General features: G+C 39.6%; 1 protein-coding gene across 1 annotated transcript; it reads right to left on the bottom strand.

The window, feature by feature from the left end:
* Positions 1-1795: 1795 nt before the first annotated feature.
* col22a1 (collagen, type XXII, alpha 1) lies at positions 1796-51580 on the bottom strand. Its single transcript, XM_040122278.1, has 64 exons — positions 51490-51580; positions 50837-51403; positions 46532-46612; positions 40513-40624; positions 39450-39573; positions 38694-38969; positions 38438-38518; positions 37155-37271; positions 36998-37042; positions 36819-36881; positions 36555-36593; positions 34974-35027; positions 34810-34863; positions 34675-34728; positions 32544-32597; positions 32389-32433; positions 30259-30312; positions 30085-30138; positions 29514-29549; positions 28715-28744; positions 28258-28311; positions 28034-28087; positions 24427-24480; positions 23720-23773; positions 23538-23591; positions 23355-23408; positions 22464-22517; positions 22292-22336; positions 22126-22188; positions 21648-21701; positions 21391-21432; positions 21221-21253; positions 20895-20948; positions 20144-20197; positions 20008-20061; positions 19868-19921; positions 19651-19704; positions 18845-18949; positions 17288-17332; positions 16656-16733; positions 16523-16558; positions 16386-16439; positions 16089-16133; positions 14375-14410; positions 14172-14285; positions 13796-13849; positions 13437-13490; positions 13245-13298; positions 13028-13081; positions 12801-12854; positions 12619-12672; positions 12429-12482; positions 12294-12338; positions 10373-10426; positions 9041-9094; positions 8816-8869; positions 6172-6243; positions 6039-6074; positions 5882-5926; positions 3424-3603; positions 3232-3298; positions 2916-3098; positions 2074-2151; positions 1796-1989 (listed from the first exon to the last, which is right to left on the bottom strand). The coding sequence occupies exons 1-64, from the start codon at positions 51578-51580 to the stop codon at positions 1796-1798; spliced, it is 4869 nt and encodes a 1622-aa protein (XP_039978212.1).
* Positions 51581-52642: the final 1062 nt, after the last annotated feature.

Here is a 52642-nt window from a genome sequence, read left to right as displayed (position 1 = left end):
CCTTTGACGCGTCAGTTATATTAAATGTCTTGGCAAGCTCACGTAAGATTTCTATACTCGCATCTTCAAAATTGAACCCTCACTTCCCTCTTGCTCTCTTGGGTATTGATGCGCTTCTTCATGTTTTTGAAAGGAACACAAAGGTGATAAATTTTGTGGAGGCTATTTAATAGGTTCTAGATGACCAGAACGTCTGAGCTTGGGGAGAAGTGTAATTGGTCCGTGAGGGACGCAAGGCAAAACATCTTTCAAATTGTTACCACAATGCTCTGCTCATCAGGATGCAGGGAAGCAGCTCTCCAATTTCCAGTTCCAGGGGACGAATAAGAAGAGCAATGTGTTTTCAGAGCAGGGCTGAGTTGCCCGGGCCCTGCCACAGCATAGGCTCTTAATAAGCCTCACTGAACAGAAAGGAAGTGACACACTTAGAGAAAGCAGTGTGAAACAAGCAGCTCTTCAAGAAAGGTGGACAAAGGCTGCAATTATACCACTTCCTTGAAGCTGTTCACTGCTCAAGTCCATGCATACCTCAGAGAGAGAATGGCCAGAGCCACTTCATTAAACATAAAAGTACAAATCTAATGGTGACCTTTCTTCCTGTCTCGACTTCTGTCTTTTACACTCAGGTTTATTGTGGTTGAGCAAATGATTACATGGCACGTATGACTGACATGACATACATGCCATGTTATTCATATTTTGGAAAGAAATTTAAATTACTTTCATTTCAAAATTAGATATTCCCCTTCAAATTCATACAGAATTGATAGTGTGGGTACACTGTTGTATTTTTTAGGCAAATAACCAGAATTTTGGAATGAAATCCTTCAAATCTCTCGCAAAGCTTGAAAGAACTTTGCCAAGACTCCAATTTATGGGTTTTGACAGAGGTAATTTTTGCTTCGTCCACTTTATTCCCAGTAAGTAAAATCTTGTTTCATTTCTGTCTAAATAAATCAAACATGGTTACTTTTACAAATTGAGCAAATTCCAATTTATTTAAGGGTGGATTTCTCTAAAAGTTTTTTTTTCTTTTTTTTGTTTTCTGCCTGTTCTGGGGTGCCAATATGATCCAAAACAAGGCCACATAAGAAAACTGCTACCAGCTTGGAGTCAAGAAGTACACAAATGTGATCATTCATCACTCACTAAACTAACAAAATGAACGCTTGTATTTGAGATTGTGCTTCACACTGTCTGCCCCATCAGTGACAACACAACAGATATTTCCCTTGACTGAGTAATTACCAACAGACTGATAGAAGATCACCAGCGAAAGATCAATTTGGTGAGCAGTAACTGACAGCTATGGCTTGACGTGGTACAGTGTAGGCTGTGAAGGGTAATAGATGCTAAATGGTGTGAGGCAGGAAAAACAGGCTGTGATGCTGACATATTCCTGCATTAAAATGCCTGGCTGTACTTCTGAGATAATTACTGATGAAACGATACTATATCTCCCCCACTTCCAATGGCGGAGTTTAAGAGGAGGGAACTGCATCATCCTTCTTATCTCCCTATATATTTTACAGGAAGTTGGCAAATGAGGAAAAAAAAAATGTTTAGCTGCCCTCTTTAGCCCATATTAAATCTTAAAAAGTCCCCCGAAGCTCAATCCCATCGGTCCCAAGCTTCATACCAAATACAAACAAAACAAAAGACTCTGACCGGCAGCACTTATTGCTTCAGCCCTCTGTACTGAGGTTATCTTTAAAAGGAAAAGTTCTTGATTCAGACTGACACAACCAAGTTCATAAATACAGCTGGACTTTAAGATCTTTGCGTCTCTCCTTTCTTAAGTCCCCTTGATGTTTTTGGTGTGGGGTCTTTGTGCCAGGCTGGCATAGTAGGCACACTGGGTGGGGTCACATTGGCCAGGAGGACCTGCAGGTCCAGGCTGACCGTGGGGGCCGGGGTTTCCTGGCTCACCCTGGGCTCCGGCTTGTCCTGGGCTTCCGTCTTTACCGTAACCAGGCAGACCGGCTGGGCCTACAGCAGAGAGAGGAGCAATTAGGGACTGGGTGAAACCACCCTAGTAATAATGAATATAGTGAGCAAGAGACTGGTTCTTACCTATCGGGCCAGGAGGGCCTTGCTCTCCTCTTTCACCAATACCAGGCTCTCCCTGGTCTCCTCTTGCTCCTTTCTCACCTGAAAGGAACAGGAAAACAAATATAGTCAAAATGATTTCTGCACATTATTATCCTTCTGATTTATTTACCAACAATTCTGAACAACTATGAGCATCACTGTGTTTGAAATTGGTTGAAGACATACAGGTATAACATTTTAGGGAATTATACAACAACCTGGGTCATGCACAAAATGAGTGGGAGTGAGGGAGACAGAGAGTGAGAGCTTAGTCAGCAGATACAGTCTTTTAGGGTAAAAGATTAAATGTGAAGTGAATATGTGTTTAAAGGATAGACAGTGTAAGAAGATAGTGAGCAAGTATAGCTTGAAAAGTATGTCTGGACAGTGGAAAACCGTGTGGAAAGAGCTGCAACAATTAGTCACTTATCAGAAAATGAATCAGCAACCATTTTGATAATTGCTTAATCATTTCAGTAATTTTTTAAGAAAAAATACCAGGTCCTCTGTGGTATTAGTATGTCCAGTGTGATGATTTTCAGTTTTTCTCTGTTTAATAGCATTGCAAGCTGAATATCTTTGGGTTTTGGACTGTTGGACAGACAAAACATTTGAAGACCTCAACTCGGTTGAAGGGAATAAGCATCTCTCTCAAAATGTCAAACTATTCCTTTAAATATATCTCAAACATCCCTCTGATATTTTTAAAGATACACGAGATTGCTTTCTGACTTAAAATTTAATTTTGGCATAAATATTCTTCCTCTTCTCTACTATCTGATACAGATCATTCCACACACAACCGTTAACAGTCTTTGTCCTACCTTTAGGGCCCATGGGTCCTCTGGGTCCTTCTCCTCCATTCTGTCCAGGCATGCCAGGCTCTCCAGGGGGGCCAGATCGTCCAGGATTGCCGTCCTTACCTGGAGGGCCCGGAGGTCCTGGACGGCCGACTGTACTCTTCACATGGACTGGCTGGATCTCAGCCATGAGGTAAGCCAATTTGGCTGGACACAAAAGAAAAGTGACGTAAATCTCATATAACTCTATTAGGGCTATCCTGAATCAACCATTCTCGAGACAAATATCTCACGGAGATCTACTGGCAAGGTGAGACCCAAAGAGTAATAGCCTCCTCACCATCTAACTGTTTTGCCAGCTCCTCTTGGATGAGCCGTCTCATCTGCTCCAGTGATACCGACTCTCCCTGAGACAACGAAGATGTTAATGATTCACTCAGTTTTTAATACCTAAATCTCAATCATCTGTACACATTGTGTTGGCATCAACATTGTTTCAAATCTAATAATTTTTTTCATGGATATGACTCACCCTTGGGCCTGGGAGACCAGGGTTTCCTGAAGGTCCTTGTGGCCCAGGAGACCCTATTTCTCCTGGTGGTCCTGACATACCCATCATTCCTGTGTGGCCTTTTCTACCTGGGGGTCCGGGGTTTCCAGGCATACCTGAATCTCCTGCATGTCCTTTATCTCCCTTTACACCTGGGTCACCCTGGATTAGATGACAGGAATAGTAAATTTTTAGGCTAGAAGGGCTTCAAAATAACGGATGGATAACTTACTGGACAGTGAGGAAAGCCATAAGGGAAGAGATGAATATGTTCTTTACGTACTGTGAATCTCCTTATTGTAACAGAGTGTGTATGAAGTTTGTGTGTTACTATTTGACTGAGTTATGTCTCTGAGAAGAGGTGGTGTGACATTTGTGGCAAAACGAATATTACTGCAAAAATCTGGATGCTGTTTTCATCTGTTGAGAGGTGAATATTTGTTCATATCCACACAATGTAAAATGTAAATCTAAGCAGTTCACACAAAGCAGCAAGAAAAAGTAAGTGGACCCTTTGGAATTATCTAAATTTATGTATAAATTTGTCTTAAAATATTATTGGACCTTAATCTGTGTTACTATAACGACCAACACAAACCATTTTAACCAATAACACATGGGTCATTGTGTTGTTCCTGTCCATACAGAATATATCGTTAAACAGTCAGTGTAGGTTGCAAAAAGTATTTGAACCACTCGGCTAATCACATCAACAAAAGCTAATTGGAGTCAGGAGTTATCAAACGTGGAGTCCAATCAGTGACACCAGAATGGAGGTGTGGGTTTGAGCTACTTTCACTTATAATCAGCATTCAGACATTTTGAGTTTACTGTTCACTAGAAGCATCTGCTGATGTGAATCATGCTTGACAAAAAAGATCAAAGAAGACTTAGGATCAAGAATTATTGATTTGCATCAAGCTGGAAAGTTTAACAAACTAATCTTAATGAGTTTAGATATTCATCAGTCCACAGTCATAGGAACTGTCTATAAATGGAGATGATTTTGTTCTGTGGCTACTGTCCCTATAAGTGGGCGCCCAGCTAAGATGACTACAAAGGTACAACGCCGAATGATCAGTGAGGTAAAAAAGAACACCAGAGAAACATCTAAATGTTCAAAGGAATCATTGCAGCTGATTAACATGTCTGTGCGTTGGTCTGCCGTATACAAATCATGGTGCATGGTTGCGTGGAACATGGTGTCCATGGCAGGACAGGAGGAGGAAGCTGCTGCCGTCCAATAAAAACATCACTCCACACCTGAAATTGACCTTGATGCTCCACAACACTACGGGAAAAAATGTTTTGTGGACTGATGAAGCTTAGGATGAAGAACATCAAGAACATGCAGAACTACGTCTGGTGTAAAAATGGCACTGCATTCCAACATGAAACATCAACCAAACGGTGAAATACGTTGGAAGGAGCATCATGACTGGGGGCTGCTTTGCTGCCTCTAGGCCTGGACAGCTCGCTGTCATGGAGGGGAAATGAATCCCCAGGTTTATCAAGGTATCTTACAGGATAATGTCAGGGTGGCTGTCCACCAGCTGAAGCTCGGTAGAATTTGGGTGATATAGAAGGACAACAAACCTAAACATGGAAGTAAATCTAATGCAGAATGACTTCAAACAAAGAGAATCAACCTTCTGGATTGGCCCAGTCAGAGCCCAGACCATAACCTAATAGAGATGCCGTGGAATGAGCTCAGAGAGCTGCTCACACCAGACATCCTAAGAATATGGCTGAGCCTAAGCAGTTCTGTAAGGAAGAATGGTCCAACATTCCTCCTGAACATTGTGCATGTCTGATCGGCGTCTTCCAGCACAGCTTGTTTGAGTGTATTGCTGCCAAAGGAGGTTCGACCAGTTATTAAATCCAAGGGTTCGCTTACTTTCCACCAGCACTGTGAAGATTTAATGGGTGTGTTCAGAAAAGACATGAAAGATTATGACTGTTTGCATGTTATTAACTCAAGTACATTGATTTTGTCTGTATTTGTGACTTAGATGAAGATTTGATCAAATTCTATGACTAATTAATGCAGAAAACTAGATCATTCCAAAGGGTTCACTGACTTTTTCATGCTACTGTATACTGTACATAGTATATTTGCACACTTTACGCTTTACATAGCCACCCACTGTATCCACACTCTTAACCGAGCACTATTTGCATTCCTGTTTACAGTTTGCAGAAACTGACCTTTACAGTATATAGACACTGTATGTCGTCGTCCATTTTTTGTTTATTTATTTATGTTTATTTATACCTGTATCTGTTTCTTCATGTATATGTTTGCTTTTCTTTGTTCAGCTTTTTTGGCCTTGTTTAGCTGATTAGAAATCGGAGTCATATTCCTTGTGTCTGTAAACAAACAAACAAAAAAGCTGATTCTGTTTCAGATGATATATTAGTTTACATCCCCAATACTCACTTTATCTCCTTTGATGCCACGATCACCGACTCTGCCTGGCATCCCCTACAAACCAAAAACAGCAAATGTGAGCAAGACATCTACTCACACTATACAAGACATGACATGACATGACATGGTATGATATGATTTGTCAGTGGTCTCAGGAAGTGCCTACCTGCTTTCCCTCTGGTCCAACTGGACCAGGTGGACCCTGGAGATCAAGATAAAAGTTAACATTACCAACAGCTGCTCAAATTTGGGATCCGAAATTAATCTTTCAATCAAAACACAAAAAATCTCCCACTCACCGCAGGGCCTTTAGGCCCACTAAATCCTGGTAATCCTGGGTTGCCGGCCTCTCCCTTGTCTCCCCTAAGACCCTGCGTGACAGCATAGACATAGCTGTTCGTCACATGCCATACACACGTGGCAAACTGTACTTGTATTCTAAAAGCTTCGCTCATTACTGAGGATTCAGCAAGATTAACTTTTAGCTGCAGTTCTTATCAACATGCAGCCTTGCCCTGGATAAAAATCTCATAAACCAATCTTTAGGTGGGACATGCCAGCTTGAGGAGATTAAAATTCATATTTACAAGGGACATGTGGGCCTGAAGACAAGCTGGTTATGGCAACCACAGAGTGCAGGAATTTTCTAATGTTTGCAGAAATTAGAGGATGTTTCATGTTAACTTTTTTCATCTCCACCTGTAAAGAACTCTCTGCTTTATATTCTTGAAATGGATATTCTTCTCCGTCTCCTCTGCTTCTATCCACTCACTACACCCTCCTTTCTTTGCATGGTAAATTTGGCAATCTGATAACATTTTTGTCAATATCTGATCCTGCCTCTAAATACCCTCACCCTCTGCTGAAATCACTCTCTATCTCCTCCTCTAAGCTTTCTGCATCTTGTTCCTGCCTTCCTTATTTCTCCAGGCTATTTCTGATGATCTGTTCCTTCTGCTGACTGATATCATCGACTCTTCTCTGATAGCTGGCTGCATATTGTCTGCCCTCCAGTTAGCAACAGTTACTCTTCTTCCTTCAGCCCACGGACCAGTGTGCAGCTCTTTCTATTTCTTTCCAAAACTGTCGTGGATAATACTAACATGTCAAGTTACAAAAAAACTTCTCCTCTCGAGCAGGTCTCACAAGATCTCTATCTTTACCTACTGCATTTGAATTCCCCTAACAAATGCTATCTGTCATGATGACCTCTGCATTGTTCCCCTCTCCCTCCCCTTCATCTGCACTCCCAGCATCCCCCTATAAACTCCCTAATCACTGAACTCTCACACACTTTAATTAATGTCTTCTGTGTGCTCAGCGAAATTGTGCAAGTACATAAAGTACAAGGGCTCTAATTCTTTATGAGGACCAGGTCAGCGCTTTGAAATGACATGTTACCAGGGCAGATGCCTTTCTGTGGCCTGTAAAGTGCAAAGCTCATATTTCATAAGTAGCTTAAGTTTATATAAAATCAATGTGTTCATGGCTTTTTGGAATAAACTTGTCACATGCAATTTTTCCCTTGGGTTTTCTACATATGTTGCCTGACTCAGTCACCTGCCTGTTGCTGACTTTAAAGGCCCTGAAAACTTCTTTTTTCAATCAGCTTCTTGCTATGAGTGACCAGATACTTGGACGCACAGTTTTCTTCCAAATTAACAAAAGTTTTGGTTAGTTCACACGAGAAATTTATGCCTTTCTTTCTTTGGTCAGGTATGTTACCTATCAATGCTATCCCAAATTCATCCCAAATCCTTTACATGGAAATCAGTCCACGAGCTGTTATAGGTAACCGAGAAAGTCAGGGATGGTCTCGCTTTTTAAGTTACGTTACGATCTGTTGACACATTGGCGGAAAAATAAGCAATAATACAAGTACATTGCTTCACATGCTTAAATTATAGTACCTTTACGTCAAAAACAGCCTGTATTTTTTTTTTACGTCAGGTCGCAATTGGGTAGACACATTACTCGAAAGCAATACAGAAGAAACCATGGACATGATTCTGTTTTCAAGCGACTCTCAATTAGGAATGCAAGTCAAAGCGGCTGAGCTTCTCCAGGCAAAGCTTGAACTGAAGGATTGTTTTGGTTTGATGCAATTTTCCGTCTATACAATTAAAATTAAGAGTGCCAGTTAAAATCAGTTGTAAAGATGCTTCATAATATTTACAATTTTCCTCCTGATCCTCACACACTCAGCTTCATCTTGGCGTTAAGGCTGACACCTCTGAAATCAAGGACAACCTTGCGAAGACTTTGTGAGCTTTGCTGCTCTCCCAGTCCCTGCATGACCGCGTTTGCATTCTGCATCATCAGATGATTCAGACCTGTTGTCACCAGGGACTCTGCGTAGGTATTTGTCTATGGATGCGCTTATGAAATTCAAAACTTAGACACACAAGCCTGCTGAGAGAATTATAGGCCTTGTGCCTCTTGGAGACAGTCCACTACAACCTGATCTCTGTACTATGATATTGGCAATCAGTTTTCTCCCGCTGGCAGCAACCTGGTCAACTCCTTTCAATCCTAGCTCACCCAGGGGAAAGTAATGTTCCCACCCCGGTCAGGACAACATTTATTCCAATCTTCCATCTCAAACTGACAGCTCATCCCTTCTAGAAATACTTCACATCCTCCTCTTGCCTTCAGATACATCCCACATACAGTAACTGCTTGCTCTATTATCTCAATAGAGCAAGCAGTTACTGACCTATTTTCCCTCCTGCCTCTTGCTCACTTCTCTACTAAACTTGATCTTTCTTGGAAACAGAGAATACTTGTCACAATTTTGAATCCATGTTCTATGGCCCTTTTCATGTGTTTCTTTTGTTTGATTACTCAGTTATTTATCTGGGAGCTTGTTATACTGATGCAAACAGCTGGACAGAGAGAAAAACTGAATTTAAATATTTTGTACAGGAGGAAAAGATAACTCACTGGAGTTCCAGGGAGGCCTGGTTTTCCCGATGGTCCTGGTTCACCTGGCTTGCCCTAGAATGGAAAAGAAAAAAAAGACAGCATGAGAAAATTGATGGGGAAGGATAGCAAGAGAAATGACTTGAGTGCCACGTTACATCCATATCTATCTGTCTGTTTGACACTGTGCTGGGTCTGTCTTGTGTTTGCATCAGACAGCCCTACCAGTGATTGGAAATAACTCACCGACTCTCCTCTTGGCCCAATACGTCCTTCTGTACCAGGAGGTCCCATAGAGCCCTGCAAAAACAAAAAAGGGACAGTTTAACACATCTTCTACACCTCGAAAACACTGTGACGTCTTCATATCTCATCTTCAGGGCATGCCTCAGGGCAGGCATGACCATTTTAATCATTATTGAAATACAGCCTCTACTGCATGAGTGAGTTAAATTTGAACTCAAATTTGAGTTAAATTTGAAGGCGTAGGTGGAAGACATAATCTTACCTTAGGAGACTTGCACTGTGAGAACAGTCTGTCTCGAAGCCCCAAAGTCAGAGAATGAGTTAGGTAAAAAGGTTTTTTGGTGAAGTGTTACATCCTGCTACTAAACAAATGGGGGAATAAGAGTGCTGGGGCTTTTGAATGTGCATGTTAGAGGGATTTCAGTCCATCATTTGATGTAGATGAATGGGATGAAACTTACACAATGTCAAAAGATATAAAACTCCTATGGTTTAAAGTTTAGACTGCTACTACTGGACCTTTAGTATTGCACAGACATGATTAAAGATTCTGAGGTTTGCTGGAAATGTTGCATCCTGTCCAAAACTTTTTGTTAATCTTCTCAGAAACTGGGGGACTGAGCCAGGAAGCTACATTTGAAAGAATGTCATGTAGGATTTTAATCAGGAAGGCAAGTATTCACTGTTGGAGCATGTGTATTACTTTTAGACAGAAAATAGATAAACAATAACTAAGGTAGAGGCAAATTGTTTTCTTTCTTTCCCATGTGTGTTTCATGCTTTTAAACTTATTCCACTGTATTGTATACTTTTTTAAATGAATAAAGCCACTTTATTACAGCCTTGTTTTCTCTGCAGGTGGGATGGTCTGAGGGAACTGCAGAGACTTTTTCCGTGGGGGGGGGGTCACAATTTTCATGTGTGTGCATATCAGAAAATACAACAAGCAAACCATGAAAAAACCAAGGGCGTAATTCCCTCTGGGGATGGGGGTCATGTCCCCCTCACTTTTCAACATGCTATTTCTATCCCCCTGACTTTTATTGTTTCAGGTTGATTTTCTTACTAACATGTGTCTGAACATTGGTCTCTTAATGTCCTACCAAAAGAGTCCAGAGGAAAGAACATCTAAGTGGATAAAAAAGGTTGAATACACTCATCTGAAACGGAGTGAATGCTTTGCATACTTATGTTTGCCCTGGGTATCGTCTCTCAGACTACATACAGGCTTACTGTAGGGGTAAAGGTTGTTGGGAATGTATGCAGCCTCAAAGGAATACCTCCAGACACACTTATATCACTATAATCTCAAATGTATAAGGTTGAAAATACCTCCTTCCCAGGTTTGCCATCACGCCCAGGTGATCCAGGCTTTCCATCTTCTCCCTGTTTGACACATAAAAAAAAATATAGAGAAATTCCACAAACTAATTTAAGGTAAGTGCCTCCTGATTTCCCAGGAGAAAGGCATCCTGGATTAGAGAAACCACAATATTTTGATCAAGTTTGGGTGTTTATTTTTCCCTTTTTTTATCATCCTGTGTTTTATTGTAGTGTCATGTTCTTCAAAGGCTTAATCGGCCATCAATTTGGAGACTTTACTGATCAGTTAAGGACTTTGAAAATGAATCATTATGTGACATAGGATTTTTGGTTTAGAAAAAATTGACATTTCTGCTTATCACATCTTTCAAATTATTCTAATGGCATTGGTGTGCCAGTCTCTGGGACAATTTGCGTGGCTTGCATTTTATACATTTGTCACTTTAAATATAGTATTCCTGCAACTATCACTGAAGCTATACATCAACTGACAGTTGCCTCAATAATAGTGAAAATAATTTTTATATGACCGACATTTAGTAATTTTAAGTAGTGGAGGATAATTCTCAGTGTGGCTATAGAAACCCCTCACAGTTCCTCTAATAAGTTGTCTGCTGTCAGTGTGGCAGCTCGGGCTACAGGGCTGAGAGGCTGCCTGCCTTGCTGTGGCTCAGTCAGAGCTGTCTTTAATGAGCCATGCTATTGGTCACGGCGCTGTGGCACCAACCTTTCCTGCGGGAGTGTGTTACACAAGAGACGGGGCAGCAGTTGCAAGTGAATCTCTTGGAGAAGGTGCGTGTTAAAAGTGCAAGTGTCAGATATACTGTGGCTTGACATTACGGCGCGGCATGCCAAACACTGACTTCGGCTGTGTGCTATTCCCTGAACTCCTGCAGTGAATGGTTGCAGTTATAGCTGTTGAGCAGAGGGGGGGCTTCATAATCTAATCTTCTGCACCAGTTTTATCCTATTGCAGTTATAAGAGGATGTCACAGTTTCTTCTAATCCAGCAATGATGATTCTTATATCAAATGTTTTTTACAGTCTGAGATGGGCTGTCTGCTTGTCACGTGATCAGTTAGGACCTAGGCTGTTATATTGTATATTATAGGTACAAAGGGGCTGCAGCCTTATATACTGTGTGTAAGGGTAGGGGATTAAAAACTGTAATTTGATAAGGATGAATGGGAGAATTGCAAATGTTTGATCATTAATTACATTACATTGCATGTAACATAAACTTTCATGGAGGAAACTTGACAGCACCAGACCTATATAGACACCAAAGCTGTCTGGGGTAGCTGCTCCAACATCCAACTCCATTGACTTGCTGTCACCTTACATACACAAAATTGCACCAGAGCAGATTTTCTGCTTTTGCCATACAGTCAGATTTCCTAAACCATTTTTCACTTACACTGTCAAAGTGAAATGTTTAAACTGAACACCGTTGTCAGAGGAAGTGGAAGCTTTCACTGCGTGGCCTTGTCAAAGTAAGAGTTAAAGGAAAAATGTTGCTGCTTCTTGTCCTTCAAAATCCTTTGTTATGTGTTCTTTTTTATTTATTACATGGCAGAAATTGGTAAAACTCAATTGCACTTGCATTGTACCAATGTGTAGTATAATTTATTTTGATGAAGTAAAGAAAGTAGGACAGTTCATGTCTTGAAAATTGTATGCTAAAAATTGCTTAAGGAGTCCAACACACAATATGCAGGGTCAGCATTTATATGTCCTTTTCCCCGCTATTTTTCATCATAGTAACAGGTGAGCAATTTTACAGACAGAAAGTCAGTGTTACTCCTTACAGATGCTGAAGCTCATTAAGCAGGAAAATGGTGCTAAAGAATAAATACTGGTTTTCGTTTGTGGCTCTTATGTGAAATCTGACCTGTTAAAATACATAAAAAATAATAAGAAGCTCACCAACCTTAGGTCCTGGAACTCCAGCCTCTCCTCTGTGGCCTTTAAAGCCCTGTACAGGAAGAGAAAACACAATGAATCAGCCACAACAATTTGCACTGCCAACTTCTTCCATGAGATCTCTTTACTGGTGGTTACTTACTGGGAGTCCCCTGAGCCCAGGGTTTCCTGGTGGCCCAGGTTCACCAAGCCTGCCCTGGAAAGAAAACAAAAATAGTTAAAGCATCATGTCTTGGCACATTATTCTTTAAAATTTATGTAAATACAGACAATATTTTTGGTAGTTGTTGTTCAAACTTTATATGCAATTTGGATCATTTCCATCTACTTACAGGTTCTCCTATTTCACCTGGTCTGCCATCCTTTCCCATTTTTCCAGGCTGACCCTGCAGATCAGCAGATGAAATTGATTATTTAATGTCAAACAACTGCATTTAGAACTCAGACTGTTTACACCATGCTGCAAGAACTGTGTGCATATTCATGATGCTGTACATCAAATAATTTTTCATACTATCAAGCCAGGAAGGCCCGGTGGTCCCTGGATTCCTTTGAGACCCTCTTTACCCTAGTGAAAACAAATACAAACAGGTCACCATCACAAAAGATAAAGAAATGACTGATGGCCACCATCACCACACAGGCTGGCTGACCCACATGCTGGAGGGGGGAGGTTTGTACTATAATGACACATATGACAATATGTTTTCTGAGGGGAAAATACACATAGTGCAGCCTGACCTTTTCTCCAGGGGGCCCTGGGGGACCAACAGAGCCAGGCTGTCCATCATTACCCTGAAGAGAAAAGAGACAGTCATTGGAGGTCAACAGAAAGAGAAAGCCTGACCAAATAAGAGACCAAATAAACAAACATACAAAACAAATATCTTAAGTATTTAGTCCAATCTGGTGCACATACTTTAAAAATAGATATAATTAGCCAAAAATAGTAACTTACAGGTGTACCCATTAAGCCAGGAGGACCTGGGTGACCAGGGGGTCCTGGTTGTCCCTGTTAATAGAGAAAACAGTGATCAAAATATAATTATGTGCTTCATGCATGCAAATATAATGTTTTTTTAAACACAGAGAGAGAGGAGGAAAAAGGAGTTTAAAATACAGGACCCGTGAGTCATAACGACAAAGGTACCTTTTCTCCTTTCTCTCCAGGGCCTCCAGGAGGTCCTCGATCACCTTTTATACCCTGTGTTGAGAAAAGAAAAGAGAAAAGAAAAGATTTAACATTTCAAGAGAAAAGCATCCATCTGAAAAACTATTTGTCAAAAGGAAATGAAACCTCAAAATATTACCAAAGAGGAGGATGTCGCAATAGCTGCGTATATTGCCATAGAAATATGATTCAATACCTATTTTGAGTGGAGTTTCGATATTCAACTATTCACCCTATTACCTGGACCTTATGATGTAAAAAAAACATGCTGACATAAACAACTACTTAGTGTTTGGCCATTGGGGAGCAATAAGCGTGCGGTTAGTGTGCAAACTTGCCTTTACTCCGTCGGCTCCAGGGGCTCCTTGAGGTCCGGCTGGTCCTGGCGGGCCCTGTAATGACACAGCAGAGCATCAGTCTCTGTCCAACCAGACACCACAGAGCACCATCCCTGGGCCCTAATTGTTCACTGCTGCCCTCAGAGGAGGCAGAGCTAATGATGCAGACAGAGCCTCTCCATCCGTCACATCAACTGTGACTGATGATGATAAAACTACAGCTAGGACCTCATGCATCACATAGGGCTAATATCGTGGAGAAGTACACTTTATTATACTCCTTTCAAGATGAGCAGAGTTATCATAATAGACTTTACAGTACAAGTAAAGTGAAGTTATGAACAAAGACGATGGAATATTAATGACTTTCTCCTACTTGGTAACCATCTTGACCGTTTTTTCCTGGGGGTCCCGGTTGTCCTATATCTCCAATGATTCCTGGAAGACCAGGTGGTCCAGGGGGACCAGCTGGGCAGTCTGAGCATATATCCTAAAAGACATGTTTGTGATAAAGTAAACAGACTCAGCATCCAAACATAGAGTCTTTTCTCATTAAAGAGGATTGGAAATTTTCCTTACCTTCAGCTTTAGGTCCGAGAGGTCTGCTGCCTTTCCCTAAGAGACAGGAAATAAAAGGGTTATTCAGTCATGGAATGCAAGTTTGGGGCTCTATTTACTGGACAACATACGGTTCAATTCGAGAAATATCCCTATGTATTTAGTTTAGGCTGCATGGCCAAAAGAATGTTAACACCTGGACATTACAGCCACTTGTGACTGCTGAACATTCAATTAAGAGACCAAGGGCACTGAACTGTTGCTATAACTCCACTCTTCTGCTCTCAGGCTTTCCACCAGATTGTGGAACCTGACTGCAGGGATTTGCTCCTATTCAGCCACAAGCGTGTCCAGTTAAGTCCAACACTGACGTTGGGTGAGAAGGCTGGCCTCACGGTTGGTTTTAAAGTTTTACCAATATGTATAGGTGCTGGTTGAAGTTGAGGTCATGGCTCTGTTCAAGCAAGTAACATTCTTCCACACCTAAATGGGAAAAGTTTCTCTTTATGGACCTGTTTTATTGCATGGGGGCATTCTCATATTGAAATACGAAAGGGCCTTCTACAAGCAGTTGCAACACAGTTGAAGTCACACTGTTGTCTGAAATACAACTGCTTTAACACTTCCCTTGATTGGTAATTAGGGAAATGGTAATTAGGGAAATTAGGGAAATTAGGGAAATTAGGGAAATTAGGGAAATTAGGGAAATTAGCTTGCAAGCTAATAAATTAGCTTGCAAGCAAAAGCAAACAAAGAACATATTAGACGGTAAGGATGCACAGCTATAAGCTGGATAGACGCACATAAGGATTTTGATATAGAAAACACCTTATGAGTATAAAAATTTGAATTATGACACATTTGACTTTAAATGTTTCTTATAGGGTCCTTGGATTTAAAGCAGCCAGTCAAAGTTTATTTATATAGCTCAATTTAACCATTAAATGGTCACAAAATTTGCACTGTGTAATTGGTGTTTTAGTGTAATCATGTCTAAACGTAAAGCAGCACTAATCTCCAAAAGCTGTTCAACACAAATCTTTGACATACTCTGGCTTCATAAAGTTGACGTGGTGAACATGTTAGAATCTGTAACCTATTTACACATCCAGCAGACACAGAGCAACATTAGAATTTATTTACATTCCAGTTTGTGGTGACCTGCCAAATGTACATATTAATTTTTCCTTTTAGCTCTATTATAGTCTTCACCGACCCCTGACTAATATCTTTAGCTGCTAAATGCTACACTATGTTCACCATGAGCTTTTTTTGCTGAAAACAGCTAGCTGCTGCTGCCAAAAATAATGCTACGAGAGTGCAAAACAGTTTACTTACCAAAACAGTAACGTTGCGGTTCAGACAACCAAAACAATTAACTGAAAAATGCTGCAATATCTCCGCTCCATAGAGCTAAGAGGAACCGCAGAATTTGATAATTATTATCTGTGTGTTTGTTACAAACAACCCCTTTCACATTTCATATAGTCATTTCAGCCATTCTTTATATTAAAATATTGATTAGTGCAGTGATAAGCCTAGTAAATATTTTTTGGAGAACGTTTATGACTTTTTAGTACATAATTATTCTCCCCTTATATCCCACTTCATATTCAGTTGACATACCTTATCTGAGCAAACATTTGGAAAGGAAAAGATCACCTTTTATATAACATGTGAGTACAACCAATAGCTCAGCTAGTACTGGTGGTTTCCTGGCTATGATTGTACTTACAGGCTCTCCAGGTGATCCCCTCTCTCCTGGCCTTCCTGGTAAACCCTGCATTTGGAGCAAAAGCACAGTATTACCTTTTTATGAATTGCAGATAAAATGATTAGTAGATACATTGTTGTCTACCAAAACTTATGGTAATTATAGAAAGTTAAAATAACCAAGGGAAGGAAAGACAAATGAAGCCAGGACAGCGACAGGAGTTTTAAAACGATGCGACATGTACACCACAAAACTTCATTCATTCATTCATTCATTCATTCATTCATTCATTCATTCATCATTAACTTTGGCACTTACATTATGTCCCGCTGGGCCCTGAGGACCAGCAACTCCTGGTGAACCCCTCAAGCCCTGAAACCCAGATAAACACATATTAGAGAAACACTTTTGATAAGCATAAACACATTCAATATTAATCTTTTTAAAATTTTTACCGCAGGTCCAGGTTCTCCATTATTTCCCGGGGGCCCCTGTGAAGGACAAGCATTGTAAAGTTTAGAAGTTTGTAAATAAATACACTGCAGGCGGATAATGTGCAGTAACCTTGGCTGGCATTGATGCTCATACCGCTGGTCCCACTTTGCCTTCTCCTGCAGCACCCCTGTCCCCTGGTAACCCCGGTTCTCCTTGTGACCCTGGTTGACCCTGGCAGAAAAAAAACAAAGTTTACTTCACCACCGTGTTCCTCAGATAATATCAGGTCAGCCGTGATGTTTGGCCAAGAGTCTCCCACAGCAAAGAAACTGCCACATTCAGTGATGCCTGCTGATCCCAGAAATACCACATTGTTTTTAATCTGTGATGAAAAAAAAATACAATCTGCAGTTGACATTTTGGTACTCAGAAGAGAAAACGTTTTGGTGATGAGGGTGAGCGATTTGACACCATAAATCCAGCAAATGCCCCTGTCCAGCCTCTTCCATTCTGTGCCCTTGACATCAAGCTCTTCACAGCAAAGAGCTGGCCATAATCAGCGCAATGGTCACAGTGCAGTGGACATAGAAATTGCTTTTGCTGCTTTCAACAAAAATGAATTGTTTTTCTCATTTGTGCCAGAAAAAAAAGGTTTTCAGATCAACAAAAGAGCACCTGTGCATGATAAAAAAAACCCTACAAAGTTCACACACACACACACACGCACACACACACACACACACACACACACACACACTTTCTTGCAAACTTTAAAACTACATTACCTTTGGCCCTTGGGGTCCTTGGATTCCCTGTGGTCCTGGTTCTCCCTGTAACATCAAAAAATGACATAAATCAAATAACTTTCTACTTAAACACTGGAATTAAGCTTCTTTTGAATAAATCATTTAGGGTTGAAAGTATGTACGAGTTGCCGTTTTTCATGCACATAATTGTTAGAAAGGCCCTGAGGCTGCACCTGGCAGCTGTAAAAAAACAGAACCGCTGTGCGCCAAATCTGTTGTGCTCCTGTGTAGCTTTAATGTGATATGTCTTAACAGTGTTTTGCCTGTTTGTGCCTGCCTCGTCAGCAGGACGGCCACATGTCTGGGATAGAAAATGATGAAGAAACATGTTGAGATGCAGAGCAAAATGTGCCAACTCAGACTCATTTTCTTCCCATACAGTTGGTAATATTGTGCAGAGGTTCAGCATGTATTGCGGGCAGGGTGATGATTACAAGCAGTACACGTGGAATACGTGAGGTTGTTAATGAGATTTCTGTTAAGAATAGCTGAATGTGAACTGATGATCAGACATATTTATCATGAAATGATTGTTTTTTATTGTTTCCTATGACTTATAATCATACACAGTGCTACATTAAAATACCTTTACTTAAGTTCATCACTGTCTTGTCTTATCTCTTAAATCCCAGTGACCTGCTAGTGGGTAAGTCCTTACAAACTTTACTCTACACAGAACTTTATTTTAAATTCTAGTAGAGATGCAAAAGTTACCAAAGATACCAAATATACTGTATAAGGAAATGTGTACAAAATAATGCACCTGCCATCTAGAATATTTGCATGATATGATGCATGATGATGAAATGTTGAGTCTAAGGTAAAAATATGATTTTCATATTCAATGAGAAGATGAAAAATGTTCTAACTCTTTCATTGAGAGAGCTTGGCATTTTTAAATCAAAAGAATCAAAATCGATGCAGCAGAACCAGAGATATTGTCCTTTTTATTCCACTCATTCTTCTTTCTTGTAAAAACCTGGCACCTAGTTTACCCACAATGCCAAGGTCTAAAAGGGTCTATACAACTTTTTTCACATATGCAGCAAACAGACATTTGACATGTAAAATTGTGCGAATTCTCCTTTAAAGGAAAATAAAAGGTGAAAACTGGATGTTAACTGATTTTTAGTGGACTAAAAGCATTCATCAAGCTGCAGCACAGTGCCTACCACCTCAAAATGAAATTGTTGAAGTGTGTCATTATGAATAATAAGAAACAACATTAAATATCCAGATCTTGTTTGAGAAAAGTGAGCCTGTCCTTTCAATCCAGTGCTGTATTAGCGAATAAAAAACATCACAAGGCAAATAATGACTAACATAACCCAAAGTGTAGTTCATTTTTAAACAGTCAGTTTCAATTTAATTTGTTTGCTGTTTCCTTTTAAAAGCCCTGATGCAATGTAACTTACATATGCCCAATAAACACTTGCTGTCACTAAAATGTGGTTAAACATCATTCTGCAAGTCTACAATAGGACTGAGGTACAACAAGGTTTTAAATATAGAGTGATAGGAATATATGTGTCTTACATTTTGCCCGTCTTTCCCCTTCCCTGGTAGTCCGGGGGGTCCAGTCAAACCAGGCTCTCCTGGTGGGCCTGTGGGACCTGCTTGTCCTGGTTTACCTGATTCACCCTAAAACAAATGTCACAATAATAAAGGGATAACTTTATTGTCCCTCAAGGCTACAACAGGGACATAATCAGCTGTCTTAGAAAGTCTAGTTTCTTTCTTCTTGTTGGTTGGTTGGTTGGTTGGTTTGTTTGTTTGTCTGCGAGATTACACAAAAAGTGCCAAACCAATTTGTACCGAACTTGGTGGAGGGATGGGGCATGGGCCGGGAAGGAACCCATTAAATTTTGGGGCAGATCTAGATCATTTACTATGAATTAGATTTTTTTTTTTTTAATGGTATTGTGGTATTGTGTAAACTGCTACCCTCTTATCATATAAACCGAGGTTTGGGGATAGTAACGACGTGGAAACAAAAATTTTATACACATCACCCATTTATAAAATGTCACTGCAGTAACTAGTGGAAAAAGACAAAGAAAACACAAAGCCAGAGAGCAAAGAAAATGAAAAAGCTATGGGAGGCAGCAGAAAGTGTTTTGAATTGCTATTGTGAAACGTGTAGCTGCTGCTACAGCGGAATTGAAATGAATTCAAAGACATCTCTGCTGAAACAAAAAAATGGAGGATACACAAAGTCACCCTCTCTTCTCTGCAGACTTATTTTAACTCTGCACTGCAAAAATTGATGATTCACAGTCGGAATACTTGCAAAATTACACCCAACCAATTATACCCATAGCTTTTAAAAACAGGTGACTGACCTTGTCTCCTCTCTGTCCAGCTGGACCAGGAGGCCCAATGATCCCTGGTATGCCCTAGAAGACAGACAACTGTTGGCTTCATACCGAAGTGATCAGCGGCGACTGTTAATATTTTATACTACACAGACATCATTCCTGTAAATAGTCATGGGACATGCAAGCAAGGATCAATGACTTGCATCTTAAGTTAATTTCAAAAGGTCTAGAAAAGACCTACCACATTCCCTGGTAACCCACGAGTCCCTGGAGGACCAGCTATGCCAGGTGGACCCTGGGAGAAACACATCAGCCATTAAGGTTAAGTAATTCTTCCCTCCTGGTGTGGAATGTTGAATCACATTAAATCAGACAACTCACAGGTTCCCCAACACGTCCTGTTTCTCCCGTAAGTCCAGTGTCACCTTGTGGTCCCTGGAATAAAAATGGCAATTCAGAGGTTTTCCACCAAAGATGACTGTAAAGTAAAGGAGGTAAGGGATCAGGAGCAGCCTACCGGTGGTCCAGCTGGTCCCTTAAAACCTTGTTCACCAGGTAATCCTCTTGGGCCCTTCAGAGAAGACATGTGAATTAACATGTTAGTTTTGATAGTGTGTGTCTACATGCCTAATTAGCTAATATTCTTTCTCACATAATCCTTTCAAAGTTGTTATTTCATGTTTCTCGTAAAACTCTAATGCTGGAAGGTCGATTGTGATTCCAGAGGACAAAGACGTAAAATTAATGAAGGTTGTGCAATCAAGGTTGGAGATAATAACAACATTCATGCATGAAGAATTACAATGATATTCTGTAACTGAACACCCTCACCTCCATAAGGTGCCTTGAGAAAGTCAAAGATAACAGAAATACATACTTGCGTTTTGAAGTGTGTGTTAATTAGAGTACATAATTTATTTTTGCAAATCTCTATGCTGCTACCAGGCCTCCTGCATCCTAAAACATACGAATATTTTCTTCACTTTATTCTCGTCCACGTAATATACTGTATATCTATAAACTGAAGTGGATAGAGAATCAGGCCAGGGCTGAGTCTTACCGTCTCTTACAGTTTAATTTACCTAGCCAATTAAAAAGAATTCCCCAGAGCTCTCGTATTGTAGCAGGTTTGCTTTCCTCTTGCCATACCAAATCTCTACTGACATCTAGTGGATTTCTCTGCTTATTGGCAAACGTAGATATGGGCCTCAGTTTGGGTTAAACTGAAGAAGAAAAGATCAGCAACGACAACACAGAGAAAAACTCACCATCTCTCCTGGTTTCCCTTGCTCTCCTTTTTCTCCCTTTTCTCCAGGTCTTCCCTTGAGGTGAGAACAAACAATGGAATTAGAAGTTCCAATGAAAATGAGGTAGAAGAAGCAGGGGAACAGAAGGGGAACTACAGGAAAAGAATCAAAATTCAATTTATCAATTTAAAACTATATAAACCGAACACAAGATAAATATCAGACAGATTATCATATATAGTATAGACTTATGAGGTACCAACTAAATGGTTAAAAAAACTGTTTTCTCTACAATTTCGGTAATCCTACAATAGAGTTTGGTTTGTATGCTCAAAAACTCTACTCACAGGTTCACCAGGCTCAGGGATGACATTTTCCACCTGTGAGGAAAAAACAGAGAGACGAGGAGTCAAACACACTGACTTACGTCTTTCGTCATGGATATGTTATATATTGCAAGGTTGCAATTGTACAGTGGGTTAACATGCACGCTAGAAAGAGCAGAAATTTTACTGACATTTCCTGGAGCACCAGGAGGTCCCGTTGCTCCCACTTCACCCTGAGGCAGGAGACAATATGTTCTCATTGTTTGCATACTAATTACATTATTACAGCTACTACTGCAGCGTGACCATTACTGAGACAGAGGAGGATGACTCTGTAACTACTGTAGCATGGTAGTGAGAATTAAGTATTTCTGTCCATGTATGCTTATAAATTATTTTATGTTAAAAAGTTGAAACATATGAAACAGGTTTCTTGTTTCTTATTTACCTTGTCTCCCTTTTCACCTTTTGGCCCAATTGGTCCATCCAGTCCTCTTTCTCCCTTTGAAAGAGAGTCAGAAATCAAAATTTAAAACAATTACACAGCCACAGACTATATTTGCACATCAATACAGGCAAAAAGAGGTCTTTTTAAATTGGAAGCAGTAGATCAAGAACAATGACTCTCAAAGTGGCATTTGGGAACACCCAGCAGCCTTGAAGGGGACCCAGGAGGTTACCCAACCAAATTAGGAACAGTTAATTTCAATGGAAATTATTTTTTTCAGTGGAAGTTATTTCTGTTGCATAATAATGTAAGAGTGACCTTTAGAGGATGTCTGCCCATTCACAGTTGTAGACAATGTACAGTTCAATATGAAATCAATAACATGACACAAGCTTGTAAAATGGGGGTCTATCGCTGTGAATGAGCAAACTCCTGGTGATGCTTGGTAACATGTAGTGAGGAGCACAGCCACACCTACCGGAACACCCCTGTTTCCGCTTGCTCCATCAGCACCTGGTTGTCCAGGGGAACCAGCTTCCCCCTTTAAAAAAAAAACAACAAAAATACATGTGACATGAATAAATATGTTTCATTGTGATAACAAAATACCCCAAATAAAGGAAAGTCAACAGCTGTGAACTCACTCTCTCCCCTGGTGGTCCTCTCGGTCCAGGTGGCCCATCGTCACCCTGGGGAGAAGACACACGGAATTTAAAATGTCAGATTTGCATTTGCAAAATACAATTGCTATCTCATAAGCTGCATATGTGTCCAGTTGTGTCCACTGTGTTTCTGGGTAGGATTAAGTGACAGTACCTTAGGTCCAGGCTTGCCAGGAAAACCATCTGCTCCTCGCTCTCCCCTGGGCCCCTTAAGAAGCACAAGATTAGGATTTAGATGTCATACTTTCAAAAACCATGTTTGCCACAAACATTTACTAGGTACTGAATGTAGTGAAGGGTAAATGCACCATAACTTAGTTTAGCCATCCCATTAATTTTAAGTACATAAATTTAAAAGGTTTTAAAGAAGCAGTATTTTTTCAAAAAAAGTAATTTTTGCTCATACTGGTAGTTGTTTAGCCTGATAATCAGACTGAATTTTAATTTCTCTCTTACTTGATTCATGTAAAAATGTAGGTAATGATTCAGAGGTCTGGAACCAGGCTAGTAGTTGTTAGCTTCACACTGAGTTTCCCAGTAAAACTCTCTTAGCTCGCACAGTTTGTTTCTTTAGCACTCTCCACTCTATTTCTAAAGTATATGTGCTACTCAGAGAGAAATACATTTTGTAGGTTATACAGCTGTTTTCCGTGCTTGTTAGCTTATCAATTCTATCCTCGAGAGTTGGAAGTCATGAGCCTCACAGTCATTAGCCCTGCAGTACTCACAGTGACTAAACTTAAAGCAGAGGTTTAAACTTAAACAAGATTGATGAGAGCAGTGAGAGCAAACCAAAACAGTTAAGTTGCAGGCCGTAAAACCAAAACAATGAGCTGGAAGACACTTAAAAAAGCCCCATAGAGCTGAGCAGAACTGCAGTTATGGATGATAATTCTCTGTGGTTTTGTCACTAGAAGTGACCCTTTTCGCATTACACATTGTCATTTGAACCACTGTTCATATGAAATTTTTGATTGGTGCAGCTTTAAAGTAAGCATGGAAGGCAGAAAGTGAATATAAAAGTTATTCCAAAAGTCATACTGACCGCAGCACCATCATTTCCAGGAAGACCGTCGAGACCGTCTTTACCAGCAAGACCCTTTGAAGATCAGTTACAAAGGGTTGACATATAGTGATGCATGCAGATAAACTACAACAGAGATTAAACACCTATGACTCAAAGTACCATTGACGACAAATAATGTTTGAGAATTAAAGGCCGACTCACAGGCTTTCCAGGCTCTCCAGGTTTGCCTGAAAATCCAATTTCACCAGGTAGACCCTTCAAAAAGAAAGATTAAGTACGTCAACATGTTCAACATTCCATAACAGACATTATTTAATTGTCAAAGAAAATGATCATGTTTAACAATAACTGCTGTGTGTTGATTTCAGGTTGTGGTCACTTACAGGAGGTCCAGTGTGTCCTCGGTTTCCTGGTGGCCCAGGTGGACCCTGAGGACCCTGAACAATAAAAATAAAAAAAATAACATAACTGAAAATGTGTATCACTTGATTATCAACTCATTCTCACAAAATACAGGTTTTTGAAGAGATTTTTTTTATCGAAATAGTGGAGACATTTTAACAGTTAACAATATTTCTTAAATATTTTCCTGCCAAATATGTTCAAAAAATATTCAGATGTTACCCAAGAATTGTATTCATGTGAATTTCCAAAGGACGCAGTGTACATCAGTACCAGCAAGCAGCCACTAGAGGGGGGTATTGAAGTGCTGTAAACAGCTCATTCAGCCTTGGATACCACTTGAAGACAGGTGTATTTCAATTGTGCTCAAGGGAGCAATTTGGAAAATTAATTGACATAACCTGTTGGTTTTAATCTAGCCTGTTTATTTTCCCTCTACTAAAACACACAGTGAAGACTCCTTTGAGAAAGCAGTAATTTTGTGCTTTGTGGGTCACATCAAATGTTGAGCACCCCACACAATTAGAATACCAAATTAATTCTCCTCAGTTCTCCTTGAGAGTTCACTGAGGTACAAGAAAAGAAACAGAGACATGAGCTGTGCATAAACAAGAGGTCATTTTAAACAAGTGCATTACCAATATGTGTGTGTGCATTTTGCATGTTATGAAATTGAGACAGTTCTTACCAAAGGTCCAGGAAGGCCATCCACTCCAGGCAGTCCACTCTCTCCCTTCCTTCCCTGAAAGACAACAGCAAAATTGAATTAATAAAACTCACGATAAAAACATTCAGTATATAAGGTAAGCTGTTTCTGGGGTCGAAGCTACTACTGAGGACGCTGAGGTCATGACCTCCGTATTTCTTTTTTTAATTTGGGAGGGTCCGCAACTGTGTGAGAGTTCAAAAAAACATTTTTTTAAAAACATTTAAAAAAAAAAAAACATTTTTAAACCCAGCATTCTTCATATTAGATTCATTTCTCCACCAGAATCTGGCAGGGTGGAAAACGGCTTCACACAACAGGTAGACATCAAAGCATTCAAATTCCGAGATGGTTATTTTGGTTGAGGTTTAACAAGTTGTCAGTTATACTGAGTTTAGGGCCAGTTCTGCCCTCCAAATCCAAAACATATTATACACACATTATATTTGGTCAGAACGTTTTTCCGATCTGTTTTAACATATTAAAAAATCATTATGCCATAAAATTGTTCAATTTCCGTTAAAATTTCTGTGGGCTGTAGAAGCCGCCATGGCACATATTGTACAGACAACTACACAGCTAAAGCCATAGAGCTATATCAAGTGAAAGCTAGCCACTAGCCTTAGCCTTAATTTACTAATTACTTAATTTACCTTAATTACTAAAGATTAGTAATTGAAAGTTTTTGATAAACTGACTTCTTGGTAACTCAGTCGCTTAAGAGACTGGCAGTAACTTTGATTTCAGCTTTTGACTCTATTGGAATTCATGTGATTTGGTTTAGTCAAGCTACATTAAAATGACATATTTACAATTTCATTTTATTGTAAATTAAATTATTTGTCGATTTCAATGTAAAAATTAATACTAAATAAACTGCAGCTCAGCTAAACAGATAAATGTAATCCTTAACTACGAACTCTAAACTGTCAAAATAAAGTTTATTCTATTAAACAAACTAGTAAAAATGGACTATAAAGCTAAAAGAACACATTTTGTTTGTAGATACGGTTTTTTTTTTTTACCTTGCATTCCCAGAAAATAAAAAACAATACTGGGTATGGGCCCTTCATCCATTTTACTTTAAATTAATTTTTCTTCATGTTTGTTCATATTCCCATTGTCCACATTCCAGCTCAGGCTGCCCTCAGCTGTCATATCAGGATAAAGGTGAATGGACAGGCCTCTGCAGCGGTGACACAGAAGGCTGATGAGAGCTTTGCTACATTGGATGTGAGAGCGGCTCAATCTATACCAACTCAACCATACAGCCAGCGCTGGCAGCAGTGGAGACCACCCAATTATAAAAGCTCCCAGCCTACCCCCCACCCCCTCACACTCCCTGTGCCTCTTCAGCTGAACCCTAAACCTTGAGAAAATAGGTCAAGCTGCTCACTATCGGTCTGGTTTTCTTAAGGTTGTCTTTGGAAAGCATCTCATGGGGCTGTAAAATGATTCAGCGCAACCTCCAATGATATTACAAAATAAAAGAAAAAGCTGCACAGAGGGAGATTTTCTAGAGACTGTGGGAGCTGAACCCAGTGTGATCGCTTTATTCATGTTAATAAACTATAAATCCCTCGATCTCTGTGAAGCTTGTCTGGCTGAGGACAAAGTGCATTCTGGTGGAACAAGTCTTTCATTTGTGGCCAGCGGAGGTTTGGCTTGACTCTGCTGCCCAACTGAGCAGCTGCAAATGTTGATCCCAACATAATGCTGATGAGAAGTTAATTGCTCCCGTCAAAGAAGGGAAAGGGATGTCACCATCTTTGTTAATGATTTGGAAGAACAAATTATCTAAAAGCACTGTGACTGTTTTAATGACACGCTGATGTGTGATGGCACCAGTGTGGAGAGAGACACAGTGAAAAGGATATGAGAGACAGGGGACAGTTTTTGAAAATAATTTACAAGCACTGATAACAGCTCTGTTTAGCTTGAAGAATAAATCAGTTTTCTTTATCCTAAATGATCCCAATGGAATATGATTTTAAAAAACAGTTATGGGACTACAGTATAAACTTCCAATTACTGCAAATTAGAGTCTTTGTTCTACAAGAGCTGCTCTAGAGGCAAAATAATCTAATTTCTGGGGACAGGACAGGACTTTGAATCAGCCTCAGCCTGCATACAAATAACCACCCATTTTTTAGGATTGGCAGACCTCCACACACATGGCCATATCCCATGTACTTCCCATGTTTGATTATTCCTTATAAAAAAAAACACAGATTCAAACCCTTCAAATATCTGTTTTTGTGAATTATGTCCATAAAGTATTTCCAAAGGAGTCCAAATCACCCTCTCTGTGGCCCAGTTGGGCTGTGAACTCTCTGCCTTCATTACCACATGGTTGTTGTTAGATTTTTGCCCATTTCAGCTTGACCAACATTCCATTTTCAGTCAATGAAAGTGACGTTGTCTGATTCCTGACCGTCATGCAGTGCATTCAGTGCAGCGGCCCACGCCCACGCCAGAGCTCACGAGGCAGTAGTGCTGCTTTTTTTTTTTTTTCACAATGAGATCACAATCAAATGTCTGTCGATTGCAACGCCATAACCTAGGCTATGTGTTGAGTTATGTTGAGGCTAGGATTAGGATGTGGTTTGCACTGGAGTTTAGCATCATTTAGCATCAGCGCACAGAATGCTGCTACAGGCTGTAGAAAACCTTAGATGATGGTCTGCCTGAAAGGCATAATTCAGGGCAAGAAATTTCCCTAAAATCATATATATTAGCTTTCTCCTCTCTTGCCTCTTGTTTTTTTCTATGGCCAAAAATGACATCACGAACAGTTTTCTAATTATTTCATGATTACAACATTAGAGCCTCCTGCACCCTTGTCTCCTAGTTATTACATTTATATGCTTCTGAATTGCTAGAGCAAATCATTTTGAGGAAGATGTAATGTGACTTTATTACGCTCTTTACCGTCATAATTAGGAAATGATATCAATGAATGTATCTGAAGAGCTGCAAAATGTTCATACTAAAGGTATCTGCAGAATGTTCATTGACAGTGTATTTAACTGACTTGATTAAATGTTTTGTCTGTTTATATATGGTGTTCCTGCACACTTGGTTAAGATTAAGGAAAGATCTTTGTCTTGGTTTAACACCAAAAAAGTCAACAGTGACTCGAAACATGAGTCACAATGCGTTCAATTTATCTATATGTCACTGAATCCATGATCTTTCACTAACCTTCACCAAAGTGCTTTTATTGCCATATCTAACCACAAGCAGGACTTGGACTATTTGTGCCATTCAAGCTGCCAGTTTGAAAAACTTCTCCTCCTTTTGCCCAATGATATAACGTCACTATTCTACCTCCAGATCAGTTTAGCCTCTGAGCAAGGCTTTACAATAGGACTCTAGTCTGCCTGATTAATGTGCTGTAAACTCAGGCATAGATAGGACTACAGTACTGTGATCCCAAAACAACAGAAACACTTCACTTCAGGTGTGCAGGTATTTAAAAGCTGTATACGTTGTTGAGTATCTCCTCGTATAGTCCATGGTCTAAGTACAATGATGAAATGTCGGGAGGCAATGCTCAGAGAGTCTTTCATCAAAATGAGATTCTTACCCTTTGGCCAAACTCTCCTGGCTCCCCAGGTAGACCTTGCAGACCAGGAGGACCCTGAGGAGTAAAATGTTCACAGTCAGCAAGAGTTCATACAGCATGACTGCTGGTTTCATGGACTGCTCAGCACTACAACTGATGACATTTCTGAAACAGCTAACTAGGAAAAGCTGAACAGCAGGACAGAGGAAACATGTAGGAAGGAAATAATAAATCATTGTGCTTACAGGAGGCCCTGGGGGTCCATTGGCCCCTGGAGGCCCAGGAGGTCCAGCATCTCCCTGTAACAGAGTATATAACATGAGTATATCTTCCATAATAGACAATGTTGACAGCTATGATACACAATTTGAATTTGTACAAATAATGAATCGTTTATAATATATACAGTTTGTCCGCTGAAAACGGAATAGTTGTGTTTATTTTTCACACACATGGGCCAACATCTTAAAAAGTAAATATACACCACAATAAAGTCCATAGTAGTGTACTTAGTTCTGTTGATTCATGTTGATTACAGTATTTTTAGTGTAAAAAAATAATCAATCATCTGCTTCCCATTTCAATTCTTAATGTACAGTAGGTAATTATACTTTAGATAGTTAATAGGTAGTCTTTAAATCTTTATTTAATCTGTTAATGAGGCAAAAATGATAAACCATTTTATTATGGACCATCACTCACCTTTTCACCCCGTAGGCCTTCTCTTTGAACCTGAAATTTAAACAAGGAGTAACTAATTACATTAAGTAAGACTAATGATTTTCATATTAGTATATCATTGTCAAAATCATTGTGCTAACCTGCTCTAATTACTGTGATGGAATAAGGCCATGGGCAGATCAACTGGTAACCCTTTTCTCACATTCACACAAACGGTATTTTCAGTGTTTCATAGCACATATGTCATCAGGCTTCACCTGTAGATAAGATTAACTTTATCTTATCTAGATGTGAAGCCCAAGTTCCTGTGTCAAATTATTCCATCTTTTTGTTACTGAAAGAAAATAAGCTTATAAATGTGTTCCTCTGCTCTTCATAGAGCTATAATGATTAATTTCATTACTAACTATTTTTTTGATCAATTGTTTAATTGATTACACATCAGAAATTTGAAAAGGAGGAGAGGGGAGGAGGAGATGTATCCATATTTCTTGTTTGATCTGACCAAACATCCAAAACATTTATGACAACATCCTCATATTTTACAATCTGGAACCTTGAATCAAGTGTCATTTTTGCTTGAAAAATCACTGTAGTCCTTGACTTGCTTCACAAACTCCTAAAAATAGCGTTTCTCCATTTAGCTTCTTCTGGTTTTGTGACAGAAGAACAGTTCACCCTCTGAGCTTAAATTACCTTACTCTTTACTTCGTTTTCTAAATCCTTCATACTACTATGTTCTTCATCATTCATCATTAATTAAGCCTGTAAATCTAAAGATTATAATTGTTATGTCCCTAGCTCAGTTTGTGATACTTACCACATCTCCAGGTAACCCAGGAAGGCCTCTCTCCCCCTGTGAAACAGTTCAAACAACAAGGATGAAAACCCCATCATTAGAATCAAGAGACTTTCAGAGTAAAGTCCCTCAAGTAATATGGTAATGATCCAGCAAGGCCCATAATTTATGAGGTAACGTGTCTTAAAGTGTGTACTTGATGTAGTCCCAAAGGAAAGTGAAACTTGTGAGTAAAGTACAACCACAATTATTTGTGCATATGTGCATATGCGTGGGTCCTTGTGCATGCATGTGGGTGTGGTATAAGCATGTGTGCACCACTGGAAAAATCATCAAAGTCAGTAATTACAGACAGACAAATGAACTCTGCATTTTATTTTCTCAGACAAATGAGTGGGCTGACTTTGATGGTACACAGAGGAGACTGAGGAATGTCTGGAGAGCACAGACAGTAGCCTGGGAAACTGATGATACCTCTTTCAAATGATTTATATCTGCAGAGCTGAGTAACATGCTTAAGGCAATATTCTCTGAATTCTTTCTAATCAAGTGAGCAGGTTGCTTTGCATACAGCACAGGAGAGGGGACATACCTTGTCACCTTTAATTCCGCTGGGCCCAGGTGCACCAACCAGTCCTCTCAAACCCTAATCAATTTTAGACAAAAGCTTCATTAACACAGAGGTGACTCACCAGATCTGCCACAGACTGTCATTATTTGAGGTGTGTTTGTGACAGCAGCATCTTAACAGAGGATTAAAACTTACATCTTTCCCAGGAACACCAGGTTTACCAGGTAATCCATCCAAACCAGCCACGCCCTAAAATGGGAACATTTGTACAAGAAAACAGTATGTAGAAGACAATAGGCAAGTTTACATCCATATGTAGCGCAGATTTTTTTTTAAATTTCCTTAAAATAATTTTAAGTCATATGGTTAATGTATGCCAGTATTGATTCACTAAGATTGTTTCCATTGCTGTTTGTTGCATATAATGTTTTTGGTTTTTTTTGCCATATTTCGTCTTTTCCTTTCAAATTTACGGCATTTGAACTCAGTTTTTTTATGCACAATTGAAAATGTGCATACATTCATACATTTAATTATATTTGCTCATCTAAATAGCCAACGCCTGGTAAGTCTTACTTGAGATTAAAATAGTCTGCTCACGGGTTCAAAAAAGTCTTGCATGCGCAGGGATAGCTATCATGGTAGCACCGAAAAAGACACACACAGACACACACAAATGTCCTCAACAGAAAATCCAGAGAAAAGGACTAGAAGTCTCCAGTTACGCTAGTTGCTCTGTGAGCCTCTCCTTACCATAGGCACAGCATTATTTTGGAGCTAAATGCTAACATCACCATGCTAACACACTGACAAGGACAGTATTAAAATGTTGATATTTATCAGGTATAATGTTTTCCATGTTCACTATCTTAGTTTAGCATGTTAGTATTCTAGCATTTGCTAACTGGCACAATGCTGGGAAGGCCATTAGAAACATTAAGAATTAGATTTTTGACCTGCTGATTGAGCTAGATAAAAAAACAAAAAAAACAAAAAAAAAAACCCAGAAGGATCACATTAATTAGAATTCAACATCTGGGCGCCATGGATATCTGTACCAAATTTCATGCCAATCTATCTAGTCGAGTTATTTCGGTCTGGAAGTGGTGGACCAACATTACCATCACTAAAGCCGCTAGCATGGCTGATAAAGAACAGATATTTCAGAAGCAGGCAGTGCCGTGTTACCCAAAATACATCCCTGACTTTACCATCAGCAAACATTGCCCTGACTTGAACCCCAGGTGCTCCCTCCAAACCACCTATTTCCTTTATCATTTTAATGAGGCAAATACTTTTCCAGTTTCCACCTACAGGAAGTTGCTAACTGACTGACTGGCTTGCTGACAGACAGCTCCAAACCTGACATAAGCATGTTTGAATGGAGATACAGAGCACCAAGGGCTGGCTGAACATCCTCATGCCATTTGGCAAAGTAATCAACGTACTGATTCTGCATGGATTGCTTTATATAAACTGCTTGTTAAAGTGGTTTTAATTTAGATTCAAGTCAACATCTCAGCATGATACCAAAGTAATTGTTACAACTTTTTCTTATATCTCCCTGCTGTGGTTACTTGATCTGTTACTTGTAGTGGCAATGAAATCATGATCACAAAACCATCTTGAATTCAGTAGGAAGCTGTTGTTGATGCCGTGAGATAACCTTTTGCTGGTTTATTAGCAGTCTGGACTGCATACTAGCATCGTTGTGATGGGGAAAGCAGGGAGGTGTTAGCAGCTCAGAGGAAACTTCAGACATCAACAAAGCTTCACTAGGCTTGAATGAGGTGCATTATAGCCAAACACCCCCACAGAGTCCAACAGGAAGTGTGGAGAATGAATCAAGGAAGCCACATCTGTTTGTACAATTATGCCCCTCATTTCTCAGTTCCTCTGAGAAAAATGATCTCTCTCTCTCTCTCTCTATCTCTCTACCCCCCCCCCCCTCTCTCTGTTTTGTCAGAAGTTAACCCAGTCGTCAGCATTTGCAGAATGAACTTTATTCTGTAAAGCTTCAACCTAACATTACTGCTGGAATCCCATAACATGGTGGAAAACAAGGACAGGGGAAGTAACTGAATAACTCTCTCTTGTCCCTCAGCAACTACTATTTGGATCAAGTGCTCTCGACCAAGATGCTGAACCCTTACTGTATGTGTTGCAGTGAAGCTGTGGGGCCAGCACTCTAACAGTTGTAGCACACAGTTCCAAAGTAAGAATATGTTGTGTGAATAAGAAGCATGGAAATCTGTTTACATTCAACTATTTAAATGATCCCCTATTTAGTTCCTATATTCAAGGAGCTGTCACAGTATTACTTACCATGTCTCCTGGAGTTCCTTTTTCACCTTTCACGCCTGATTCACCCTACAACAAAACACCGAAACATCATAATATAATTTCAAAAATGAATATTATCATTTATCACTATCAGATCTTAACTGATGTTTAGTGAGGTGCATTCAGATTATACTCACAATGACACCTTTTAGTCCAGGTGCGCCAGGAATTCCTGCATTCCCTTGAATTCCCTGTATAATATAAATTGAACATTATATTAGTGGAAGTTATTGACCTGAGACTCTCTAAAAGAATAGTGACTCTCTCACTATATTGCTGACTCAGCAATATAGTATTGGCCAACTGGGGACTGCTGAGTCAAAGCTGAATCAATGTAGGACATTTAACTGACCAACTAAGAAAGCTGAAACCCCAAAAAAGAAACCACAGCTGTCAGTGACAAGAACCCCCATGGGGGAACCTTGAACTTTGACCTCTGACCTCATTTTCATTCTTTTTCATGCAAGGAGAGAAATATATCTTCTGATATTAATTTGTAACATATTTTTCTTTTTATCCCTGCTCTTTTTTACATAATATATTCTTCTAGAAAGTCTTCCCATCTAAATGATAGACCCCACAGTTTTCTACTTTATCTTTTACTGTATTTATGCCTGAGAATAGATGGTTGAAGAACCCTTTTGAAGCTGTAAAATCAGTATTACAGAAAATGTCTCCTTTTTGTTCTTACTCAGGTTAATCACAAGTAATGTATAATGCATGAAGAAAATAATGGTTTAATGTGTAGAATATTTACCTCAGTATTGTCTGCTTGATTTTGATAGCTATGGTTTCAGGAAAAAACAGTGCTATTGCTGTGTAATTTGGAGTTTCATGACATCTCCACACTCACATGGAACTTCTAGGTATGCTACTACTGATATTTAACCATGATCACTCACTAATGTATTGTAAAGAATAATTGATTCAATTGGCCTTTTTCACAAAAGACATTTTGACACGTCGCAACAGGAATAGCACTGTTGCAAGTAATAATATTAATGATAACTGAATTTCATTTGGCTCACTGTCACAATGTCACTTTCTTGGACACCTGAACAGAGCATGTTAATGTTATTGGTAGCACCTGTGCTTTTCCTGTTTTTGCTGCTGTGAAAAAGGCCAATTATATTTTTTTTGTTTTTTAACTATTTGGTAGCAGAAAAACTCCAAAACAAGCCCTATGAAGCTGCTACATGGAGTAACATTGGCATTCATTTGGAGCCCTATTTCAGGCCATTTGACAAATGTATGTCCAATATTCACTCTCCCGTTTGTTGTCTCTACTAACGCCTGAAAAATGTATGTGTCTCTTTAGTTGCTAACTAGATGTTTGACTGTCACTACCTAACGATAGTTGCTAAATTTGTCTGTCTGCCATTTGTGCTACGAAAATTAGCATACGGTATGTTATTGCCTAAAACAGTTGCCTTTTTGATGCTGTAAATGGAGTTACTGTAAATTGGACCCCACAATAAATTTAAGCTTGATCCAGTGGCTATAATATAAAAAAAAAGTCTATGGCTTTTTTTTTTATAATGCTATTTTTCTTTTGGTCACACATACAGTACTGCAGATTAGCCTCCAAACAATGGTCAAGTAACTGTAAAAAATATGTAAACGGCTGCTATTTGAGTGTTTCCCTTCTTACATGCTTATACTATATATCAGTGACTTTATCTATTATGCGTTATGCTAATTTCACATCAATACTATATGCCACATTAAAGTTAGAAATTGGGCTCTATTTTCTCATAGTCTTTCACATGCATCTATAGTCTCTACCCTTTGCCATGAGATGAGCATTTCCCTGATTTAGTATTCCCTGTGTTGTATCAAAAGTGGCAATCATTCCCTGCAGTCCTGGGGCACGCAGCTTGTCACAGTCCATTGGTCAAACCCCAGCCAGCCAGCACTTCTCCTCCCTCCCCCTCCTGCTCTTTCACCAGCTGCTGCCTCATCCCATGGAAAGTCAACCAAACTGGTCAAACTCCAGCCAGCCAGCACCCCCCCCCCCCCCCCGCCCCAATCTTTCACATGAAATTAATAGCTGGCTGAGAGGTGATTGTCAGAAAAAACGTATGTGTGCCCACTTAGCAGAACAAGTGCATCTCTGAGATCAGTGCCAAAACCAGAATGACTAAATATATTCTTTTTTTTTTCTTTTTTTCCCTGCATCCAAATTATTTTAAAATCCTTTAAAATGAGCCAAATGTGTGTGCACTAGTTCGTGAATGGATTCAAAATTGGAAGATCACATTCACATACCTTTGGTCCAGCTGGACCAGGCAGCCCTGGATCACCAGCCCGTCCTGCTTCACCCTATTTACAGTAAAACATATAGATGAAAACACATCTGGACATATTTGAAGTCCAAATGCTTCAACCAAGTGTATTACTTACTTCGTCTCCTTTGTCTCCAGGTAAGCCATCAATACCTGGCACACCACCAAGTCCCTGTCAAATGATTGGAAAGGCATAATTAATACCAATATGAGAACTTTGAAGATTCATTATATAAAAAAACAAACAAATCCTCCACATGTCCAGGTTCACGAGTGTCACACCTTCTCTCCTTTTTGTCCAGGAGCACCTGTCAACCCTATGCTGCCTCTATCACCCTGTAAACGAAAGGCAAGTATTTACTTTGACTGTTCTACAGCATACGAACATTCATGATGGCTGGTCATACAGGCGACAATGGCGTGCTGTCAGATAATCAACCTGTTAGCATCACAGAAAACGGTTTAGTACATGGTGGTTGGAGGATTAATATGGAACAAAGTACAAATGTTAGAGATGAATAAATGGATTTGATTGATCAAACAATGGAAGATAACATATACTGTATTTGGACAAAAGACAGAAGATACAATTTCACACAAAACCGAAATAGTTAAGTCTAGATAGCAGACAAACAAACTTTTGAGTAAAGGCTTGGGAGCCATAAAATGCTAACAACTGTCAAAAGTTTAGACCCACTAGGGTCTGGTCACACATCCAACCAAAGACTCAAGGAACAATGGCTTTCAGGTGTCTTCACAGTTTTGCACTTTTGATTTGTACACTGATGTCATATTCTGTGACAAGGAATTCCTCTCCGTGTGAAAAGTAATGGCTGTTTAATTACACAGTTCCACGAGGTCTTGCCCACCGCAAGACTTCCCTCTGCTTCATAAACCACTTTACAAGTCACAGAAGGTTGCCCTTTAATTACTTTATGAGCTTATATCATTTTAACACACGTCATTTCTTCCATCACAGAGATTAGGATAAAGGCCCCTGCTCTGCTGTGCCCTATGACAAAAAAGACATAATCTATAAGAACACTGCTACAAGGGGAATTGCTTGTTCTAGTCCGTTAAAGATGCAATTAGATGCAATCAGAGCAGGATAAATTCACTTTCACCCAATGCAACTCGATGACCGACATAGCCATTTTTAACCAGAGCTTGAAGCAGGCTTACGTCATGTTTTTGCATCAGGTTTAGAAAAGTTTGCAACAAATTGCAGCCTCCTCTGGGAGAAGGTGAAGACAGACGGTCACACAGAAAGAAAGAAATAGAAAAGCAACAGGGATGCTCTGCATTAAAGCTTGATTTAATGCGGTTTTATCGAGCCATCCAGTTTTCCAGAAGCAAGAACTACAAAATGAAAATAAATCTTAAATGAGAAATGATTATTTTGGTTGTCTAAACCATGATAACCAACGTACATAACACAAGTGAGAAGACTTATCCTGTCTTCCAGATATCTTGTGACCATTTTAAGTGTCCCTCTCAGGAAAGCTTGAAAGATGCATATCGAGGATTTTGTCTCAAGGAATAAATTATACTCTGAGACTCCCAGCTGGCACTGCCAGGCAGCACGGACACTGTGATTTGAACAGACTGGGTGGGCATCTGCGTAGGCCTGCCCTCTCTGCTACACATCATCTGTGGTGAACTGTCCTGTAATTCTGACAATAACAGCTGTATGACCATTTTCATAGCCACTCCCTGACAGAAAAAAGGTCCAGTGTGTAATAAGATAAATATAGTATATTTTGTCAAAGATACATGCATACATGCATATAAAATATGCACGGAGACAACATGTATTCCAGTTAATGATGCTCATGCAGCATCAGGATGCATAGTTTTACTTACCTTCTCACCTATGTCACCTTTGACAGAGATTACTCTGCCCTGCAAATAATTAATCGATAAGGATCAATTATTATCGAGGCGGGAAGAAAAGCAGAATAGCTGGAAGGCATGCAATCTGAAATAACTGGAGTGTATTTGACAATATATCTACCAATGATCACAGCACTGAACATAATGAACTGAAACTCAATCAATTAGCTATTAACTATTATCTCTACATGAAAAGAAAACAGATGAGAATGTGCACAGTTTAAGTTTTCATACAGTTCCTCCTTTTTCTCCTTTGATGCCAGGCGGGCCGATGGCGCCCATAGGGCCAGTGTCACCCTGAAAACGCAGGCATGTTCACACAATAAAAATGTAGAACAAACAACTCTGGAACATTATGAATCTGCAATCTTTTGTCACACACAAACTATGAGTTAAAGTCAGTGGTAGATGACCTTTTCACCCTTGGGACCTGCAACACCAGGTGCACCGGTCTCTCCCTGTGAGAAATGGAAACATAGCCGTCTGTCGAAAGCCATTAAAGAAAGGATTTCTACTCATCCATGGACATCATAGACAGGGGTAAAGTTTGGTAAAATCCGGTGGCTGTACCTTCTTTCCTGCAGAACAGGAGCAGTTGACTTGAGGGCCTCTTTGTTGTTCCACAACAGTAGGTGTCGGATTGGGGATCTCCACCGGGGGAGCCTCTGTCACCACTTTCTTAGGGCACTGAAAAGATGATATTTGAGCCAACAGTGATTATCAAACCAAAAAATGATTGGTAGAGTTAATAAGGCCGGAGGATCTTATGGCCATTAAACACAATAAATGTCTTTCAGGTGATGTTACACATATTCTTGCGGCCATTTTGGAAGTCCACAGTGTGTATAGGAAGCTTATTGCTTTTTAAAGGAACAGTTGGACGTTTTTGGACGTATGCTTATTCACTAGGGGGAAAAAAGTTTGGCACTAGAGCCAGAAGGCAATTAGAAGACTGGAAATAGGGGGAAACAGCTAGTCTGACTCCAACACTTAAAAGCTAACTAATTACATGTTCTTTCTTATTTTTTTTAATCCGTTAAAAAAAACGGGATCTTAAAAAACTGCTTTACAGGGAGTTACTTTACATGTAACTGTAACTACATCTTTGCTAATAATGGCTGCCACACAGGCTTTCTGGAATCTTGTCTTCACCGCGAGGTTGCTAGCCAACCAGCAAAACCAGCTTATTTTACAAAAATGTCAAAATATACCTTCTGGTATAGTGGCTTTCTCAATAAGTTGTTGATTTAGCTGCTGTTTTGAATGGTAACTCAGAATTCTCTCACGGATAAATTATATTACTTTGTTTGTTCAGCGTAGATGCTCAGCTAGCACCTAATTTTCACCGCCTTGTTGTGGGCACAGCTCACCAGCACTGCGGTAGTGGTCCGTACGGGTAGCTTGTAGTAGTATGTAGGAGTATTCTGTTGCTTTACAAAATTAGCTTGGTGGCATGTTAGGTACAATTGGTAACAAAGCCAAAACTTTTCATATTAACCTATCTGTGTGCATTCAAGCTAAAAATTAGTGTTTTAAATTAGAGACTAGCTTAGTATAATGCCAAGACAGTTTACTGTGTGAAAGGAACCTGCGATTTGAAACAAATCTACTTATGTGACTATAGTTGACTGTAACTTTTATTCCACAGAGATTGAGTTTTTTTTTATTACATCTCCTTTTTGTAATCTACATAATTACTATACATTACTATATTTGTAGACAACTAAATCTTTAATGAATCTCCATGGTTGAGCCAGATAAGAGGAGATGTGTGACACTGCAGCTTCTAAAATACATGCTTTCACATTCACGAGAAGGCCACAGACAGTAGGTCTATAGCCCATAATACTCACAGGTCCATTGGGTAGATCACAGCAGGTTTCCAGTTCTGCGTGCTTGGAATCACAGTAAATCATCATCCTTTGGAGGTCAAACTGCACGGACACAGACAATTACAGATCAAATAACAGATAAAACTCAAGAAAATAACACAATACAATATCTCCACAGTTGGCTATATAGGGAAACTGAAAATGCACCACTACCTCTCATAATGCTTGATTTAACAATGAGTATATTTAACTACAACACATTCAGGTGAAGACTCACATCAATTGGCACACTGTCATACAGCCTCTTCCCAATAACTGTCTTCCCCTGGATATCAATGTCCTCCCTGTCTTCAATGGGCAGAGTCTGGATGTATTTGCAGTCCAGGTACAGAGACACAGACTTGGCCTCCACACTGACGGCAATTTTGTGCCAGTTGCGGTCAAACAGGTTGTCAACCTCAGGGTTCTTGAACACAGCTCTGACAGCATCTTTTGTCAGCCCGACAGCATTGTATTCAACCGCCTTGTTCTCACCATCCAGACGAATGGACACCTGACAGGTCGGAGGCAGGATAATGTTAACTATAGGAGCTGAACAATACAGAGTCAAGTACATGTCCAGATATAGAGAAGCACAGAAAATGTAATCCTGGTTTTCTTAGGAAGTAGATTATGAAAGTAAATAGTAAGGCCAATTCAAGAGACAAGAAATTTTGTTTCAAATATTTGATTCTTTGTTTCTTAATTTAAGAATTGGGGGCATATAACAGTTTTGCGAAAGTTCGTCCTGCTTTAACTTGAAGAATTACAATGTTACATTAAGTATTACATATGAGTTTCCATTTCAAAATTATGATCCGGAATCTGGATTTAATTTTATCTGGCTTGACAGGCGTAAATACACTATTGCCTTGTTTTACGCCCAGTAATTTAAAGAGAATCTGAATAGTCAGTGTGCTGGGCACATTTGTTGACCTTGTAATTGGACACATAAAAGTCACATTTATTACTATTTGCATTTTGGCTGACCCACCTGTGGGATTCCATATTTGTCAAAAATCTGCCAAAGGTACCAGTCTTCACGCCTTGAGGTTTTCCTGAATTTGAAAGTCGTTACAAAGGCATATTCATCCGGCAACCCTTGGGGAAACACGTCTCTGTGAAATAAAAGCAGAAGGTTATTGCTAACATAAACTGTGTTTTATTTTATTCTGCATACAATATGTGATAAACACACAGTTGCACTGACTATAGCTACAGTTTAGCTATTAATGTACAAACCCAAAATCAAACAAAATGTCTATGTCTGACCTAACAGCTACTTTGTTTATAGCTACACTTCCTGCTTTCCTTAGCAAAGTATTCCTGCACTATTTTGATCACAAAGAAAAGCTTTACATATTATATTAAAGATTCCAGAAGAGGTCACAAGAAAAGGTAATAAATCTGTTTGACATGTTGCAAATTGTGGGTGAATTGAACTCATCTTATAATCTTGATAAAAATGTGTAAGGCACGTATGAAACACATTTTGCATTACTGTACATTATTTCAGAATATTCCGAGCTATTTGTTTTTTAAATGTACAATAATTAAATATGCGTGAGTCCAAGTCAAGTTCTTGGCATGTCAATTGATTTTTGGTAATTTGGTAGCTTAGACATTTGTTATTCAGAATTTTTACCACTGAAGTACAATATCAACTTAGGTAGCACCAGGCATTATTACCTACTGTAATTCTTATTTTATATTATCTAGTGTTTTAGAGGGGACCTGTGTCAAAATCTAAATTAATTTCCATTATAATTTTCAGCAGTATTTTGGTGCTTTGGTACATACTTAGATAAAGTTGTTTTGTATCAAATCAGCACAAACAAGTTGACACACAGAAAATATACTGTAATGGGAATTTGCATGTGCCAGGGTACAAACATAAATGATAGTAGGTGGTGGGGTCAATAGTAGAGCAACAGCAAATTTTTGCCCTGGGGCTCCCTAACAGGTTACCCCAACTGTACCTTTAGGTCACATATTTCCTGATATTTAGAAGAAAATGTGCAGTGTATTGTTTGCAGTATACCTGGATAGTCACTTACTCTGTTTGCTGTACAATGGGCATGGTGCCAAGGCGAACATAAGAACTTTGGCCTTCATCAGCCTTGGTTCCCAGGATATCTCTCACATTGAAGTACTCCATCAGGTCGAACCCTGCAGCGACACAGTAAAACAGCCTAGTTGGACTCAGACAGTTTCACACACACATAAATAAGCACACCAGGCTCTTGAGTTGTGAGGCTGACTTATGGTTTCGTCAGATTTCTCAGGGTGTACTGAGGTTTAATTGGGTCAGTCCCACCACACCCTGCTTCCTCTATGTTTGTGGCTTTCTGGAGAGAGATTTAACTCACAATATTACCGAAGAACTGGAGAAGAGAGCCATGTGTTGGCCTTTCCGCATCTGTTAGATTTGCTGCCAGAGGAAAAAACTAGTTGCCATCACTGGTAAGGTCCTCATGTGAGTCTGAGAGTGTGTGCACGTGTGTGATTTGCAGTGGCATAACCACAGACCATATTTAGGTGGTTCAGAAAGGAAACTCCCTTGTACAACAAACAAGTGCTGTATAGCTTTGGGAATGCCAGCAGGATGAGAGCATGTGCAGCTCTAATGCCGCCAGTTTGTCCAGCAGATCTCACTGAAAGCTACTAGTTATTTTGTGTGCATTGAGCTCTTCTGAAAGCCAGCTGTGCCATTAGTGTGTCAACAGGATGAGGACAGCCTCAACATATTCCTACCAGCCCTTAGTAATGCCGCAAAATCTATGAGATGTAAGGATTCCGTTGGGAATATTAACAACGTTGCACTAATCTTTAAAAGAGGAAACTGGAACATTAAGTTTGTAATGCGAGAGTCTGCCAAAAGCTTATTGGATGTCTTTAGAAATAGCCTGGAAACAGGTGGTAAGACACACAGGCTGCCAGTGCACCATTAGCAACAGAGTAAAAAATAACATTAAAATCAAGCCCCGTCATAACAGTCTGAATAACTGAGGGGATCAGCAATCCGCCAAAGCTACTTCGTCTGTCAGCAAAAGCCACCAAGTCTTTCAGATGCACTGTTAGGGATAACAGATTACTATGTGCTCAGATGACTTTTTAAACTCACCACACGGTGAGTTCATACACGGGGACATTTCTCATAGACTTCCATTCATTTTGGATGCCATTTATTCACTTTTACCTATGACAGTTACCTCTACTGCTCAGTAGATGGTACTGTCTCTTCTGTGACTTAAGTACAGAACGGGCAGTATGTCTTGGGTCTTCTCAATTTATTGTTGTTTGTCTGATGTAGTGATCAGTTTAGTATAAGCGTGGAAAATAATTGGATTTTTTTGTTTAACACAGCTTATATGCTTGAACTTGATAATTTAAGCTGTAGTCAGTTTCACACACAAGAGCTGTCAAGCCAAAAATTTGGATGAAACTAATTTCGTTTTAAAAAGACAAAGAGTAGAGACTAATGCTGAGCTTTGTCTTTGAATTTTTGTATCTTGCCAATTTTAAAATAAAAGTGCAGTTACACACTTTTTTCATTTTATTTTATACGTTATCAGCAGAGTTTTTATAGCACTGCCATATGCTTTCTTTGTGCCAAGACATTAGACTAAGCCATAAAGAGTCTCACTACAGTCTCAGTTAGTATAACTTGCATATCTGAAAGTGACCCATTAAAGCTTTGTAGCTCTATTCTCTAATGATGGATGTGCAGTCTTTAAGTTTCAAGTTTTCACATGTTTAAAACCAAAGGGCAGGCTCATACTCACAAAAACACAGCATCATGCAAAATGCATGCAGCTAATTGAAAAAAGGCTATTGATAGAAGTCTGATGTAAAGGTGTTTGGTTTACTTTTGAATCACGACAGCAGTCTAGCATTTATACAATGACCAGCGATAACAATTTAGCAAGTGAAAAAGCCAAGCGACTTCGGCTATCTAATGCTTCAGCCCTATCTTTTGAGCGCTGCTGATGCTATACAATAATAATGTTTCGGTGGTTGTCAGTTTGGCTAAAAAGTTGTTTGAGGAAGCCATGCAGCTGTGAGTTTTGCTGGCCTTGATTCTCTCTGTCACCATGCTTGCATTGTGCACATTTGCTCACCGCGCTGTTTCTAGGACGGTCATCTGAGCACAGAGCTGTAATTTGGACTGGCAGCAGATAGCGTATAATCAACCCAAAAAAGTTATTTTGGACAGCCCAAAACAACCAATGGGGTGATCTGCGGGAAAAGCCAGTTGAGTTCACTGACTGGGAAAAGCAAACGCATACACAAAGCATTCTTTAAATCAGAGCAGATGCCAATTTTTGTGCAGTAGATAGTGAGTACAGGGCTGAAAAAACACTCCTGTGTGTGCTCAGTACCCCGAGGGGTCAGACTAGACAGCCCATGATTAATACAAGTTTGACGCAAATCATAATCAGTTGCCAATTGGCCTGGCATTTCTCACGGAGAATTACACTTTCTCTGCACCAGCATAGAGCACATTTGTTGTGTGCCTGTTGTTGTAGTGACGGTAAGTACGGTTTGTCTAAATCTCTACGTGTGTAGCCACGAACTGAATAAATCTATTTTACTCAAGCAAGTTTGACAATGTATGACTACAAGCTAGGCCACAGTTATAAACCTACTGCAATTTGGAAAATCCCGAACATCTTTGTCATGTCAGGGAGTGTCAGACCTCAGACTGCTGTTTGATAACATTTCGCCCCAAGTGGGGTCCAATGCAGGTTTGGGCTCTTACAGTAGATCTGATTATGAATTACTATCAGTGCTATAGGTAGAGATATAATCATCCTTATACTTTGTCTAACTTCGTCAACATCAAAAGTAAAAATAAAACGAAATTCTCTTTATGTAGTCTGGTCCGCCTCTGGTGGAACTTGGACCATACTGTGGGAACCATTACAATATAGAAATCCATTTCTAAATTAGTTATCTTACAACATTACACTAACTAAAGATTTAAATGATTATAGTGACCAGCAACTCTTATGGAGCACCATTTAATTTGTGGTGCTGGTGGCCAAATGTAAAAGAAATATAAATCAGTGTGGTGTACATTATATTTATGGTGCATTCCACAACAACCTAGTTATTGGTTACAACGAATGAAACAAGACTTGGATAGTGGATCTAACTCAGAAAGAAACCATCGGTGGGTTTCAATGATTTGTCTAAAGTTTGTTCCAATTCCCTTGCAGTTTAGAGGAAGAGCAAAACAACGTTTTTAGTCATTGGCAAGGATGTGCTAATATGTCTCGACAGTGGGAAGTGATTCTGTCGTCTCTAATAAAAGACACAGACTCCACTACTCTATACAGCCAAATCACTAAAGATTGGCTGTTTTTTTTTTACTTTGAAAAGAAGTCGCTCTAAGTGGTAGAAACAATATTTGAGAATATGAGTGTATCAATTTGTGATATCAAACTTAAAGCTTTCTCCATCTAACAACAGGGGCAAGACTAACTTGGCTTCAGTGGTTGTGCAGTTTTGAGGTACTTGTATTTTATGTGAGTATTTCTATTATATGCTACTCAATACTTCCAGTCTACCTATAGGTCAGAGGAAAAATACGGTACTTTTAACTCCACTGCATTTATTTGACAGCCAGAAGCGACTACATACTGCTTTGGAGCATAAAATTGTATAAACAAAAAATAGGACTAGGTCACAAGGTATATTGTACTGTTATAGATCAAACTACACAACAGTAATTAAAGTATTTGCAATAAGCTCCACATAGATCGGCTACAACATTAAAATGTTGGTTATACATTAATGCATCAGTATTAAATATCCATATATGTAATGCATGTATAATAATATAAAACTAAGAAAGAGCCATTCTGCAAAATGAGTACTTTTGTTGCAAGTACTTCTCTATTTGTTAATGAATATTTTTAGATTGTACTAGTGCTACTTTTACTTAAGCAAAAGATGTAAATAATATAAAGATCATGGCTGTGTAACTCCTAGGGGATTCTGGAATAAAGTGGCATTTCTGGATATGAAGTAACAGTCTAAAAGTCAGGAAGACATACCACACCAGTAATGGCTACTGACCTTTCATTACATGCAAAATATCAGTCATCCATCTCTGATATGATGGTGCTTGCCATATGGCAAAAAGGACTGGTGTTTGAATCAATAACCAGATGGGGTCTTTCTGTGTGGAGTTTGCATCTTCTGTCTGCATGGGTTTCCTCTGGCTGCTCTGTTTTCCTCCCACAGTCCAAAGACAGACAGGTTAGATGAATGGGAAACTCTAAATTGCCCATAGGAGTGTGTCTGTTTGTCCAAGTGTTAGCTATGTCATAGACTGACAACCTGTCCAGGATACACTCTGCCTCGCAGCAGATGTACTGTATGCTACAGTAAGCTTCAGGCCCACAAATGCTAGCTGCACTGTATCGTGCCGTAAAGAGGTATTTGATGCCTAAAAACGTTTTTATCTGTTTGGGCGTTTTTGAGGTTTTTGTTACCCATTGTGGCTAATACTGATGTACAAGCTTTCTTGAAAAACATTTTTCATGTATTATGTATAAAAAAAGCAAATACAGCACTAAAATAGTCTATCAGCATCTTCGTGGCAAAATTTGCCCTGAAAAAAAGCCACGTCAGTTGACCCCTTGTTCAAACAAGGTCAGAAGACACTGTGCCAGCCAAATGTGTGAAGAGTCAACGTTTCAAAAACACAACTGTCACCACTCTGACATCTCTCTTTCCATGAAGTTCAACATAGCAGGAGTCCAAACAGTCATGTCTGTGCATCTGTTTTTTCTCTTAGTGTGATGGACGTGGGTGGGAGACATAGACAGGAACTCAGATCCCCCAAAAGACACTCTTATAACATCCGACCTTTCTGGACAAACGCTATTCAATACTTCTGAGAAACCTTTAACACAGCAGCTTGGAATGTATGAAATAAAAGCCCACATGATGGATGGCTAGTGATACATTTTACTTGGTGAAAGACTAGTTTAATCGCTCAACTTGAAAATCGCAGCTGCGTTTAGAGAGACACATCAGTACTTTTGCAAGCTTTGACCTCCTTACAGGAAATTTTTAACAATTTGAGAAATACACTTATTTGCTTTCTTGCTGAGAGTAAAGTAGATGAGTCGATTGATACCACTCTCATGTCAGTACAATATAGTAAACTGAATGTATCCCCAGCAGCCGGTTAGTTTAGCACAGCATAAAGATTGGAAATATGGAGAAACAGCTAGCTTCCTAAATCCAAGGGTAAAAAAAGAGTAGCTGATGGGAGGATTTGGTTTCCTTTGGCGAGAGCTAGGCTAACCTTTTTCCCCCATTTGACCCAGCAAGATTAACTAAGCTAACTGGCTGCTGATAATGGCTTCACAGTACCATACAAACACTAGAGTGTTATTGATATTCTCAACTAACTCTTGGCAAGAAAGTGAAAAAAATCCCAAAATGTTTAACTTTTCCTTTAGGTATAAATCATACATTCTTTATATTTTGCTAACCTTTTTTGATTGTATGTTGCTGCAACTTTGACAAATATGAAAGTAACTTATATTCAGCGTGATGGATTACGTGAGTTAAGCAAGTTTGAGGGGTTCACTAATTGATTGTCATATCAAATGGAAAAGGATGAAAGCCAATGTCTGCGCAGAACTATAAACAAAATACATCTAAATTTTGAAAGCAACTTGGTTTCCAAAATTGTTTTTTGTGATGTCAATTGGATGAATTTGAGTAAATTCAAATCTGACAGCATTTTGTTTTTGCAACTACATTGCCTAAAACAGACACAAAATGAATGTGCCAGAAAAGCAGCAGTCTCCATGTCATGAATAAAACCAATTCAGTCTCCAATCAGATAGAAATTGAGGAAAATTGTAACTGAGAACTGTCTAAATCTTTGCATATAAAAAAGTCAAAAATATCTTTTTTCCTCACGTGAAAAAGTTAAATGTGGGAGTGTAGGAAAACACTTTGCTTTGAAAAATAAAGACCTGACTTTGTGGTTGACAAGTATTGCCAGCACTGCATGCTGCCGAAAGGAAAGCAGCAGTTTGCACATACCTGGAACCTCTTCAAGACCATAACTGGTACTGCTGGGCTTAAAGCGATCAGGTTGAACCTTCATGTTTGGACACAGGACATCTGAGGAGAAACGAGAGTAGTTCAGTAAAGGACGCTGTAAGTCAAAGTATGATGCACTTATGGGAGCAAAGGGTTCAAACTGTTCAAACATGTCTATTGATAACCTTGTATCTTCCTGCTGGAAATTGTTCATTGCAAGAAGCAGTCATTCTGAAACTTTACGAGGGGTCAGACGAAAAGGGTGTGAAGTGTTGGATTGTTTTAGGAAATGGGGATCTCAATGAAGCACAGCCTCCGGTCTGATATGTGATCTGAAGAGCACCAGCCCAGACAGACTGCTTTCCATCTCTCCTGTCTGATGTCTGGGGAGTGAAGTGTGTAGATGAGTGAGAGCCGGGGCGGGCTGTGCTAGTGCAAGGGGCATATTTACAGGCCCAGGAAGCAGCAACGGTTTTATATTTCCACTCACACATATTTAAGTAATGGTGATGACAGTGAGAAAGGCAACACCGTCAGGTGAAGTTTTTATTGGCAGGAGGGGTATTTCTATTTCTGTCAAGATGCCAGCTCCACCACTGAACAATGCAGATATGGATCCTGTTCAGTTTAATAGGTGTAAACATTGGCTTCGAGATGTTACTGACATTCATTAAACTTTGGATCTGGTGAATTGTGTGTATGGTTCTCACAGCACTGATATTTTTACACAAATGTTGCCGAAATTTCTTTCTTTCTCCGCAGACCTTACTGTCTGCCTTCCAGCAGAGATACACTTTCTATGGAAACTGTTCATAGTGAGGTCTGTGGAATTCTGGAGTAACATGGATGCTGTTTCTGGACAGATATTTCTTTTGAATTTTTAGACTTGCTAGTGGTGTGGTTCTAGGGATGGCAAGATTGGTTTAGTCAGTGAGTCCACTACTTTGGTTCAGACTGAAATATCTCCACCATTGGGTGACTTGCCATGTAATTTAGTGCAGAGACATTCAGGTCATGTCAGGATGAATTGTGATAACTTTCATGAGCCCTTAACCTTTCAACTAGTGCCACTATGAGGTCGAATTTTTAATTTGTCCAATACTTCACATGTACTTTATGTCCTAATCAGCAAATATTAGTATACTAAGATGCTAAAGGTTAATAGTGAACATGGTAAGCATTATACCTTCTAAACATCAGCATGTTAACATGGTCCCAGTGGGCATGTTAGCATGCTGACATTTAGCTCAAAGCAGCACTGGGCCCAAGTACAGCCTCACAGAGCAGCTAACTTGGGTGTAGACTCACTAGCTTAGTAATAAACACTAACCTATATACTTATTTTTAGGTGTAAGATATGGTCACTTTAACAAGACACATCCATACCTGAGAGTGAGATATTTTAAACAACCCTGTCAGCATCATCAGCATGTTTTCATTGTAATTTTCACCCTGCAAGTAGCCTTTAGCTCAAAATACTGCTGTGCCTACTGTAAGTACAGCCTCACAGAGCTGTTTGCCCGGCTTTTTCAAGGTTGTGAGCACCATAACACACAACTCGCAATTACCTATATTTTATTGCAAGAAATCTCGGAGGCCAATATTTAAAAAGCTAGAAAATAAACCCCAAACTATCTTAATGGCAAGACAGAGACAGTATATCTGTTTATATTTGTTTTCACATTTGGTTGAACTGACCCTTTATAGCTGCAGTAGGCAAGATTTTTATGTCAGAATACACTCCACTTATCAAGCTACATTAAGTAGCAGGGCTGCAACAGAGAATAATGTCCCATCCCCACTAACTAATGCTGTAGATTGGTGTATCTGCTCAAATGAAATCCCAGTTTTATTAAGACTTATGTGGACTCATCAGTGTTTGAAAATCATTATAAACTTCTTTACCTTAAAACTGACAAGGTGATTATGAATAAAACCTTCACACCCATCTTACACGGCAGGATTCATATTCATATTGCGGATCAGGCAACAACAGCAAATTAGGATCCTGTCATTGGATTGTAATCAATCTTTGCAGAGGAACTTCTCAATAAACCCAATTTAGCACAACAATTTTTCTGTGTCCTGACTGTCAGTCCTAAATATTATCTGTAGCCAAAAATATTGCAGTGAGACACTCTAACTTTCTTTATAGATCAAGTATCTGCCAAACATCTACTATAAAACCCTGGAATTTTCTTAAATTACAGCTATACAAAAAAAATCATCAAATCATCATTGCGGCATTTATTATTAGGGACAGCTCTGTGGACATGGCTTCTTCTTCTCTTTCATGCATAGCCCAGAACATGCCTAATGGGAAAATGCAAGCAGCTAATTTAACAGTCAGCATATGCATACTTTTTATTAATAACACAACTGGCATTATCTCAGTTTCACATGGTTTATTTTTAATTTCAGCTGTATACTTTGTTCTTGTTTGTGTCTGACTTCTGCTTGTTTAGCAGTAAAATTCACAGAATCCATTTTCTTCTGTCTTAAAGTCTTTTTTAAGTGATACTGGAAGAACTCAGACGGGAAACTTGGTTTATATTGTTTATACAGCCATCTCATCCACCAAAAATTACCATTCTGTGAATGATTGGAAGTGTGTCACTCTTTTTTAAAGACGGTGTTGTTGCAAAGCTCTGAGACGTAGCATGCTAGATAGCTGAGCTACTCCCTGCACTTGTGGCCTTACAACTATAATTTAGGCATCTGTGAGTTAAAATGGAAGCAATGTAAAACCTGCATTTGGAAATGAATGTCTCAGACAGGTTCAGAGTATCAGCGGAAGCTTGACCATGACAGATCTAACTACCACCTTTCTTTTTTGGCAGCCAGAGATTGATACATTTTTTATTCTTAGTACAATCCATGTTAACTGTCACCATTATGGCTACAGAATTTTTCAAACACACTCTAGGTGTTAGAAGAAGGCTTTGATATTCTTTTGAAGTTCTCTCTCACTGGGGTCATGTAAGGTCAAGTGTGGGATCTTATTTGCTGGTATTCTTAAGTGAGGCCACACATGTGTTAATAAATCAGTGCAGCGCAGAATAAATAGTGTTCTTTTTTAAACCTATAGATTATAAGGTGAAAACATTTAACATGGACACTGGAGCGTCTGCACTGGATCCACTTGAAACATTAGATCTATAATTTTCTGGGTGAAAATAACTCACATTGCACAGTGAGCCAGTTGTGCTGACCACTCATATACTTAGAGACTCACTGGTGGTGATTTTAGAGATTACAGAAAGAAAATACTGGCTCTTTCTTTCGGTTAAATTTAGCTTTTGGTTAGTTCTACAAACTTGCTGTACAGCGTGTTTCATAATACATAACCTACATTATTGGTTGGCAGTTTGAAAATCTGTGGTGTCAAAGAGTAAGGTCAAAGGTTAGTGGCTTTAAAATGAATCTCCATGCTTCCCTTGCAGCAACATCATTCTGCAAGATGATATGCCCTTAAAAAAGATTAAAGGTGTTTTAGAGTCTGAATCAACACTGAATACGGAGGAAATTCTACTTTTGCCACTTTTGTCTTGACAATTTATAGCCAGATTAAAGTGAGAGTTGAGAGTTTGTCAGTGCTCATCTGTGCACTAAAGCATGTAATCATGTCATTTCCGTCTTTGTATTTGCTGTTTGTGGCTAAAACTTATTGCATTCTTTTCTTTCCTGTCTATCTAATTTTAGGCAGGAATTTCAAGCGTTGGAGTGCAAAGCATCCATCTTCTCTATGAAAACACTCACGCGCAAATACTTCTCCACTTCTTCGCACAGCTACTGGACAACATAAAGCTCTTACTTCATTTTTGAGCTTATTTTTGCTAAAATCATTTGGCTATGTAAACCCCTCTCTAAGACTGTGTGCCTGTGTTGAAGGACTTTCTCAGCACACGAGTGGAAAAACCATTTTGGTTAGACAGGCTTTTCAGTGCTAAACACCTCTGCACCAAAGCAGCAGTGAAAAAGGCAGCATTACCACAGAAATGTCTTGGTTAGAAAAACTGTCATTTATAAGCCAATGTTTGGAACACCCCACTGTCATACTTCATATTTACTCAAATAGAAGCCATGATAGCACAGTGTATATGTGCAGCAGCTCTTTGTGGTTAGGGTGGGGTTTTGTGGTTAGGGTCTTTCCTCTGTACAGTGGTTAAAGGTTAAAATTAGAGTCTAATTTGATTAAGTGCACGTTCAGGGTGAGGCAGGCACTTCAAAGCGAGTTTTCAAAAAGAGGCTTTGTGGCATTCAGTGTGAGTGATGTGTTGGCACTGGGCCTGGTGGCTGACTTACTTTCGCACAGCCTCCTCCTCAGCCGGCCCCTGATCTTGTCAATGGCATTAAAGTCCGTCACATGGAAGACGTGGGCATTCTTTGGCTCGGCTGCGATTTCCTCCAGCTCCTCCTTCAGCGCCTCCCCGATGCCCACAGCAAACATCCTGATACCAGCTTTGGCAGCTGCCTTAGAGGGCTCCAGAACATAATCCTGGCTTCGGCCATCTGTGAGAAGGATGGCCACCCTCTGAATGCCTCTGGCTACAGGCCTTGCTCCGTTCCGCTCCGTGAATATATTGTTGGTGGTGTAGCTGATAGAATCCCCAGTCATAGTATTTCCCCCCAGGTAGCGTATGTTACGGGCAGCTTGCTTCACATCTTCCAGGGTCCTGTGTCTCCCCAGGTTGAACTCAGTGGTGGGTCTGTCACTGTAGCGAACTACAGCTACTCTTGTTTTTTCTGGTGCCACATCGAAAGACTCCACCAGGTTGGCCACCCATTGTCTGATCTTCTCAAAGTTCTCTTTTCCAACACTGGATGAGGTATCCAGGATAAACGCCAAGTCATAGTGGACATTTTTACAACCTGGAGTAGGTAGATACAGGAGGATTTAGTCACTAGTCCCATTCGGGCAATATAAGGTCTAGAAGTTTCAGTCTTAATGGTCTTACCTGCCCTCTGTGCTTCCACTTTCTCACTGGAAATAGTCAATACCAGAATGACCAAGACCAGTGTGATCCTAAATCCCAGTCGTAATTCCATCTCAGCCTCGGTTACGGTCTGTTTTGTTTAGCTTATTACCACCATCAAGCTGTCCAGTCTGTTGAAAGGTCAGTGGAAACATCAAAAAACTAAAATAAGACATTTCAGAATATAAATCCTGTTTGCCAAGCTGTTTTTTGCACCTTTTCATCACTGAAACATGAACACAATTTGCAATAATTTCTCTCCTCAGGGAAACCCAGGGAAAAGTGAATAAAGCACTTGCTGTGCTTCAGGGAAATTGTTGTAAAAAGCAGGCCTCCTACAATGGCTGCTTCCACATTTTTACAATGACAAGGCACAGATGGAAAGCTGATTTAAAATTGCAGTAGACACTTTTGGAAAACCTGGGATCAAAAATTCTCACATTCTCTTAAATTCTCAAATTCTCAAAATCTCAAAATCAGCTTTTTTTTTCAACCATATCCACCAACAAGACAGTTAATGAACAACGTCAGGAGCCCACAGTTTGTTGATGCTGCTCTGCAAGTATTTTTTAAAGTTTGAAATTCTCACAGGTATCTCTGGTTGTCCTTTGGAGCTACTAGAGTGAAATTTGTTCAGCTTTGATCCACCAGTATATTGCAAAGGATATACACTATCAGCCCCTCTCTGTTGGTTGCTGTTTTGCCTGGGTGGCACTGACAGAAACCTGTTGTATAAACACAAAGCTATTCTTGCACGTATTGTAGACCAGTGGTTGTGATGCCTGCCATTAGGGCTGATGTGTGACCGACCGTAGCCATAACACGGGCTCATCCTGGCTGGAAGAGCGTCTCATTGCAGGGGGTCACCAGGGGAGGTTAAGGAAAGGCTGAGTTATGCACAACTTGAAAAGCAATAATATGAGTCCCTCATGTCCTGAGAACTTATTTACCATCCTTGACCACCTCTGTGCACTCTGATATTTCCACTGAATTATGCTGTGAATGTATTTGTTTTCTAGGGTTGAAGAGCATCCAAACTAAATTGAATATTTAGAGGAATACTATTCTGGGAAATACTGCATGTTTATTCCCTTTCTTGCAGAAAGTTAGATGAAAAGATTGATACCACTCTCAT

Source organism: Xiphias gladius, chromosome 24, assembly GCF_016859285.1.
Source record: "Xiphias gladius isolate SHS-SW01 ecotype Sanya breed wild chromosome 24, ASM1685928v1, whole genome shotgun sequence".
Classification (NCBI taxonomy): Eukaryota; Metazoa; Chordata; class Actinopteri; order Istiophoriformes; family Xiphiidae; genus Xiphias; species Xiphias gladius.
This window is presented reverse-complemented; position numbering and strand designations above follow the sequence as displayed.

Coding starts and splice junctions, on each gene's coding strand:
- col22a1 (XM_040122278.1), bottom strand. CDS start 51,580: ATGGAATTACGACTGGGATTTAGGATCACACTGGTCTTGGTCATTCTG. Junction 37,043..37,154: donor CCTGTTCTGCAGGAAAGAAG/GTACAGCCACCG, acceptor CATTTCTCACAG/GGAGAGACCGGTGCACCTGG. Junction 32,434..32,543: donor CTGGACTAAAAGGTGTCATT/GTGAGTATAATC, acceptor GTTTTGTTGTAG/GGTGAATCAGGCGTGAAAGG.